The sequence below is a fragment of the Mytilus californianus genome, unplaced genomic scaffold (assembly GCF_021869535.1).
Source record: "Mytilus californianus isolate M0D057914Y unplaced genomic scaffold, xbMytCali1.0.p SCAF_9, whole genome shotgun sequence".
Lineage (NCBI taxonomy): Eukaryota > Metazoa > Mollusca > Bivalvia > Mytilida > Mytilidae > Mytilus > Mytilus californianus.
The window spans coordinates 68869100-68941188 of NW_026262745.1; the positions used below are offsets into that span (position 1 = coordinate 68869100).

The window sequence follows — 72089 nt, forward strand, 5'->3', positions numbered from 1 at the left end:
AGAATCTTGTACGGCTTCTGATTGGATTATATAGGATTGGAATTACTTTTAATCGAAGGTGTATCCAATTAGGTTTATAAAATCCAGAAAATCAAACTCACATTTTACAAAGAAAAACAGTAAAATAAGATCTTCAAGTAAGTCAAAGTATAGAAAATATATTCAATATCTGCACGTCGGAGCTTAGTGATAAAGTGCCGACAACACGGTGTCAAACGCTTGATATCGATTTTGAGATCAACTTAGACAAGGCCATGGACGTTTTTGTTGCAGCTAAAAAAACGGAGAGCAGATTTTTGAAAATTGCTGATGTTTCTCAATAAAAAATGAGCAAATACAGTCTTACTTATTTGCTTTTCAAACCAATTTTAGGCCCTCAGAACGAACCATTTTGCGTAAAGTAAAAAATAATCTTGGGGGGGGGGACAAGCCCTCCCAAACCCCCCTTACTGGCGTGCTCTTCAAATGGACCCAGCTACGCCCCAGTCTTTGTAAAATATATATACATGTATTATAATGTATATAATTTTTGGAACCCTTTATAGCTTGCTGTTAGGTATGGACCAAGGCTCCGTGTTGAAGACCGTACTTTGACCTATACTGGTTTACTTTTAGAAATTGTTACTTGGATGGAGAGTTTTCTCATTGACCTTTATGCCACATCTTCTTATATCTATTATCCTACTCATTATTAGTCAATGATATGTTCTAAATATTCAAACATTTTACTTTGCAATGAGTACAAAGAGGGACAAATTTTAATATATGCAGCCTCCTCCATTGAAAAGTTTAAAGTTGTTTATGAAAATTAAATTTTTTTTTTAAATTTCCCATTTATTTTCAGTTTTTTTTCAAAGTTATTAAGGAAGGGTTCATTTTCTTTCGGTTTTGACCTAATAATTAGAAAGAATAAGTTGTATTTCCAAAGTAATTTGGTTTTTGTTTAGTAACACATATATGAATTCCTGGAACGTGTTTGAAAAGTTTCCAAAGTAATCTGACTTTTATAACAAAGAAGATTTGGTATGATTGCCAATGAGGTAACTCTCTACAAGAGACCAAATGACACAGAAATTAACAACTATAGGTTACCATACGGCCTTCAACAATGAACAAAAGTCAGTTATAAAAGCCCCCGAAATGACAAATGTAAACTAATTCAAATGAGAAAACTAACGGTCTAATTTATGTACAAAATAATGAACGAAAAAGAAATATGTAACACAGCAACAAACGACAACCACTGAATTATCGGCTCCTGACTTGGGACAGGCACATACAGAATGTGGCGGCTTAAACATGTTTGAAGGCACAAACCCTCCACTTATCATGGGACAGTAGTGTAACAGAACAACAAAAGAACAAACTTTCAAAATCAGTTGAAAAAAGCTTAACTCATCAGATGGATACAAATAGAAATAGATCTACCAAAAGCACAGAGTGGATATGGACGGGTACTTATACATCCCCACATAAAAAGACACTAAGTACAGATATGAGAGTACTCACAGTTACTGAAAGCTTGTTCAAAGCCAATAACAACTAAAAAAACAAATCATGCATTTAAGACTAAAATATTAATCAGTACACATCTAACATCCAATGGATTTAGTGTAATAACGTCATAAACAGCCAGAGAAAAACAATGACAAAATACAGGTATCGACAGATTGTGGAGCCATGAATGTCCATACGTATATAAAATTTATACACCACCGTCCGAAAAAACACAATCAAGATAACTGTAAGTTTTGTTGAATTTATCCATTAAATGCAATTTAGACGGGTCTTTACTGAGTTTGGTCATATACTGTGATTCATAACAGTACATGAGCAAACCTGCTATAAAAGGGTCCCATAGGAGTACCTACAACCTGTCGATAAACTTCATTGCCGAAACGTACTTAAATATTACTGTAATGTTTATTGGTCGTTATGGTTACAAACAAGAAGAACCTTGTTGTATCAATACATGTTTCACGCAGAAGGAAGCGTTGGGTCGATTTAGACGTTTGGCGGGAAAGTCAGTGGTTGGGTCCAAGGGTATGGGGGTGTTTGAGAGGGATTCTTGTGTTCGGTATCGGGAACATTTAGAGAACACCCCTATCCAGTAAATATTGTATTCACCCTGGGGTATATAAGCGGGTGAGGATTACAATTTGGGTTCTGTCGATATTCTCATTAAGAAGACCAGTGTACAAGAGTAAGGCACGTTACATAGCTGTAAGTGATATTGTCGAGGACAACTTGTACTGGGGACAACTTGTACTAGGTACAAGTTGGTCTGACATAGGAAGTTGGCAGAGCAGCCTGTCCCATACGGAGGACGGACTGCAATAATATAACCCGCACTGTCTTATATATAGTGACAGATAGTCCCACTCGGAGGACAAGCTGTACCAGCCCAGACTGTCTGGTAGTAACATACTGTACCAGCCCGCACTGTCTTATATATAGTGACAGATAGTCCCACTTGGAGGACAGGCTGTTTAATATTATATTGGTGTATATATAATTGTTTTATTGTTCATTGTTACTTTGGATCGGCAAATAGCTAGTGTATATATTTTGGTTCATTGTGTATAACATAGATAGTTAATAGTATTGCCGTATTGTTTGTGGACAACTTGGATCCAAGAAATTCCTGGAACGGACGTTTGGGATATAAACGCCTGGTTACACGTTACATATTTGGTGGCTAGCGGTTGGGATTCAAGTTGTCTATCAAATACTATTTGATTGATTGATTGATCGTCATTAAATTTATTGTCAGTTGACATCAGTGTTTATTTAAAAGATTAAAGCAGATCAACCGTGAGGCATAGTTGTAGTTCACGGCTGAGTTGTAACACGAGTGTATTATTTAATAAAAGATTATAACACTATAATTGTTTTATTTGAATTGCACTATACTGCAATGGAAATGTTAAATATTGACGATCAGATTGCTGAAATAAGTAGACAAATACAGTCTCTTAGTGAAAGCACAATACAACATGGACAAAGTTTTATATATTCCACACCTCGAGATCAGGGTGTACGTCCAAAGGTTGTTGAAAACAAAGAACATGATTCAGGCGTAGTGACGACAGGGCCGTCTCTATCAACATCTGTAGGATTGGCCGTGGGTGATACACTGCCTTTGCCAGATAGGGATATCATATCAAATCCTCACGTAAATAATAGAAAATCCATAGGGCAAGACAAAACTCAATATATTAATCCTAAGCAGGAATTAACAATAAATCAAAGTAATGCTCATACTGTTAGCTATGGTTCAAATGATGTTAAAATCAAACCTTCAAAATATGATGGCAATACTCCTTGGATGGATTACTTATCACACTTTGAGATGTGTGCCCTAGTCAATATGTGGTCTGAACATCAAAAAGGTTTGTACTTGGCCGTGTCACTGATTGGACAGGCTCAAGCAGTTCTTGGTGATTTACCAAAGGAAAAGAGACAAATATTTTCAGACCTAGTAAACGCACTGGAGGAACGCTTTGCTCCATCTAGTCAAACTGACCTATATCGTGTTCATTTCAAGGAATGTCGACTAAAAGCAAGCGAGACTTTGCCGGGGTTAGGTCAGTCAGTTCGAAGACTTTCTAATCTGGCCTACCCGACTGCTCCGTTAGAATTAAGGGACACGCTTGCCAAAGAACAATTTATAGATGCGCTAGTAGACTCAGAAATGAGACTGAGAATTAAACAGTCTCGTCCAAAAGGTCTTAACGAAGCTATACGGTTGGCGGTTGAGCTTGAAGCTTATAACAAGGCTGAGAGTAGAACAATGAAAAGTATGGGTCACTTACGACAGACTTCGAGTGACGAACGGACAGAAGCACCTAATAGTCCTGATACGGCTGTATCTATGGGACAAATGACGGCGTGGATACAGACGATTGAAAATAGTTTACAATCCTTAACAAAAGAACTTAGGGATTCAAAGTACACGAGAAAGTTCCAACCACAGGGGAAGATAAATAGCACACAAAGCAAAGGAAAAAGGCGTGGTCCTTGTTTCAGTTGTGGAGAAATAGGACATTTTGCGAGAGATTGTCCCCATAATAATCAGAAACAAAGTACGGAGGGAACACATAAGAACAATTTTAAAACGGACGGTACGGTTAATACACTGAAGTCTGAAGTTAAATCTTCAAACAATGACAAAGGCGCTGTTATTGTTTCAGCATCAGAAGATGCAGGAATGTTTGTTGAGTTGAGCATTCAAGATGTACCGGTCAAGTTTGTGGTTGATACTGGAGCTCCGCTTACTATAGTTTCTACAAGAGTGTATGATTCAATTCCTGACTTGTATAGACCGCATATGTGTAAAACTCAGTCACAGATTAAGTCCGTCTGTGACAACTATTTAAGCCTCAAGGGGAAGGGTAGTTTTACACTTGATTTTGGTAAAGAGAAGTTTACTTCAGAGGCCGCTGTAACTGACCTACAAGTCGATGGTATTCTAGGTTTAGACTTTATGAAAACTAATAAATGTTTGATTGACGTATCTGCTAAATTATTACACTTCGATAACTTTAAGGTCCCTCTACTTTTTCAAGGTACCCAGAATAGAAATGTTCACAGAAAACCATGTCGGTTAACATCAGACAGACAGTCAAAAACGGACCGTGATTGTTCTAAGAGAGAAAAAAGTCAGGTCAATATAGTTACAAGTAAGATGCCAGACAAAGGTAAAGACTTGACTTTAAATGAGTTACAATCGAATGACTCGGACCTTAAACGTGTTAAGCGGTGGCTGACAGAGGGTCAAAGGCCACAATACAATGAGGTATCCAGTAAGGGATATTTTCTTAGGTCATTATGGAGTCAGTTTGGTTGTTTAGAGGTCCACGGTGATGTAGTAGTTAGACGCCTCGACGACCGGGAACGGAACATTGTGAAATTACAAGCGGTAATTCCAATGTCGGAGCGCAAGCAAGTATTAGAATACTGCCATGACACAGAGTATGCTGGTCACTTAGGTACGCATAAGACTCTTGATAAAATACGCCAGTCTTTCTATTGGCCTGGTTTGCAATCTGAAGTGAGAGCATATGTCACTAGTTGCACTAAGTGCAATAGGAAAAAAACGCCCAATGAAAAAGAATCGTGCCTCAATGAGATTAGAGGACGAAAATAGTCGTCATAAGAGTCAGAGACCAGCCTGGATGGCTGATTGTGAAATTGAATAAAGTCAAGATTGTGTACATATATTTATGGAGTAATTTTGTTTTGTAATTGTAATGTTTATATCATGCGGGACGCATGTAGATTGAGGCGTGGGTTATGTAATGTTTATTGGTCGTTATGGTTACAAACAAGAAGAACCTTGTTGTATCAATACATGTTTCACGCAGAAGGAAGCGTTGGGTCGATTTAGACGTTTGGCGGGAAAGTCAGTGGTTGGGTCCAAGGGTATGGGGGTGTTTGAGAGGGATTCTTGTGTTCGGTATCGGGAACATTTAGAGAACACCCCTATCCAGTAAATATTGTATTCACCCTGGGGTATATAAGCGGGTGAGGATTACAATTTGGGTTCTGTCGATATTCTCATTAAGAAGACCAGTGTACAAGAGTAAGGCACGTTACATAGCTGTAAGTGATATTGTCGAGGACAACTTGTACTGGGGACAACTTGTACTAGGTACAAGTTGGTCTGACATAGGAAGTTGGCAGAGCAGCCTGTCCCATACGGAGGACGGACTGCAATAATATAACCCGCACTGTCTTATATATAGTGACAGATAGTCCCACTCGGAGGACAAGCTGTACCAGCCCAGACTGTCTGGTAGTAACATACTGTACCAGCCCGCACTGTCTTATATATATAGTGACAGATAGTCCCACTTGGAGGACAGGCTGTTTAATATTATATTGGTGTATATATAATTGTTTTATTGTTCATTGTTACTTTGGATCGGCAAATAGCTAGTGTATATATTTTGGTTCATTGTGTATAACATAGATAGTTAATAGTATTGCCGTATTGTTTATGGACAGCTTGAATCCAAGTATTTACTGGAACGGACGTTTAAGATATAAACACCTGGTTACACGTTACATTACCAAGGAGAAAATTCACAGCTTCAATCATCTTATCATACCTCCACTAAGAATTTGTAGTATACTTACATTTCTCATTAGAGAAGAAGGCTTTAAATGAGTTACAGCAAATATATTTGCATTCAGATTTACCAAACGACCATTTAATAAAATCGGAAAACTTGTTCACATTCCTGCCCATACTATTCTCATGTCTAACCTTTTTTTTTCTATACATACACTGTCTCTCTCTCTCTCTTATATCAAGGACCTCTCAGCACACTTTTTCACACATATTTCAAATAATTAACTGCATCTCTCATTCTTTTTTCTTTCTCCTCCTTCCCCACTTGCTATCTTGCTTTTTGCTCTATCCTGTCTTTCTTCCTCTATCGTCTTTTTTACTCCTCTCTTTGCGCTACCTCTTGCTTTCTTGCTTTCCCAACGTCCTTCGTCTGTCTTTTGCATGCTCTCTCTCTCTCTCTCTCTCTCTCTCTTGGTCTCGCTTACTGTCTTTATCACAATATTTATCTATTTAAAGGGTGGTAACTACAATAGTTTTATAAGTGTAATTTAAATAAAAATAACACGTGTTTCCCAATCTATGCACATGAACCCAATGATGTATAAAAACAAGCACCTTCTCACATTTAATGGCGTGTCACGGGTTTTCTTTATGTTTTATACAATTTGGTTACAAATTCAGAAATACTAGACATAATGTTACGTCTCCAAAGTTTTGACATAAATTTGAAGCTGTTGAAATGTTTTGTTCATTATATGCTAGATTGTCAAACTGTTTAAAATAGTCCTAGTGTGAAATACACCCAGTGAACATGGTGAATGTTTGCCGATTCGAACACATATATATGTAATTAATACGTTGCTCAGGAAGTTTGTTTGCTAGTGTTTTTTTTTTTTTTTTCTATTTTCTTAGTGAAAATTTGCATTGGTTAAATATGTAATGGACAAACATTAGATAGATACTTAACTACACTGATGTAATTAAATCTGAGGAATGTTATCAGTTGTAGTATTTATTACATGTTAGCAGGATGTTCCCCAGACGGCGTGAGAACACAGTTATGTCGTAATACAATTCCTTTAGACAATAAATGAAAATTAAAAAAAATCGCATCTGCGCTTTCTCAATAATATTTTTACAGTCTATTGTACAACATTTGGGACAAATAATATCAAAATAGAGAAAACTTCATCAGCTGTAACTCAAAATTTGAAGTTACAGGGGTCTTGAACTCTTTAGACAGCTTCAGACATACTAATTTTTAACCTTTTTTAGCTGGACCAAATCACTACTTTACTTTAAAATTCATGACCTAAATTTCTTACAGTGTAATCCCACCACCCCGTCCCCCTACTTGCTTTTTGAGTCATAAAACATGAGGACATAAATTTGGAAGGTGTATGAAACAAATTGCAAGTAATACACTGTACACACTGGGGACTATATTTGTATAGACAACGAAAGTCAAAGGACGATAACTGTGTCCCCGGACCAGACAATTAATGTATTCCAAATAAATTGTATACAACTGTCATGCAAATTACTGTCCTTACCTGAACCAGCCATGCAGCTAATCAGTAGACAGACCATGCCATTACAATTGTAAACATTTTTCTTAGGTCAAAAGGAAATTATTTATTTTTAATATTAGAATTATAAAGAATCGACTTCAACATTCCTATTACGTTAAATAATTCTAACATGGAAACAATCGGATTGTAATCCAAAGATTAAAAGAAAATTATGTATTTATATATGTATTGTGACAGATATTTGACATAAATTTTGGACATAGCTGACGTTACAATTATTAGATAAAATTTAATTAATCTCCAGTGGAAAAATATCGTAACACACTTATTGCAGTGGTGAAATATATATTTACATATTCAATTTGTGACATTTTATTTTCATTTAGAAATTGTTTTTTAACTTGCGTCAATTAAATCTTCAGCAAATAAAGATTTAGCCTGTAATTCCTGTAATTCAGTTGTTGCCATTTGTTGCTGTATATCATATTTGTTTTTCGTTTATTATTTCGTACATGAGTTAGGCTAATTGTTTTCTCGTTTGAATTGATTTACATTTGTCATTTCGGGGCCTTTTATAGCTGACTATGCGGTATGTGTTTTACTCATTGTTAAAGGCCGTACGGTGACTTATAGTTGTAAATGTCTGTGTCATTTGGTCTCTTGTGGAAAGTTGTCTCATTGGCAATCATAACACATCTCTTTTTTTTTTACTACAAGGGGTCGCTCTTCCATTAGGCATAAAGGGTAGTGCAGAGTATATACTTCTAATCGAAAGATGAAATTACTAACCTATTGATTCAGTGACAAATAACCATGGTGAAATTTTAACCCGTGATAAATTAGTTGACATATAAAAACCGTTTCAAGTAACCCGAATAATACATTGATTTCGTTATATTCCGCTCACTATCGATCAGTACATTCGAAAGGCGGAGATAGTCGGAGACGGTAAGGGGTTGATTTGTTCGAGTTAATATTCCAGCGGCACGTATGTAGAATACCTTCATATAGGAAGAGACCCCCTTACTTATAGACACATTAATATGCTACTGTGCTGGGACTTGATACACATGTGATATTAAGCCCTAGTATTGTCACGTGAGACTTAGAATCATATAACACATAACTTGTGATTGTGTTATTCTGCGCCGTAATTGGAATAAAATCGAAGCAGTAAAATGGGTACACGTAAATTCGTACCTAGTGATTGCGGCAAATATTTAAAGTCATTTCGGAATTTGATTAGCAATCATAAAGAGCCATCTTTTTAATATGATGTATATTGATTTTTATATAAAGATGCAACTAGATATAAAAGACATTTAATGCTTTGTTATTTAGTCTTTGTATGACCCTATCCAGCATTTCGAAGGACAGTCTATAAATTTCTTATCGTTCACCCGGTTGATCTAAGTTTCAAAATCTATTTATACACAACAAAACATAGAATATATTTATTAAGATATAATTAAAACTAAAATACATACTACATGATATACACACGAAAAAAATAAACATCATTTGGCGTTTAGCCGTCTCAGTTGTTGTCACAGTTATTGATTAGTCGTGATTGATTAATTTCCAAGCCTGGGAATCATATCAATTGGAAGATCTGAGTTCATGCTTGAACTTCTGAATAAGGATAGGACACTAACTTTAAGTTCATGCTTGAACTTACTGTTGGATCTGTTCTTGTTTAGATCAAGCATGTAGATCAAAAACGTCAGTGATAAAAGTCCATGCATGGACTGACGTCAGGACTGACTTAGAATTGGGATCTGTTGGTAGTCCGGAAACTTCTAGCATGTGTCTGGTCTATTTAAATGTTAACCAAGACTACTGCTATATGTACCATTAACTGTGACAAGCATCTTATACATCAATAACTCTGCATCAAATTTGGGGAAATTGAGTTAATAAAAACGAAAATTTGCCAAATACAGTTGATGACTGGATATTAAAGGAGACAATTGAACCTCAAATGAAGATGGTTACTATAAATTTAGAAATTATTGCGAGGTTTTTATTAATGCGAATAATGCGACTGGGTGAGTATCGCAATGATAAGAATTCGCATTTTAATAGATGATACATATATACATCTATCAATATGTAGAATTTTTTTGAAACAAAAATTGTGTTCTTCTCATGCATATGCATGAAATATTTGCCACCGGACGTTTAGTAAGTAAAACTCATTAACATGCCATTGTCCCTAATTGATTGCAATAATTGCCGCTGAACGTTAAATATTTATTCATCCAATGGTCTTTGCATATATTTATTTATGTAATATCTGTATTTGTTCGGGTTTAAATGAAATTTTAGCAGGATCTATACTCTTTGATTCGATTCAGAGAGAATGGGATTGTGTGATAGGTGAGTTTGCTGGCTTCATCGGTAAAGAACTTTCACGAATAACGTGTTTAAAAGATGAAAACAACACTTTATAAGTGTTTTACGTTCGAAGCGCATTTCTTGATTTAACTTCATCAGGAACGCTTAAAGCCGAAAACTTTAAAGCCAAGAATATAAATAAGATCCGAAACAGTTGAATAGTAATTTGACCAAAAAAAAAACGACCTAAAGATAATACTCAAATCTATCGAGATAAGGTCAACTTTATCCGACGAATTTTAAACTATTCTTTTCATTCCATGTACTAGTACTTTATAGTTAGTACATACAACTACATATGCAGTAGTTGTTTCATTCTGGATTTTTATATTTTGTTTTCCACCAATATTAACATAGCTATTTGCATCTTTTTTTTAGAAACAACGGGAAAGAATGCGGGCTTCGACAGTCTTACAATGTATCTTCAAGATTTGTTTTTTCTTTTAAAACAATTTCTAACCGGAATTTTTGGAATATTTAATTTTTTGTTCGTAACAAATAAAATGTGTATTTATATTATGTTGTAGTAAGATGATATCCGTTAATCATGACAAGTGGTACCAACAGAACATCCATTGAAAGACTTGCCCTAAAAGCTGATGTACAGTGATTGTATTTACCATTTTAAAATTCTATTCAGTACTTATCTTCAATAAATTGAAGTTCAGTGTTGCTCAAGTTTATAACATTTTTCTTTTGTTCTTGCATCATTTGGCATCATGCACATAATTGTACAGCAGCTGAATTGCGTTGCCTTTTGAATAAAATCAGTCGACTTTGACATAATATGCGTTTCTTCCGAGATATGTGTGTTTTTTGCTGGGTTTTTTTTTGTAATTCGAAAGTAAAACAATTTCTTATTCATAACTTCACTATGGTAACAATTTTTCATAAAAAAAACCAAAAAAAAAAAAAACTTTTTGATTAAATCTGTCATTTACACAAATGTAAGCCTTTGAAGGTCTCAGAGTTGTAGTTGCATTTCAACGATTTATGTAAAAAACGTTGTGTGTCCGTCTTCTGATAAACCAACTACTATAAACTTCCTTTTCAAAAGGCCACGAGTCGAGCTAGCTCTGCTCGGTGCAAACATACGTAGCAACGACATTTGACGATACATTCCACGCTAGTGTAAAGAAGTAACAAGTTCCGCTACAATGTAGAACGTCAAAAACACCTGACTTTTGTATTATCCTTTTGATGTCATTAATTACTGCAAAATACCAAACACGCCATCTTTGTGTCTGTAGCAGTCTCGAGAGGCAAATTTATTGATTAATAAGTGGTCATTGTTAACATACATATTGTAGACCGTTTTTTATCGTTGGATTGCTGTCTCCTTGATGTATTACTTAAACCTTATTTAATCATATGAAAAACTCATCATTGAGGATTAAGGATGTTCGCTACTCTATTTTAAAATAATAAGATTTTTAAAAGACTGTTATAAATTGATAGTATATGAATAAAGAAGCTAAAAAAGCAGAAAAAATGAAAGGTCTGTGTGCTTGTTTTCGAGATATAAGCCATCGAAAATTTGGCTGGAAATAATTCTCTCTAGACTTTTCATACATTTAACATTGGCATCTTTTTTCTTTCAAAAACGATGAAAAAATAACAAGGATTTTATTAGATTTTCAGAGATGACACTTCAAACTAAATGTAATCAAATTAGTGAAAGAAAAGTAGGGGTTAGTGGGCAAATTTTTTTAATGACACTACATGGATAAAACCAGAGGATTCCGAATATCTGACAAAAAATCAAAAACAAGAGAAGCGAACATCCTTGATTCATAATTCTTTTAATTGTAGGGATTTAAATACCAATTTAGAAAAGTGCGGGAGATCGTGGGTTCGAACCCCGGTCGGGTCAAACCAAAGACTTTAAAATAGATGTTTGCTGCTTCTCCGCTAAGCATGCGGCATTAACGAGTAAGAGCAAAGACTGGTCGGCTCGGAGTCAGAACAATATTGTGATCCGAGTAAGGTGATATGTCTTCCTGCGGACTGGTATCTTATGAACTAATACGTTACAAAATCCGTCTCAGCGTGTTTGTCCTGTACAAAGCAGGGTTAATATTCATATCAATCAACATGTTCACGTCCTGAATATGCATATGCATTTGCCGCTGGAAGTTAAGCAGCCATCCATCATCATCTTGCTCAAATAGTCGACATTCATCTCTACAAGTACAGTCCTGGTAGCATACGGTAGAAATATTGATTCTTTTGTTTTATACCTTGCGTAATAAAATATGATATTTTCAGTTTTGTTTTTTCTAGTCGCAGTTAATGTGAAAAATAACTACGGTTATTGTATTTTATTACTAATAAGCATATATAGTATATGACAAACGATGCAGTTCACACAAAAACTAATTGCAATCTACATTTAAAAAGTCTAGAACGTTAATAATGGATCAAAAAGGAATATAGAATAATTCAAACAAAAAACAACCATCACGAATATCATGCATCACTATGAATTCTCTTTTGATATATTGAAAAATTTCCAATTCCAAAATCTTTTAGCGAAAATATATCATTACGAAAGCGTTCAGTTATGCATGATTTTAAAGTAAAAAAAAAAATAACAAAAAAACAATAACTCTACCTTAATGATCGACATAATGAACATATTTTAGGACAACATTTAGTTTTACAATTTTTTTTTTAATTTTATGTTCAATAAATGGATCAGCTGCTTATCAATTATATAAATAAACTCATCATAGATACCTGGATTGAAATTTTGTATTTGCGCCAGACGCGCGTTTCGTCTACAAAAGACTCATCAGTGACGCTCGAATAAAAAAAAGTTAAAAAGGCCAAATAAAGAACGAAGTTGAAGAGCATTGAGGACCAAAAATTCCTAAAAGTTTTGCCAAATACAGCTAAGGTAATCTATTCCTGAGGTAGAAAAGCCAAACGACAAATTTGGAAGCGTGTTATTCCTAATACAAATTGTTAAAATCATAAGCGTTCAAAAGACACATTTCAAAAAAGAAAATGAAGGTATATATCAAGAAAAGGGCTTCGGACGCATGAGAATAATAGTGTCATTTCATTTATTTTAAACAGAGTTTATTATCTGAATACGTTGTTTACTAGATCTGCTTGAAATAATTTCATCTGTTTTATTCATTGGTTGTTTAAAACATCCTCATAGTGAAATGGGTTTACTTAAGATATATAAGTCTTTATTCCTGTTGAATTGGTTTATGTTAATGTAAATTTTAAACAATATCAATAATCATCCAGAGGCCCACAGTAGTTTACATAAATTGTGACAATTCATTGCGGTTGACTGTGCAGATAATATATTTTTATTGAATTATAAACATCCTTCCCCAAGCAACAATTGAGTTTTTATTTTAATTTCTTGAACAGAAAATGCATTTTAATCTTATATATCAAGGGCATGCCATGTCTTAAAGAAATTCAGATGGAGAGGTTTAATTGCACTCAGTGTAAAGGAGTAAGGGCAATAAGGCCCTTATTTGGCCCAAATATAACTGCAAATTTAAAAGGTATCATACATATTCTTAAATCTTAAATCTTAAACAAGGTTTTCAGAAAATAAAAAAAAAATTAACATTGAACGAGCTACCATGGCAACAAACCATGACAAAATTTGCATATTTTGTAAAATTTCTTGATTTTCCTTGTTTTTCATCAAATTTTAGGTAATTTTTAGATTGGAAAAGTATCTGCGCACCCAAGAAACAACTTTATATTTTGTGAGATTACGTCAATAGTTATAACAAAGCTTCTCTTAAATTATTTTGTTGTTTCTTGGCTGCGCACGATGTTTCCACAATGAAAATAACGACCGAAAACTGCATAAATTCTGTATTTTTCATCGTTTTTGTGAAACGATACATATCATGACGTAATTGTGACGTCATCAGATAAAAATCTTTATGTTTTTCATTTATATTTCATGACCCTATGCATTTCCAAATATTATGTGCCAACTTGAAATAGTTGTCAAACATTTTATGCCCCCCACTCCTTTTGTACTGTAGAATGGCTATTTAAGCAAAATGGTCCAGATGAATCTTAAAAACATTGTTTAGATGATCTATAGATATAAGAAGATGTGGTATGAGTGCCAATGAGACAACTCTCAATCCAAATCACAATTTGTAAAAGTAAACCATTATAGGTCAAATTACGGTCTTCTTCACGGAGCCTTGGCTCACACCGAACAGCAAGCTATAAAGGGCCCCAAAAATGACTCATGTAAAACCTTTCAAGAAGGAAAACTAACGGTCTAATCTATATAAAAAAAAAAGAAACGAGAAACACTTATGAACCACATCAACAAACGACAACCACTGAACACCAGGTTTCTGACTTAGGGCAAGTGCAAACAAATGCAGCGGGTTTAAACGTTTTAATAGTTACCAACCTTCACCCATAAATAACTCCTGAATGATATATTGCTAATCATTAAAATCAACCCGGTTTTTAGTGGGGTCCGTGTTGCTCAGTCTTTACTTTCCTCTGTTGTGTTTTGTCGACTGTTGTATTGTTTTGTCTTTTTCGTGTGTGTTGTTTTTTTTTGCAATGAAAATGTAAGTTTGATTTCGATTTATGAGTTTGAAAATCCGCTTGTTATCTGTGGTCCCTCTTTTTAACAGATGGAATAAATAAATATGTAAATAATAAATCAGCAGAGTGCACGCCTGCAGGCATTTGTTGATTAACACACAATTATCTATTTAAAACAATTATAACTCGGACTGATTTACAAACAAGAAATCATTTAAAATTTGCTTATTTTAAACTTAGCAAAGATAAATTAAAACCCGTTTTTTCATATTTTAATTTTCAACACCATTCTTTTCATACGACTTCAGTCAAACTTTTACAACAACATGTTAACTGGTGTGGGTATTGTAAGCTTATCCAAGATTAAGGAGAGCATATGGGAAACGAAATTTTCTAATTAAACATAACAATGGTGCATTGCAGCTTGATAAATTCATTTTCTTGCCGGTTCTTTCTATTTGTTTAAATGTGTATGATATTTTCTTACAAGCTATAAACACACAATTTACTAAATATTTTTTCTTCTTTTTTATTTCATTATGTCATCATTGTTTATTTTATATTTGAAAAAAAAAAACCAATTAAATATGCCGAAGGTGATTATAACGACATTGTCTATCCATGAGGGTCTTCCGCCGTCGGTCATATAAGCATATAGTATGTTATAAGTACAAAATAGACTTATGAAGTAAGACAAGGTAAAATATAAAACAAGGACTTTCAAATTGTCTTAATTTTAATCTATGATAAGAGGATACAATTGTCAAATTCTAGTAACAATAAATCAACAACTAAAACATTACTATAAAATATACTAAAAAAATGCGGTAAAAAATAAAAATAAACATGTTAATATAATATTACTATAAAATATACTAAAAAAATATGCCGGGTAAAAAATAAAAATATATATGTTATAACATTACTGTAAAATATACTAAAAAAATATGGTAAAAAATAAAGATATATATGTTATAACATTACTATAAAATATACTAAAAAGATATGGTAAAAAATAAAAATATATATGTTATAACATTACTATAAAATATACTAAAAAGATGTGGTAAAAAATTAAAATATATATTTTAAAACATTACTATAAAATATACTAAAAAAAATATGGTAAAAAATAAAAATATATATGTTATAACATTACTATAAAATATACTAAAAAAATATGGTAAAAAATAAAGATATATATGTTATAACATTACTATAAAATATACTAAAAAGATATGGTAAAAAATAAAAATATATATGTTATAACATTACTATAAAATATACTAAAAAAATATGGTTAAAAATAAAAATATATATGTCATATAAGCATATAGTATGTTATAAGTACAAAATAGACTTATGAAATAAGACAAGGTAAAATATAAAACAAGGACTTTCACATTGTCTTAATTTTAATCTATGATAAGGGGATACAATTGTCAAATTCTAGTAACAATAAATTAGCAACTAAAACATTACTATAAAATATACTTAAAAAAGGCGGTAAAAAATAAAAATAAACATGTTATAACATTACTATAAAATATACTAAAAAAATATGTTAAAAAATAAAGATATATATGTTATAACATTACTATAAAATATACTAAAAAGATATGGTAAAAAATTAAAATATATATTTTAAAACATTACTATAAAATATACTAAAAAATATGGTAAAAAATAAAAATATATATGTTATAACATTATTATAAAATATACTAAAAAAATATGGTAAAAAATAAAAATATATATGTCATATAAGCATATAGTATGTTATAAGTACAAAATAGACTTATGAAATAAGACATGGTACAATATAAAACAAGGACTTTCAAATTGTCTTTATTTTAATCTATAATAAGGGGATACAATTGTCAAATTCTAATAACAATAAATCAACAACTAAAACATTACTATAAAATATACTAAAAAAATATGGTAAAAAATAAAAATATATATGTTATAACCATATTGCATTTAAAAGGAGGTTAATGTGCTACTATTGAAAAAAAATAATAACCCGTTAAAGTTAACAAAGCGATTACTAGATCAATAATTTTAAAATCAGAGACCATAATTTGTTTGAATGCACCTTTTGAAAAAAAAACATCTATGCTATCTATTGAAGTCTTTAAAAAACAAAACACTTAAAAATTTTATGAAATATTCAATAATGATTAATATAAAAGCTGGAATTGCCAAGGCTTGCAAAATCTTATAACTTGTTGTAAATTCTGCAGTATACATTTATATGTATTTATCAGCAAACAAAAATTTGACCTCCACATTTTATTCTGTATACACTATAGGTTATAATCGTAATCACTATTAAAAAAAAAACTAGTTCAACAAAGAAAAAAACAAAATGGCATATATATGTTACGGTGAATTTGTAAAATCAGGGATTTTGTAAAATCAGGGATTTTGTAAAACCAGGGATTTTGTATAATCACTGAACTGATCAGTGATTTTATAAAATCCATGATTTTGACTAGGGATTTTACAAAATCACTGAAATATTTAAGATCTTTTTTTACAAATTCCCTGATTAAATTTATTAAAGGGAATTTGTAAAAAAAAGTTGTTTTTTGAATATTTTTTTTTAAGTAAACAGCAGTTACACTCTACAAGTTTGAGGTTAATTTAGCCTTTAATATTAATACTAAATATGGAGGGAAAATTAGAATTTAACATATGGAACCGGCAAAGTATTAAAAATTTCTAAAATTATTGATAAAAAAGACACAGAAAGAAAACAAAATAAGCTCTTATTTCCTTGTTCGAAACTAAGTTAAAGTTAATTATATAGTGATTCTGTAAATACTGAAAAGTATAAACGAATTATCAAATTTTGTAATCATATATAACTGGAGTGATTGTATTTATGAAAACAGAAAAACACACATGGAAAGAGTGTTGATTGGTTAAGGCCATGTAATCCAGTAGCAAATTTTACATGCATATCAGGACGAGAGTATCTTATTGTGACATGAAAATTTGATTATAGATAAAATCCTGTAGGTATGAATTTCTTTAATGTGGAGATGTGAACAAAATTGTAAAAAAAAACGGTATTCATCAGATGAAGATATCAAATATTATGTATGTCTTGAAGACATGTACTACATAGTCTTGTTACCATGCAAACATGGCGTTTTGTTTGGGTCATACACAAGAAATTGAGTCTGTCAGCTGTATTTACTGACAATTTCATACCGTTTCAACAAGCAGTTAATTCTCGTTCCATTTGTGATGCACACGTTTGTTTTAAATGCGGATGTTCTGGAATGAATAGACGTGAAAAAAATATGTGTTTCTGTCGAAAGCAGGGCAACTATGTAACAGATGTCACCCAAACTTATCATGGACAAATTAGTAAAGTATAGTCTTAATATCAGTTCATATATGCCTTTTATTCAAAATCACTGTACGTTTTAACTATTATTATTTAAAAAAAAATATATTTCATAATCATTGGTTTATTTGTATTAGGAAACATAAATTTTCAATATCAAGTTTAAATTTGCAATCAGATAAAATCCCTGAAAATTTCAGGGATTTTATAAAATCACTGAAACTGTTAGTGATTTTACAAAATCACTAATTATTCACAAAGTGCATAAGCAAGATTAAAGACAAGAATACAAAACAAGATCATAGTCAAAATCTGAGTTTATGAATATTGCCCTTCAAAAGTAGTTTTCTTTCATGATTCTACCAATACTTCATTAACACCCATATAATTTGGTTGCTCGACAGCATAGAGTACAACATTGACAATGTCACTTGCTTCTAGAATCGTATAAAATGACGTCAAATCAGGTTTGGCTTGTGTCTGTTAAAAAAATATTGCGCACTATAAGTGTATATATATTATGCAAACTGATAGTTCTGTACACGTTGTGCTAAAACTGATATCAATCAATAAACAATTGTTTTTAAAATGTTAGCTAGTGCATGATTATAAATCATGATATTTGGAGACTTATACACTTAACGCATCAATCAGTTGATAGTCTAACTTCACCTTTTGACGACTATTTTTAGAGGATATCATCGATACAATGTCATTTGTAGCTCACTGGACCTTTTGGGTCATATTCAGCTGTAACAATTGCCATCTCTTGTCGTTTATCATATGTCGTCCATATCATGAAATGATTTTATTTTTTATACAAACGTGGCTTTCAAATATTCGACTTTGAGCGTTCCTGTTGAAGGTAAATCTAGAAAAGCGCTTGGGACGCATCAACTCTATAACTTGTTGTATTCATTTTTTTTTTAGCAGTAAACTTTTCTCTGAAATTATTCTCTAAATTATAACTAAACTTGTCAATATTAATATTTGGGGACTTCACTTTAGAAACTCGTTCTCTTAATCTACCTGCAAATCTTTATGAACTTTATAGTACATTCTTGTTTGTCCGCTATGACCTTTAAACACGTTATACATAGAGGATATCAAACAGTAGCAAACATGCAAATTATGTGAAGTATTCCTAACCATGCGTTAAGACAAAATCTACCAGAAGACTCATTCAAGGACTTATTGACCTTCAAAAACGAGTATTCAATTCAATTATCTTAAAAAAAGTGAGGCGAAAGACACCACATTGATATATGCAAACTCATCAGTCTAAAACAACTTACAGTGTCATGGCAAAAATACAAAAAAAAAAACCGACCAAAAGACAATAACAGTTTACAAAGCACAACATAGAAAACTAGAGACTGAGCAATACGATCCCCGGGGATTTAAATCTGGGGTCGATCTCAGATGTTCCGAAAAGGATGAGCAGATCCTGCTGTATATGTGACACCCTTTGGGAATTTTTTTTTCATCTGTTTTCCAATGCTCACGAATGACATCGAAGCTGGTTTTGACAGATGGATGGTAAGTAAGAACAAATGGAGTCCCTTTATTATTTTATTTTTATCGTTGTATTCTAACAGTTTACACCTTGGGATATTTATCGCTTTCTGAAAACTTGTTTGAATATTGTTTATAACTCCTTCTCTTTAAGCGGGTTTTGTTTTTATTTTATTTTTTCGTTGCATGAGGCCCTTTCCCTTCATTAAATTACAATCTCACATAACTACATACATTAAATGTGAGTTCAAAATTACAGTAAAGTACTTGCTTAATCTTTTTACATATGGTAAATAATGTGTTTATAAATACAAATAATTTAAGGGATACGTCATTATTTCAAAAGTTGTATTCCTTTTGTTATAAACATCAGTTAAAATACCTCTACTTTATAAAAATATTTGAATCGCAAAAAAAGTTTACTTGTGTTCGTACACACAAATACTTCTGATAGTGTAGAAAGGTCGAATAACACATAAAATATATACAAAGTTTTGACGATTCCTAAGTTCTTATTTTATATATACTTTTTTTTATCCATAAGATGATAACATTTTTTACTATTGTTCATTTTTGTTATGCACCTAATTCATTATATAAGACAGCTATTTTTCAACACACTGACAATCAATTGAAAGATACGGAAACACTATTTTGTTGCGAAAATAGCCATTTCATAACTAGTCAAGAGCGGAAAACAACCCCAACACAAGAAAAACAAAATCACAAAACTCGATAAACCAGTTGTGTGAAAAGTTTAATACTTATGATATATACAGTGTAGTGGGCGAAAAATCCAATTTAGTTAGTTGAATGTTAAACTTATATACCTCAGTGACCTTTTTTAAAAGTTTTTCGAAACACTGCTTAAAACCCAACATATATGTAGGTGTATTTGTCTTTAACACCGTGTCTTAAAACATGAAAACAAAGATCCGACAAATATGTTAAGGTTTTCTATTCTAAAATTCAAATGGATAAGTAGCAAGAGTGCTCTTCACCAACACATAAGGTCTATCTGTAACAAAGCTACAATGCATATACAATGTTCTTAAACAACAAAGGGTAGAGCTGACTATTTCAATTCTAATAAAATATGAAAAATAATTGAATATGAATATATTATTAAGACTCTCTCCTTGCCCGGCTTTGGCTATACTTGTTTGTCCTTTTTTGGTTAATAGCTCTTCGTCCTTTTAATAAGCTTTAGATTTTCAAATATTTTGACCTCGAGCATCACTGAAGAGACATTGATTGTCAAAATGTGCATCTGGGGCAGAAAAATAAGTACCGTTTATGTTATCATGGTAAAATAAAGTAGGTTTTAAAATACTTTTCAATTAACAGATGGATTAAAGTTTAGTGGCAATTATTTCATATATTCACTACAAGAACACAATCAACAATTAATAAGATTTGTAGGTTACTCGACTGAAGTCTAGAAATGTTTGGTACATTTGTACCACCAATTCATGTAGTGATATTCAATAGAAGCTTGCATGTTGCTTCTCGAACAGTACACTTACGGACCCATAAAAAAAGCATGCACTCACATGAAACAAACGACGGACATGAAGTCACAGTACAAGAAGATATGATTCAGTTTTCAGTTACTATTTTCTTGGATATATAATAGAATACTTGAAAAAAATGTTGGTTTTGTATAACTTTTCAATTTAGAACGAAGTAAAACGAATTTATTGTAAAAGAATATATGTGAAAATCATTTATGAAAAACACCCTGTCAAAGTGTGTTTGGAAGTTTTCCATGGTACATCAAATATATCTTTACTTTAAATACAATGTGACAGTTATTGATGTAATGAACAGTTTCCTACATAATACAATGATTTCATGTATAACAAGATTTTTTTTCAAAAGTTTTCTCTTTCATATGCAAACGATGAACAGAACTAAAGCTTTTCATTGATTCCTTGATGCCACGTCAGTTTTTAATGTATTGCTGATAGTTCAACTATTCAACGCAGATAATAAATCCTGTTATAGCTTGTGTATTCTTTTTGCGGAATCTAGTGAGTTAATTTAAGGAAAAGTTTATTCAATAACTTTGTTAGATTTCACATAAATATAGAAAATGTTTAAATTGGTTACGTTTCCATTTACTAGGGTACCACAAAATCATTGTTCACTCTACATTTGCATTCACATCAAAATGAACTTTTGTACATGTTGTTCTGAATTTTAAGTTTATATGACCACAACGTAAGTGTAAGCTACATATTCTTAAAGCTTTAACCTGTAACGAGACAGACAACAAATATAGGAACTCACCTGAGATTTGAGTCTTGTGTACTTTAGGAACAATGTCTCTATGCTGGTATAACCATTCGAAATATTTGTGTAGTAACATGCTATCAGTGTATGGATATGATAATTTGAAATCTGTTAATGCCTGTTTGAAATTGTCAGTCTTGTAGGTATTCAAATTGGAACAGAAACTATCACTAATGGAATAGGAAAAATAACAATTAATACATGATAAACGTTCAAATAACTACGTGAAATGGTTGATGGTTACAGAGAATTGCTCTTAAAACAGAACTTTTATTAAAATGTCATCTTATGTGTCTAACAGTGATATTTTTTTTATCCAGGAGGTATGATAAGACCGGAATACAAATCTGAAGCCATATGCCCCAAAAGTTAGAAGACCAACAATTGGGTCAAAGGTGAAGTGTTAGAGACTGTATGGTAAATATTCCGCCATAAAGCAATGGAAATAAACTCATCATAGATACCAGGATTGAAATTTTATAATTGCGCCGTCTTCAAAAGCTTCATCAGTAACGCTCGAATCAAAAAAAGTAAACGGCCAAATAAAGTACGAAGTTGAAGAGCATTGAGGTACAAAAATTCCTAAAAGTTTTGCCAAATACAGCTCTAAGGTAATTTATTCCTGAGGTAGAAAAGCCTTCGTTTTTCAGAAATTCAAAGTTTGGTAAACAGTTAATTATAATTTGAAACCATATCAATGATAATTCATGTCAACACAGAAGTGATGACTACTGAGCTGGTGATACCCAAGAGAATAAAATCTCTACCAGCAATTTCATCGACCAAGTGGTTGTAAATAAACTCATCATAGATACCAGGGTTGAAATTTATTTTTGCGCCAAACACGCGTTTCGTCTACAAAAGACTCATCAGTGACGCTCGAAAAAAAAAAAAAAAAGCATAAGGCAAAATAAAGTACGAAGTTGAAGAGCATTGAGGACCAAAAAATCTCCTTCATAGCAATGACAGCATTGTTATTTTATACAACAACGTTGTTAGGTTGATGAAACCTGAGCTAACCTTTTGAAAAAAACAATGGCAATTCAAAGGGTTATATTGTAGACATTTTAACTTTAAAATGAATACAATACATTCTTCGTTTGTTTCACAAGACCGTACAGTCACATAGCTGTAAACAATATAAACAAAATATATATATATATGATATTGTAATGCATCATTGATTATTAATAGCTTGCAGATAATTCATTGTAAATTTTAACATGATGATGTGTATATATATTCTTACTGTGCTTATTTAACAAAGTTCTTATAACTTTAAGTTGCAAAAATAGACTCTGCTTAATAAATTATAACATCTTAATAACATAAATCATACCAATTCTACTGCAGCAGATGCGCATCCTCTTTATATAAATTTCAAAGAGATATAACCTGTTCACAAATTCATTTCACTTCCTTTTATACATTGAAAAAAATAACGTACGTTGTATTCGACATTTGTGTAATCTTACTCTTGTGTCAACTGTGGTTTACATTTAAAAGAAGTTATGTCTTATACATTTGTACATGGTAAAGTATACACTAATTTATATTAATAAATATACATACTTCTGATTTAACTCTAACAGACTTTGCAAATTGGATTCCGTATGTCCGTGATTCTTTTCTCCTTTAAGCTTTTCTAAAGTTCTATGGAGGAAATTTTCAATTGAACAAAAATATAAATCTCTTTAATGATGTTCGCTACTCTGTTTTATGATAACAGGCGTTTTAAAAGACTGTTTTAAATCAATAGTATATAAATAAAGATATATTAAAAGAAGAACAAATGAAGGGTCCGTGTGCTTGTTTTCGAGACATAAGCCATTGAAAATTTGATGGAAAATAAATCCTTGTAGACATTTTAAACATTTAACATTGGCACCCTTTGTTTAAAAAATTTTGAAAAAATGACAAGGATTTTATAGTATTTTGAAATATGGCTTTTTAAACTATAAAATTTTGAAAAGAAAAGTAGGGGTTAGCAGAGATTTTTTTAATGGCACAACATGAATATAACCAAAGAATTCCAAATATCTTCCAATAATTGAAAAACAAGAGGAGCGAACATCCTTAAACAAAAATGTAATATCAAATGAGTTTCCTGTACCTCAGCCTATAGTTTTAACTGAAACTATGGTATCCAAACTAAAACTGTGTTCAAACAAAACGGTGCGTACTGTAAATCTACTTTCAATTAATTCCATTCAATAAACATTGTTTTCAAAATGCTGTGGTCACACCTAAACATTTTAATTATCTGTACGTGACAATTGTTTACACGAGCAAACTAAGAGTTTTTTTAATATGCTTGTCATTTAGAATTGAACTGGTTATTCCAATATCAACGTATGTAGAAGTAAGGCATCGACTATTCTTCTTTATTTTTGGAGGATTGGGTGGAACATGGTTTTTAGAATAACTTAACGGATTACAAATGTCTTTAAAAAAATAAATCCCAAGAAAACAAAAATAGAGTTGCCATTAACAATAACATCGACTTTTGAATACTTGTTTCTGCATCTTTTTGAAGTGAAAGTTTGTACTTATATTAGTCGAAAACAAATTGTTCCTCCTAAAACATCTCATCCCACACCCAAAGATGAATTTTCGGTGACTGAAAACACATGATCATTATTCTTACTTATATGACATTAAATCATCTAAGGATGTAACGATTAAATAACGTTTCACAATAATATTTTGTTAGATGAATAATTGACTATTTACACAAATATTCCCAATCAAAACTAAAGACAAACTGTAAAAAGCTCAACAAAGATTCTGACGAATTGGTAAAACTTTGTTGAATAAAATAGAATGATCAACGTAGATACAAACAGTTTGCTTTATGCATGTTATGAGAGATCAATTATATTTTATTAAAATCAACTTAAGCGTTTGGGAAACACTTATTTCAATGAATAACCGTCATTCCCATGGTAACCAACTGTGTTCCTCTCCTGTCCATGTGTTCCTTTATTCATATGAGGCAGATCTCATTAGAAAAATATTAAAGACGAATGAAAAAAAGCTAGCATTATAAATGTTTACGTTCCGCTGTATCGATGATGTACTTTCACTAAATAATTTAAAGTTTGTAAACCATGTTGAACGGATCACGAACTTGAAATAAACGATACCACTGATACAGGTAATGCTGCCTCATTGCTTTACTCGTATATTGAAATGAGAGGCAAAAGATACCAGAGGGACATTCAAACTCATAAGTCGAAAATAAACTGACAACGCCATGGCTTAAAAAAAAGACAAACAGACAAACAAAAGTATACAAAACCCAACATAAAACACTAAAGACTGAGTAACACGAACCCCACTAAAGACTATAGGTTGTCTCATGTGCTCCTGCTTCACATGTGGCACCCGTCGTGTTGCTCATTGTAGTACAAACCCGGTAATCTATCTAACTAATTCACTAGGTCACATTCGTGAAAAAGAGAGAGGATTGTTGTTTCAACATTATGAACATATTCGTTATCGTCTGTGAAACTCGTGATGTCGTCCATAAAATATACGAAGGGATAATTTCAACTTCACTGCTTGGAAATCTATGTTTAATAGCTTCCTTGTGAGCAGCAACCCTCTTTCAATGAAATTATGATAGGAAATACAAGCCCTGGAATATCGTATTAGCTAGGAAATATACTCCATACATGTACGTAGGCGCTGCTCTGATGTTGCTACATATAAATGGAAAGTTCACAATTGTAATCATCTCGTTTGTCGAAACCGTTTGTTTTCAGCCGAGCCTCATTGTCACTTTCTAGAGGTGAGTCGATATTATTTAATCAAATGTATACACATTTCAAATGCCACACTTATAAATGCTAAATATTATGGATGGCGTGCATGGTTCGGATAAATGTTTTTAAGTGAATTTTGAGTATGATGTTTGCGTTAGGTCAACACTAGGAACTATTAGCTTTTAGTACTTAACTTTTATTAATTACAGGGTAATGTTTTGAGTTTTGGACAAATTCATCGATATTTGACTGAAATCATGATAAGATTATACTTGATATTATTAGAAAAAATTCTATTTATAACCTATTATAAAATTCACGTTCAAATTTGTGTTTACTTAACCCACACAATGAACCATTATCTTCTGATCGAAAAAGGTAGGTGGCAAAACATACCACGAGAGAAAGTGTCCATTGTGCAGAGTTGCTATCGGTGACAAATACAACTATTTAATGGAATGCAACAGTCTACTTACAGATAGACAACTAATAATTGACAAGAAATATCCATCGAACTGTTATGTTTCAAAATTTAAAGTTATCATGAACCGAAAACAGAAACGTAAAATTTCAAATTGTGCCAATTTATTAGATTTATAAGTGACAAACTTGATTATCTATGATGTTTACCTGTCGGTTATGCTGCTTCTTATACCATTATAATGTATAACTCATGATTTTGTTTCCTCAACAAATGCACAACGCAATGTAATGTAAAATAATCCGTTTTTCTGTATATCTATTTTGAACTTATGTGATACCAAACTAAAATTATATAGACAAAGCCTACACTGATTATCGACTTTCTTTTTATATCAGGAGGTGAAAATGAAAAAAATAAAATACACAGAAGTTGACAAAATGGTTATACATGTAGCTTACAAAAGTAAAGATTTCGAACTTAAATACAAGTTTTATATTCTCGACATGCCATTTTTGTTAACCAAATAGGAGTAGATGGAGTGGGATGCTTACATTCGTCGTGCCATGTCTTTCCAATTCATTTTTGAATACAGAAGCTGGGTAATATGTGACAAATTAGATTAAATAACAAAAATCCATTTTGGTTGTAACAACTCTCCAACTTTTGGATAGTGTTTTATATACAATTAGTCTAGCTTTGACTAGAGGCATTTGATCTTATGCTGTCAAACCGTTTAATGGTACGCGACACAATTCATATGTCATTTAATTTTACCTTTTTTTCCAGTCTTCGATAGGTATTATCTGTAAGGGATATCCATGTTTATTCATCCAATCGAACACAAACCTGTAAAGTGCAATTTTAGAATCTGCATAGTAAGCTTTTATAATATATGTAGTGATTAATAGAAAAAGATTTGATGGTAAAAGGATAATTTAATTTGAAGAAACTGATGTTCATTGCGAACACTTTGTTTTCAATTTCAAATAATAACTGATGTCTTATATTTTTCTTTATTAAGATTGGATGAGACATTCGCTGTCAAACTTTTGAAATAATCATTTCTTCTTGAAAATTACATGTTGAGAAAAGGATTATAGAAAAGATTTTTATCCTTAAGTGCAGTCAAAAAAGGTCAAAAAGTTGCCTAATATATTCTGTTGGATGTCTTGATATAGCACGTAACTTCAGTGGTCTTTAATAACGCATACATATTTCTTTTTGTCTTAAAAAATTTGAATTGTCACATTTCCAAAATAACACTTCTTTGATGTTTTGTAATCCATCAATCATGTTTGTGTCAATTTCAAACTTATTATCGTATCTTGCAATACTAGCTCATATTTTCTCATACGACACTTTTTTTTGGAATAACATTTGTCAAAATGTTTAGGTCATTTGTTCATTGGCATATCATCAATAACACTTTACAATTTCAAATTTGCTTAACAATATCGTATTGTTCTGTAAAAATTAGAAATAAACTTTATTTGCATGTCCGTACGCGTAATAGTACATACGTTAACTAATTAAAAAATAATCCTCTTCTTCATTGTTCAAGTTGTTTCTGATATCAGAAATTTAAAAAAAGTGCTAAAGTTAAAAGTGATAAAAATAAAACTTGAAACTGAACGGAACTTGATCGTACATCCCACAGACAACATTGTATTACTGAAGTACAGTGACAGAATAAGGCAATGCAAAAAGGTTTAAGTTGATTACTTTTATTATTAATAATGTTTTTTTTAAGTTTTATGCTGTAACATCTAAACAAATCATTCTCTCATTTGTTAATTGTTAAGAATTTTCATTTGTTTATTTCAAAGAATTTATAATATTTTAAGAGCAAAATCACTGCCGAACATTTTGATTGAACATTCCTCACTGATTCATCCAGTCCATTGAATACTTTTGCTTTTAATTTTCGCTGCTATTCATGACGTCTTATATATCGTATAGCATGTTGATCTTTCTACTAAGGTGGCCGATTTGGAAAGAAGAAAACTAGAAGTGTTCCGGGTTTTTTGAAAACAGACAATTAATAAAGGCAACAGTGGTATACCGCTGTTTTAAACCTTTTTTTAGTATATATCAAATGCACTTTATAAATGTTTCTTTTTTAAAGACAAGCATATCCGTCTTACAGTCAAATCATTTTATTTACCTTGAATGTAAAGGTTGGTCATTGATAATGTGGTAAGTCTTCCCGAGAGTAGTAGACAGGTTATATGTACAGCGAACAATAAAATCAGCCACTAAGTCTACAGGGGTCATTTCCATTTTCCAGTCAACATCGGGTGCAATTTGATATTTAGCACATACTTGAAGCACTAAGAAAGTATCATTTTGATCATTCCAGATTCCCTGTTCCCTGTCACCAGACATATTACCTGCCGAAGATGTCAATGAATCATCATTAATGTCAGATCTGAATAATTCAGAAATACTTGAGTCCTGTCTCAAGATATATTGAAATATAAGATATAAATATTTGAAGGTTGAAGTTAAATCAGATCAGTCGAAACAATGTTAATCTATTGTTTTGTACTTAGAAGCAATCAAATTCAGTTCAAAAGATAAGATGTGGCCAAAACCCACCTAACTAGTAGAGGGAAAATCAATCACTGCAACACTATTTTTATTTGTCTTTGAAAGTCTTTTATAGCCAAGTATTTATAAGACTATTTTAAATATAGAAGATAACCATAATAATGGAAAATATGGTGCTGGTAAATATTTTGACTCTGAACGTTTTCTTTCAATTTATACGTCAATACAATGATTAATTTTCGTTTGTCATGGTTTTGTGTTACTATTCCGACAATTCGCTAGCATTCAATTTATATCTGTTCAGTCTATTTTCAGACTGTTAAGAAGTTGTAATTTTCTGTACACATAAACAACATACTGAATAGTCGAAAAATCTACTTAACAATACTGAATCGGTTGCTAGCTAATTATATGAACAGTTTTAAATTTACCACAGTCAATAGAAAGTAAACTAAAAGTATTGAAAAATTATTAGTTAGACTTTTCAGCTGATAAGAGCCAAATGTCTGCTTATGAGTAACATTCATGTACTAATGACCGGTAGTAAGTAGCAATTTTGAACTTTTAACAATTGAAGGTCTGAACTTGATATTAGAATAAAACGAAATGTTCATAGTACCTAATCTATAAATAACGAAAGGGATCGCTTTCATTCCTGCTATACGGATCAATTGTTCTGCTACCCACTTAGATTTTGAGTATCCATCAGTTAGCTCTTGATCAAAGTGCTCTATGTTCTCATCTTCGGAGCAATTTAGCTTACCATTAGGGAAGACTGCATCAGTACTACAATACAAAACTAAAATATTCAGAAAGTGTTCAGGTAATAAGTTTGAATGTCACTCTGGTATCTTTCGCCCCTCTTTTGATACATTTTTACTTCTGAGTAAGCATTCAGCCTATTATAAATAGATACGATAAATATACTTTTTTATATGAATTCATCAAGTGAATTTTCTGGTTTCGTGACAGCATATCACAACCTTTAAGTATTAAACAACTTTAAAGCTTCAATATTATTTAATATAACATGAAAATGGTACTACAGCAATAGCATTGAAGGTAATTAAAGATAAATGCTCCAAATAATAAAAAAATAATGCTAAAATTGTTCTATTCAATTTCTATTAAAATTGACCCAAGACAATTTGATTGTACTGCTCTAGTGCTTTCACGAATATAGTTGGTGTTATCAAAAAAAAAAAAAAAAATGTTGACAAAATGACAAACTCTCTGGATAATGATCTATTTGAAGTTTTTATACCCGTAAAAAATTAAATGGGAAAACTAAGGAACAAAATACTAGTTTTTTAATAAAAAAAAACTTGTTTAACCTGTCACATTATTTTTTAGCTGGTTAAAAAGTATCTTGGCAATTCTTATTTGTTGGGAATATGATGGCAAATATAAAAAAAAAAGAAGTAGTATATGATTGCCAATGAGACAACTCTTTACAAGAGAACAACGTGACACAGAAATTAACAACTATAGGTCGCATTACGGTCTTCAACAATGATCAAAACCCATACCGCATAGGCAGCTATAAAAAAAACCCGAAATGACACAACATTCAAAACGAGAAAAAAAGACGTCCTAATTTATGTACGAAATAATAAACGAAAAAATGCATGTATAACACTGCAGCAAACGAAAACCACTGAATTACAAGATTCTGATTTTGGACAGTAACAAACATAATATGGCCGGGTTAAACATTTTAGCGGGCGCCCCTAACAGTGGACAGTGTTGTAACAGTACATCAAGAAAAAACTATAAAATCAGTTGAAAAAGGGTAAACTCATGTGATGGATGCAAATAGAAATACACCTAACAAAAACACGGTGGACGTAGACTGGTACTTGTACAACCCAACAAAAATTCACTTAGTACAGATCTGACATTACGTTCAAAGCCAATAACAACTAATTAAAAATCATGCATCTAAGGAAACCTATAGAAAAGAGCTTAACCTTGTTAACATATAGTATGGATACTTTACAATTGTAGCGACTGTGTTTTGACCTCTAATATTTTAGTAACATTTTCTCATTGTTTGGGTAATATCTCACTGACATATGTATTTATATCGTTTTATCAATACTTCATTGTTTTATATTTTTATTTATATTGCAATGCCCTTTTTATTTCTTAAAAATACAACATTTTAAACATTGTACATACGCTAAATATTTTACAAATAACCTTTTTATGCATATACAGAACGTAAAGAAATATTCTTTGTAGATAAATATTTGGCGAAATATTTTCTCAGTTGTATAACTCATTCTTTATTTCTGATATAGTTTTGACAAATTCCCTTTCCACACATAGACTTTGCCATGAATAGTTAAAATTCTCACTTAGACTTCAGTGTGTCTAATGTTTTATTTTATAAACAAGCACATGGATACTAGTTTTTTCTATTTATTTCAAGTGTTAAACATTTCCGTTACGCTACAAATGACAGCATTTGTTTCAAGTTTTGAAGACATTTTTACACACAATACAAAAACAAACATATAGATATCTATGTATGTTAAATGTACCTGATATAATGTACGGGCTTTATTTTACCAGTACAAGAGAACATCACAACATTTTCTGTTCCAGTCACATTTGGCGCTACAAAAGCCTGAAACAAACGCATTTGTGTCAAAGAAATCACCAAGATGGCCACTACGTCTGTTTTTATTTCAATAATGTACAACATTTTAAATGTTTACTACAAATTATGTTAAACATCGAGTAGGAAAACGGAATACAACCACTTGCCAACAACGTCAAACCAGTATGAAAACAAGACATATTATGCAATTCGGGAATGGCGAATAAGAATTTGGGAGTTGAATCATAGTTTTTAAATTTGCTTCAGCGTTATGATTTTTTGTTTTGTTTATATAAATTGGACATTTTGATTATAAACCAGAGATTTAATATATCGCAAAACTTTTCAAAGCTGAGATTTCTTTAAAATGTATATGTAACTGGAAGGTCAATTATTGAAAGCTTATCAGTTTGTGGTCAGGTTTACTTTTGAAATTCCATACTAATTATGTTAATACAGCAAATATATTCCACAGTTCAACTAAAATGCCATAGAAAAACTTTACGCCAACGTACATTTTCAATGTTCATTTTATGTCATTTTGTTTTGAAATTCTAATTAAACAGCTTAATATACGTCTTAATCCTAACCATATGATCTATCTATAACAATTAAACGCTCCCTATACATGCTGTAGAAATCCTTTTTGAATGTTAATTTTTCAATTTTTTTTTTCTCAAATTTAAGATTTTTTTTTTGAGGTTTTATTTTATGCTTCGCACATATATGAACTATTCTTGTCATTCAGATAAAAAATACTTTACCGGATATGGTTGGACTCTGTTTACATAAGCTGCGGCATGTATGATGAAATCTATATTAGTTGATTGCTGATAATATGTTTCATCCGTCATACCAAATTTCATCAATGATACATCTCCTTTAATAAATATTCTCAGTTATCATTTACGTTAATTTCTAATGCGGCACAGACACCAAATGTTAAATAAAATGCTTTCTAATAATTAAGACCTTGTAATTTAGATAACCAGTAATTAAATCTAATAATATCAGTAGAAATTTCATTACGTTGTTGCTCGTATTTAAAATGTTAAATAGAATTATTCGCACTGTTTATTCCAGGTAAGGTCATTTCAACTTAGTAATCTCCCTTTTCCAAAAAAAGAGCGAAAATACCTACACAACTGGCAATCATTAATTGAATTAAAACAGACAACACTTAACACGACGAAAAGACAAACAACAACAAAACATTGCATAGAAATATAAATCATCACCAAAATAACACCGGAAAAGTAACATATTAGAGTGAACTGCTCTTTGTGTGACACCGTCGTATTACAGAAACATTTAACCGTGGTCGTGTTATAACCGACGAATAAAAAGCTAGAGTGTGGCTACCAATAACGGATCATATTCCTGGTCATCTGTGATAACGGCTGATAAAATCCGTACTTAACCTGTACCATTTGAAACTATTGATGGACCAGCTTTCTTGTACGTAATTATTGTCCTTCAAGGAATTCATGATTGGAAAGTTGGGGCCCGTTGTAGCTTGCTGTTCTGTGTGAGCCAAGGCTCCGTGTTAAAGACCGTTCTTTGACCTACAGTTGGGTGCAGACCAAGCATTACATAAAGTAAACGCAAGTTAACGCCGCGTGCACATATTTCGTTAGTTAACTTCAATTTTCGCGTTTACTAGTAAACGCGTGTTTACTATAATTACGTTAACGCAGTCAAAATGGAAATTTCTAATGTCTACCCGAGTAAATGGACGTTTACTCTGTGTCCGTTTAGTCAGTAGTAAACGGGCGTTTACTTCATATTTCACAAATTTATTTGTACGTGCACTTCAAAGTAAACGGGCGTTTACTACAGATTTCACAAGTGTATTTTTACGTGCACTTGAAAGTAAACGCGCGTTTATTTTTCGCGTTAACAGATTGTGTAAATTAAGAAATATATTTCGTGTTCATTTGTACATTTATTTTATCAAAACGACTTTTATCTTAATATTTTACGTATAAGTGTTTCAAACAAGAACAATTCAAAATCACTTTTAATTCGAAATATTAACTTTTATTGAACTACAAAATATCAGTTCCAATAACTTAAATGAGTAGCATATTTTTTATATTTCCTTTTTAAAGTTACATATACAAATATCAAAGGTTATCCAACACATCGGAAAAATATTTTTGTATGATGGAATATAAACATCATGGTTAAGGTTGCTTCTTTCCCCATTTTTAACAGTCTCTCCCTAAACATAACTCTATGCATTTAATACATGGATTATTAATCGTAATTCACCTTGTTTGCCTTGGATTTACATGATATATGATTCTGATTTGCGAAATGTTCAAACAAAAGTTGTACAGTGTATATATAGGGATATTAATTAACTGTTGTATAAGTATGTACTTTTGTACCATCTCGTCAATTTAGACAGACTTATCCATAACGAGACGTCCGAAAAATATACTCGATTTGAACATGAATGAAATATTTGCCCCTGGAAACAAAATCAATCAACCTACATAATATATTAACAATATACTATTACAAAAAGAGAACTTCTCATACTCATCATTATAAAGTACAGGAATCAGTCATGTGAGTGTTGGATGATGACGGTTCATTATTATGGATACAGCGAGGAAATCATGGCACTCTTAATTGATGTAGACAAAATTTTGTAGTCATCGTGTTCAAATATTGCTTTTATCTTTATTATACAATCTGTCCTGACATAGAAATATTATTGATTTATGATGAGACCATATATATTTACATTATAAAGTGTAAGTATGGTCAGTTTTGGTTGATGCAGACATATTACTTTGTTATAGGAGTCTTCCAGAGGTATCAAAACTACTGAATTTGTTCACGGTTCAATATTTTGAATAAAAAGAGGACATGCTGGTACTCTAAATTGAAGCTGAAATTGTTTTGTATTCATTTTTGTTTCAATATTGCTGTCATCTTTATTATACAATCTGTCCTGACATAAAAGTATTACTGATTTACTATGTGAATATAAGATTTACATAATAAAGTCCAAATATGGTCAGTTTTGGTTGATGCGGACAAATAATTTTGATATACAAGTCAGTCTGAGATATGAAAACTACTGATATTTGTTTACGATTCAAAATTTTTAATAAAAAGAGGACTTGCTGGTACTCTAAATTGATGCGGAAAAGTATTGCTGTCGTTTGTATTATATAGTCCCTCCTGACATAAAAATATTACTGATTTACTATGCAGCTATATAGATTTACATATTAAAGAGCAAATATGATCAGTTTTGGTTGATGCGGTCAAATATTGTTATACAAGGCATCCAGAGGTATCAAAACTACTGAAATTTGTTATCGGTTTAATATTTTGAATGACATAAATAAAAAGAGGAAATGCTGGTACTCTAAATTGATTCAGAAATTTTTTGTAGTCATTGTGCTCCAATATTGCTGTCATCTTTATTATACAATCTGTCCTGACAGAAAAATATTTCTGATTTACTTTGTCAATATAAGATTTACATAATAAAGTCCAAATATGGTCAGTTTTGGTTGATGCGGTCAAATGATTTTGTTATGCAAGTCAGTCTGAGGTATGAAAACTACTGATATTTGTTAACGATACAATATTTTCAATAAAAAGAGGACTTGCTGGTACTCCAAATTGATGCGAACAAAATTTGTAGTCATTGTGTTCCAAAATTGCTGTCATTTGTATTATACAGTTCATCCTGACATAAAAGTATAACTCATTTACTATGCAGCTATATAGATTTGCATGATAAAGTGCAAATATGGTCGGTTTTGGTTGATGCGGTCAAAAATGGTCAGTTTTGGTTGATGTGATCAAACAATTTTGCTATATGTGTCAGTCTGAGATATCAAAACTACTGAAATTTGATTACGATCCAATATTTTGAATAAAAAAAGGACATGCTTGTACTCTAAATTGATGCTGAAATTTTTTTGTAGTCATTTTTGTTCCAATATTGCTGTCATATTCACAATGTATTATACAATCTTTCCTGACATACAGTCAGGGGTACTACTTGAACAAGTAATTTTTATTTACTTGAAAAAGTAAAAAAAAAATATACTTATATAAGTGAATTATTATGTTTAAATAATCTCCCCTTATTTTTCTGAAAAATTCACTCGTATAAGTGAATTTTTTTAACAATCCCACAAAAATTCTCAAGTTTTGAGATGTAAAAACATGCCTTTAATAATTTTTCTTAGCTTAGCTCATACTATTTTTATTAGAATTCAATGTTTCATCTCATTAATTCAACAAAGAAACTGATTGTATAAGTATCCTTCAAATTTACTTATTCAAGTATATTAGTATTACTACTTCAAGTAAATGAAAATAACTTGTACTGTCCTGACATAGAAATATTATTGATTTATGATGAGACCATATATATGTACATTATAAAGTGCAAGTATGGTTAGTTTTGGTTGATGCAGACATATTACTTTGTTATACCAGTCATTCTGAGGTATCAACACTACTGAACTTTGTTCACGTTTCAAAATTTTGAATAAAAAGAGGACATGCTGGTACTTTAAATTGATGCAGAAATTTTTTTGTAGTCATTTTTGTTAAAATATTGTTGTCATCTTTATTATACAATCTGTCCTGACATAAACATATTACTGATTTACTACATGTACTATGCGATTATAAAATGTACATAATAAAATCCAAATATGGTCAGTTTTGGTTGATGCGGACAAATAATTTTGATATACAAGTCAGTCTGAGATATGAAAATTACTGATATTTGTTTTTATAAAGTGCAAGTATGGTTAGTTTTGGTTGATGCAGACATATTACTTTGTTATACCAGTCATTCTGAGGTATCAAAACTACTGAACTTTGTTCACGGTTCAATATTTTTAATAAAAAGAGGACTTGCTGGTACTTTAAATTGATGCGGAAAAGTTGTTGTAGTCATTGTGGTCTAATATTGCTGTCATTTGTATTATATAGTCCCTCCTGACATACAAATATTACTGATTTACTATGCAGCTATATAGATTTACATATGAGAGTGCAAAGATGGTCAGTTTTGGTTGATGCGGTCAAATAATTTTGTTATACGAGGCATCCTGAGGTATCAAAACTACTGAAATTTGTTCACGATTCAATATTTTGAATAAAAAGAGGACATGTTGGTACTCTAAATTGATGGGGAAAATTTTTTGTAGTCATTGTGTTCCAAAATTGCTGTCATTTGTATTGTATAGACTCTTCTGACATAAAAATATTACTGATTTACTATGTGGCTATATAGATTTACATATGAGAAAGCAAATATGGTCAGTTTTGGTTGATGCGGTCAAATAATTTCTTTATACGAGACATCCTGAGGTATCAAAACTACTGAAATTTGTTCACGGTTCAATATTTTGAATAAAAAGAGGACATGCTGGTACTCAGAATTGATGTAGAAATTTTTTTGTAGTCGTTGTGGTCCAATAGTGCTGTCATCTTTATTATACAATCTGTCCTGACAGAAAAATATTACTGATTTTCTTTGCCAATATAAGATTTACATAATAAAGTCCAAATATGGTCAGCTTTGGTTGATCCGGACAAACAATTTTGTTATGCGAGCCAATATTACTGTCATTTGTATTATACAGTTCATCCTGACATCAAAATATAACTCAGTTACTATGCAGCTATATAAATTTTCATAATAAAGTGCAAATATGGTCAGTTTTGGTTGATGCGGTCAAATATGGTCAGTTTTGGTTGACGTGGTCAAATAATTTTGTTATACGAGTCAGTCTGAAATATCAAAACTACTGAAATTTGTTTAGTATTCAATATTTTGAATAAAAAGAGAACATGCTGGTACTCTAAATTGATGTGGAAAGTTTTTGTAGTCATTATGATCAAATAATGCGGTCATTTGTATTATACAGTTCATCCTGACATCAAAATATAAATCATTTACTATGCAGCTATATAGATTTGCATGATAAAGTGCAAATATGATCGGTTTTGGTTTATGCGGTCATATTATTTTTCTATACGAGTCATCCTGAGGTATCAAACATACTAAAATTTGTTCACGGTTCAATATTTTGAATAAAAGAGGACATGCTGGAACTATAAATTGATGCAGAATTTTTGTTATAGTCATTGTGTCCCAATATTGCTGTCATCTTTATTATACAATCTGTCCTGACAGAAAAATATTACTGATTTATTATGCGAATATAAGATTTATATTATAAAGTCCAAATATCGTCAGTTTTGGTTGATGCGGTCAAATATTTTTGTTATGCGAGTCAGTCTGAGGTATGAACACTACTGATATTTGTTGACGATTCAATATTTTGAAAAAAAGAGGACATGCTGGATCTCTAAATTGATGCAAACAAAATTTTGTAGTCATTGTGTTCCAATATTGCTGTCATTTATATTTTATAACTTCCTTCCTGACATAAAATATTACTCATTTACTATGCGGCTATATAGATTTACATAACAAAGAGCAAATATGGTCAGTTTTGGTTGATGCAGTCATATAATTTTGTTATACGAGGCATCCTGAGTTAGCAAGTCTGAGATGTAGAAACTGTTGGATTTTGGTGATGATTGAATTATTTGAATAAAAGAAGGACATACGTGAAATATTTATTTGTGAAGAAAAAGAAATTTACTATCACGATTAATTTTCAATTAATCAAAGAGATGTAATAACTTTATTAATTAACTGCAGTCGTTAATATGTCAATCGAAAATGACCAGTTGGTCATTTATTTTTGATGTATCAATTATCTTTTGATATTTAAGGTCAGTGTATCCAGGATACGATGACAATCTGGGTAAACGCACGTTTACTACAAACAGTAAACGTGCGTTTAATTTTGACGAAAATAGAAGACGAGCCTTTTTTCACGTTCACGCGGAAGTAAACGCGTATGTAAACGCCCGTTTACTCTTTACAAAATTAGAAGACGCGCCGTTTTTGCGTTAACGCGGAGGTAAACGCGAAAGAAAACATCCGTTTACTTTTTATGTCTACTGAAATTTCGGAGTTAACGCACAGTTAACGCGGCGTTTACATGAAGTGCACGCGAGTAAACGCCGCGTTAACTTTTCCGGCCCGTTTACATGTAATGCTTGGTCTGCACCCAACTGTATGGTTTACTTTTACAAATTGTAACTTGGATGGAGAGTTGTCTCATTGGCACTCATACCACATCTTCTTGTAGCTATATAATCATACATATAGTGGTAGAATATTTTCACGCATCAATGCAAATTTTTACCCAGAGGAAAGTTAACTATCCGGAAGAAAAGTTCTGATGATTTTTTGTTTATTATAATAAAGGAGTGAAAAACTGAAATATGAAACATAACTACTGAAATAAACACTTATTTTTCAAATTCATGTCTACAAGTAGACGAATGTACTGAATGTTTTAAGTAAATTGTCAGTGCCATCTTATTTTTGTAGATATGATATTCTATGCAAATTCTTCTGTAGATTTTTCATTTCAACCATAAAATCCTACCGTGAACAAAATCCACTCTTTCGTCAAACTTTGACTGCACCAAAGTTTGTTTTTCTGAAGGGTTGCCTTTAGATGTTGGCAATATTCCAAACAAACGTAATGACTTTTCAAGTCTTCTATATGGTGTCGTGTCTTGTACTTCCCTCAACAAACATATTATAAAACACTGAAACAATATAGAACTACAGGCAAAATAGCAATTATAATCTAATGTGAGTTTATCCTTAATACTCATTGTGGTATATCCGCATTATATCACAACCTTAAATTTCGCTGGATGGGCTGTCATGTTCTAATCTGGTTTAAATTTCTACATATAAACGCCTAAACAGTGAACAAACTAACACCAATATTAAAAAGAAAACACTAAATAGTATTATCTATAAATATTTCTGATAACAGATATCCTTTATCAGTATGATTATAATCATATCAATCTATTCTGACTATAACAATATGTTGATTCAAACCATTAAAACCGAACCCAATAACGCTTGTAAATTTATAAAATTTCGGAATTGTAATGATACAAGGACACAACATTAATACGAAATAAAATAAACATCTCCACAAAAAGTAAAATCATCAAATTAATGAACTCAGAACGAAACAGATGACATCATTTCTAAATAAATATTTATTATATTAGTTTCTAATCTCTGAACAGAGAATGCTTCAATTTATAATAGTTTATTCAAGATACAACTGAACAAAGAGTTGTTCTTCATGTTCATAAATATGATGTTAATACGAATTCTTATATATCATACAAATACCTTTGATATTGCGCTTCCAACTTTATATTTCGTTTCCCAATTATTTAGAAAAAATAGAGTAACATTATCTATTCAATATAAAATTATTTATTATATTTTTCTACAAACGCTCTATTCCTTAAAATTAATCTTGTAAATTGTAAACTATGTACATGTTGCATCATGCCATGGAACATTTACTTTTGTGGTTGTTATCTTGTAGCCGACATTTGGCACAATCTGAAATTTGGATTTTTGATATAGTGGTAATGAAGTTCCACTTAATTTGGATTTTTTTTAACCTGTTCTTTGTCCTGTAAGAAAACTAAAAATGAAATTTCAAAAAGAAAATAACGTTATTTTACTTACAAAATACCTTATTTCAAATCTTCAATGCAATATGTAAAACCTCATATGAAAGAACTTCAAAATTACATGAAAGTTAACTTTATTTTAGAAAAAAAAAGTATATGCACGTGTTAAAGAATTTAAATTGTTTGGAAATCTGGGCTAGGGCCAAAGGTTAAATTTAAGTGAAGTTAATCCATATACATACATGTATATGTGCATAATTAATGTGTATAGAATAAAATTGAGAATGGAAATGGGGAATGTGTTAAAGAGACAACAACCCGACCATAGAACAGACAACAGCAGAAGGTCACTAACAGGTCTTCAATGCAGCGAGAAACTCCCGCACCCGGAGGCGTCCTTCAGCTGGCGCCTAAACAAATATATTTACTAGTTCAGTGATAATGAACGCCATACTAAACTCCAAATTGTACACAAGAAACTAAAATTAAAAATAATACAAGACTAACAAAGGCTAGAGGCTCCTGACTTGGGACAGGCGCAAAAATGCTGCGGGGTTAAACATGTTTATGAGATCTCAACCCTCCCCCTATACCTCTAGCCAATGTAGAAAAGTAAACGCATAACAATACGCACATTAAAATTCAGTTCAAGAGAAGTCCGAGTCTGATGTCAGAAGATGTAACCAAAGAAAATAAACAAAACGACAATAATACATAAATAACAACAGACTACTAGCAGTTAACTGACATGCCAGCTCCAGACTTCAATTAAACTGATTGAAAGATTATGACTTCATCATATGAATATCAGGAACAATCCTTCCCGTTAGGGGTTTAGTATCATACCATCATAACATATATGAGAAGAACATAACCCGTGTCATGCCAACAACTGGTTTTTAAATAAATGTGTTTAGTGCCGATGCAAAGACCCTATAAGTGAATCAATATTAACGCCAAAATATGCAATCTTTAATGACCTGACAACAGTATCGTAACTATATCCCTTCTTAATAAGTCTATTTAAAGGTTTTGTTAGCTTCAGAGGTGAATAATGACATTTTTGTGCTTTATAAAGAATATTTCCATAAAAAATTGGATGTGAAATACCTGAACGTATAAGAAGTCTGCATGTTGAGCTATATTTACGAATGATGTCCTTATACCGATGATGAAATTTAGTAAATGTTTTGACTAGTTTGTGATATCGAAAACCCTGGTGTAATAATTTTTCAGTAATACATAAATTTCTTTCGTTAAAATCTAAAACATTGTTACATACACGAGCGAATCGTACAAGTTGAGATATATAAACACCGTAAGATGGTGACAAGGGAACGTCACCATCTAAAAATGGATAATTAACGATAGGAAATGAAAAATCATCTCTTTTATCATATATTTTAGTATTAAGCTTTCCATTAATGATATAGATATCAAGATCGAGGAAAGGGCAGTGGTCATTGTTAGTATTAGCATTATTTAAAGTAAGTTCAACAGGATAAATTTCTTTAGTATACACACTGAAGTCGTCATTATTGAGAACCAAAATATCATCCAAATATCTAAAAGTATTATTAAATTTGTGTATCAGATGTTGTTTCGATGGGTCTTTGCTGATTTTTGTCATAAATTGTAACTCATAGCAATACAAAAAAGGTCCTCAATAAGTGGTGCACAGTTAGTTCTAATTGGAATTCCGATAACCTGACGATATACGGAATCTCCAAAGCGAACAAAAATGTTATCTAGTAAAAATTCAAGGGCATATATAGTATCAAAGCATGTCCAATTGACATAGTTTTTTTGTTTATTGCTAATAAAAAATGACCTAAAAGAGTTTGAACATATATATTCACATTCTGACTTTTTAAATGCCCATTTAATTAGGTGTGAGAATTTTTTCTTAATGAGAATGTGAGGCAATGTGGTATATAGGGTAGAAAAATCAAAACTTTGAACAGATTCAAAATCACCAATATATGTATGTAATTTATCAAGTACTTCCAACGAGTTCTTGACACTCCAAAAGTAATTAATTCCACTATTTTCGAAGGCCTTATTTGAACAATTTATTATCAGGTTTTTGATTGTACCAAGTGTACTGGTAAGAAGAATAGACAATTAAGTAGTGGAACAATGGCTTGAAGACGGAATGAATCTATATTTGTAAGGTGTTTTGTGTAGCTTCGGAAGCCAATACAAAGTTGGGACTTTCATTGTATTTGGTTCTGCTTGTAAAGCGGTAGCTAAAAGTTTATGTTTGTTACAGATGTCGTTTTCTAAAAATGGAGTCAGTTGGAATGTTGGTGAATTGGTGATTTCTTTTTTCAGAACCTCAATGTAAAATTACGTCAAACAATAATAATATTATTAGCAGCTTTATCGGCCGGGACAAAAACAAATTCCTTGGCTAGTTCTTTTAGTTTATGTTTGATACGAGAAATAGGTTTATTGTGGTTATTGTTAAGAGTTAAATGTTCTTTAAAATGTTGAATACGTATATCAACTATGTTCATTACTGAATTAAAAAAAGATTTTTTGTCAGCTTTTTCCCGTTTTATCCATTTCAAACAGTAAGTATGGAGTGATTCGTGGATGATATTACGACACTCATTCCAATTAATAATTGACGGGGGACGATATTTAGGTCCTTTACTGAAAACTGATTTTAACTCTCGGTCTTGAACGATGTTAAGATGTCCTGTTATAACATGGGAAATGGGTCCATAAATGTATTCGGAATTACTGTATATATATATTTAAATGTAAATGTATGGGTGTGTGTATGGGTATGTCTAAATATTTATTTGTTCTTGTCATATTATTACATTTTATATCATATATTATTAATATTGATATTATATTAATGAGCATTTTATTATTATACTTAATCCATAGATTTAATAATGCAATAGCATATTATGCTTACATTTGTAGCTTGCTTAATGTTTGCGCTCGAAGATAAATATGTGTAAAAATATGCATTTTCATTAAAAAGAAACAAGAATACCTGCAACCCACCAACAGGTTTATAAATGATATAGTATTATGCTCTTTTTGCTATACTTACAAGTTTGTTATTATATTGTAGTTTTTATGATGAAAGTGACAATCTATTAAAATCATGAAAAGAAAATGAAAAAATTGATATACTTTAACGTCATTGACAAGATACTACTACGAACATATTTTCAAGTATAAAATATAACTTGTATAGAAAGTATACTGGATTATCATATACTACAAAAATTTGTTGAAAGTCACATCCCTGCTTCGACTGAAAAACACTTGTGCATCAAATAAAACTTTAAATTAAAAAAAAGAATAGGCAAAGTATCGAAATTTTAGGATACATAACAGTGAGATTCAGTATCAATAATTTTATTTTTACATTTCTTTTAAATAAGCTTTATTGATTTTTTCTCAATTCAGATATCTTGTTTGCTCACACAAAATATGAAATCTGGTCAAAGATACTCACCTAACAGAATTATATCTACCAATTACCAAACACAAGAAATTAAAAAGTAAGCTGAAATTTTCTGAAATATACAATTTGCAAGGGGATATTATCATAAGTTGTTATAACTTTTTGTATTTCATTTAAAGATTACCTCTGTCTGAAGTAGCAGTTCTCTCAGTATGAAAGATCCAAGAAATCCAGTAGCACCTGTCAGTAAAACTATTCCATGAGTGTAGTTTCTGTTATTATCTAGGTTATGTTTTTGATACCAAAAACCTTTTATCTGTTGATTAAAGCTACAAGAATCAATAATTAAAATTAAATGTCAAAAAATGTACACAGACATGTCAAAGGAATAAAACTTTTACATAAAACATTACAAAGAAATTTAGAATTTGGAATGTTATGCGACTGTCATACAAGTGAGAGGTTTAGCTAGCTTTTAAACAAGGTTTAATCCACCATTTTCTACATAAGAAAATGTATGTACCACGTTAGGAATATTACAGTTGTTGTCTATTCGTTTGATGTGTTTAAGCTTTTGTTTTTGCCATTTGATAAAGGACCTTCCGTTTTTGAATTTTCCTCGGAGTTCAGTATTTTTGTGATTTTATTTTAAGGACCTTTATTGAGGGAGATTATATTCAGTCATAACAAGTACTAATATATATCAGAGGAATATGAATATTTTAAAACAGACAATCTAATTATTAAAATTAAACATTTGCCATTGTCGTTGAATTGATTACAACTGTTAAGTATTAATTAAAAGTATTTAAAATTGTCATTTTTATTTGAAAGTTTTGTTCATTGCTTTTAATCCTTGTAATCCTTATATAGCACTGCAAACCGTTTCTGGATTTTTTCAACAGTATAAAACATCCTAACAATAATGATCATCAAATACAACTAAGTTTCATGTTTATGAAAATTCATACTTGACAATTTAATAATATCCTGCAGCATCCAAATTAATTTTCAATAATAGTTAACCCTTGAAAAAATAGTAATTAAAACTAAGCGGAAGCTCATTTGGTATTGAGACAATAATTGTTAGATAAATGCTACACCACCCAAAGTGCTGACCAAAATGTAGTTTATGAATAATTTCCATTGCAGTATATAACTTTTCATGAAACTTTACAATACACATGTTAAACTTGAGAGACGTTTTATTGGAAATTGCACTCTTTTATTCATTTTACCCAACCGAACTAAAATAGAAAGAATAGCTGTTCACATTTGTAACTTCTAATGATGTGCATATTGAGTATGATATCGTCAGTTCTGTTTTTAACTTTGATTTGTCTCTTACTTTCGTTTTAAGATAGGTGTATAAAGAGAAATCTTGGTTGAATTATCTAAAAGACATGTTAAAGGTGAGTAGGACGTATATATCACTGTTGTGCTCTTTTTTATATTGCTTACATATTCACAATTGTTACCAACTGCTGTCCTTAAGGCGTTTTCTCTTAATGTACAAAGTGTTAAATTCATGCTTTACTTTGAATTCATTATTTTGACTTTGTGACTAGTTGTAATTAATTTCAAATTCCTGTAGTTGAACACAACGCAAACACAGCTACCAACAAGATGCTGTAGCACATTGTGGACCTCTTATTCTTCATTTAATATATCTTTTTCATTCAAACTAGAATATAAATAGGAGTCGAGAGCTCGACAACTTTCAAAATATTGAAAATTTAATAAGTTCGGTTCAATATCAGCCTTCAGAATTTTTACGAAAATCAGGGCAGACATAGCAACCCACTTAAGACCAATAGACTCAAGGTTTGTAGTCTAGCTATATTTTTGGTTTACTTTGAATCAGAAAAAAAATCAAATTATTGTTGATTTAATACTCAATCTCTTTGTCGAATAAACTTTAAACAGTCCATTTTGAATTCTTCTAGTTGGTAGTTGGATCTAAGTGCAGTTTTGCCAACAGTGAAAAGAACAACCAAATCAGAAACCTCAACCAAGACATTGATCCTTTAAGATCAAGAAATAACTAGGCATTTATTCATCGTTTTTAGATAATGTCATCCTGCACATACATAATTCCTAATTTCAGATTTATTCATATGAGACCTGTTCAAATAAATATGTTAAAGTTTTGGATAAAAGTTTCTCAGAATCATCAATTTTCAAGTTTGAATTAATGTACGTCTTAAATGCCATTCGAAATTATTGTAAAAGTTTTACAAATATCAGATCCTCCAAATATTGGAAATCTCACGCCACCATGACAACGGATGCCTCTACATCAATGGGTCGGGGAGGTCATATATGACACAGATAGCACAATGAACCCAGAACGATTCGGAGAGAAACTTTAGATAAACGTCTTATACATGGAAGTAGTGATAATTAAAACAAAACAAACTCCTTATCCAATCTGAAGGCAAAGAATGAATTAAAACGTTGCGACAACTCCATATTGACACATGATATTCAAGCTCCGAAAACAGCAGACGTTAATGTTGGTGTACGTAGTGCAAGAAGAAGTGGTGTATTCTTAAAGAGAAGGTCTTTTAAAACATGTTCATCCTGGAAATATTGTTGAAAATATTTGTTCCTAGTTTTATAGACAACATGGACAACCAATTATTGAATCCGAAGAGGTCATTAGAGGTATTATTTGAAATTGACGGATGATTTTTTCAATTTCACAGAAGTGATAATAGATAATTTTTAAGTGTACACAGTCAGCATAGCCGATTTAGATCCAGACAATAATTAATTGGATTATTCAAACTATACAATAAGTGTACAAAGACAAGATCAGTTATGAAGGAAGCTCATAGCAATAAAGTCCTGCATAGACCATGTTTAACGATTATCATGGATGCAACAGACTGGAGTAAAGCGTTTCATTAAAGAAACATATCACCAAGTCTTTTTTTCTTAATTAATAATAAGAAAAGATACAAAAAATATAAAGACAAACATTATATTACCGACAAGATGCGGTGGGATAAGATTTTAAAAACATGAACAAATATAGAATAAACATATACAGTGCTTAGCTGATATATGTATATACAATTTTAAAAGGATCAGCATAGCAAGAAATGACAAAATACCGGAAAGATATCCAATTGTGTAAACCATCAGGTAAGCTTAACTCATTTAAAAAAATTCCACTTTGTGAATCAGATTATATATCTTTTTTCTTCAGAATACTATATTGTATACATGTACCCACTAAATTAAAGCAAATGCGCAAATGATTGCAATTTATGAAACTCTTTTACAAATAATTCCATACAGCAATAGAAAAAAAATAATTTCTTTCTGAATTACAATTATTGATATTAAACAATCCTTACCTGTTTATATTCCTCAACTTATGGCTGTTGACTTCACTTTTGAGGTTTACCTGCACTTCAGATATTTTAATGAGTTCTTCCGTCTTGTTATTTTTCTTTGCCTCTATATACTGACTCAGTATTTTAATGTTTGTGTACATAAATAAGTCAGAAACACGTAAATCAACTTGAAATTCTTTTTCTAACGTTTTCATTAGGTTTGCAGCTAGCAAAGAATTTCTGGAAAATAACATTTTATGTCTTTGATATTTCGCCATATAATTAATACCAGACTTAAGGCTGCCTAAACTTAAAAAAAAATCTATACAGTTTAGAAACATGGAATCATATGATTATATTTTGGCATGATCTAAATTGTTAAGGCTGATGATGATGTAGTTTAGTGAATTTTATTTAAGTACAGACGCAAATTCAGCAGATGCTGCTCAATTTTAAACTAGCTAGTAAGGAAATGTAGACCAGTCCAGCTCTATAATCTTGACATTTCGGGTTCGCCATCAACAACAATAATAACACCGTATCGTAAGATGTTTTTAAAGTTACGTGTGGTTGGAAAACAAATAGTTCACACATGTACATGATACACATACGCAAATAAGTATTAAAAATTAAGTACTCAAATGTATGACAATATTGGATATAATAGTGGTTCGATTAAATGCAATTTAAAAAAAAAACTTGAGAATTCTAACTTAAATTTGTTGTTGATAAATTTATTGAACTTTGGAAGATGAACATTCTGATTTTCTACTTTTTCATGGAAAGACATTTTGTCTTTGTTCTGATTATTATGTTTTTTTCTTCCGCCTAATTCATTTTCTTGCGCAGTAATATTATTTCACAAGGTGTCGCTTTGAAATTTGGTATATGATATCAAAAAGTTTATGAACATTTGAAACGGACCCTATTCAACCGAAAACTTTTTCTTGTAAGAGTTATCTCCCTAACACAGTTTTTTTGTGTCCTTTACTCCTTTGCGACCGTAAAATATTACGACATTTTTTTTTTCCAAATTGCTCGCAGTATCTTCAAGAGGTATAGTTTGGTTTTCACCGAAGCGTTCCGGAGACCCCAGATGAGAGGTATCCCCCTTATGCATTTGATATTAGTGTTATGCATTTTGTAAGTGGTTAACCATAAGTAAAAGAGACATGGAGTCTTTTGATTTGAGGTCATTGGTCAAGAAAAACCGGTCAAGGTCAAATGTCAAGGTCATATTTAAATATGTAGATTTTGACTTATTCTCACGTCTTTTCATGAACCGTTCAAGATATCGACAACATATTTTTATTAAATTGTAATATGAAAGATGTCGTAACTCAGAAAATTTGGTTGAAAGGGTGGGCAAACATTAAATGGGAGTTTCCAACCCTCTTATATTTAGAATCATGCGTATAGGGATATAACTAATTAACAATACATATTAAAGTTCTAAGGTCTTTTGATTTGAGGTCCTTGTTTATGACCTTGCAATTGAGGTCAATGTCATGTGCAAACATGACGTTCTAGAATTTGACATTTGCATTTACTTCATATCTATACATCATAAAGCCATATGATTTTGTGCTTTAGGTTACCAGCCACATGACGTTTGAAAAGCAAATCTGAAGTGATCTTGTAAACCGGAAGTGGCTATTGTTTTGTTCTTATTTTATGTTGAAGTATATAAAACAATATTTTTGAAAGCAGTGTCAAATAAACCATCAAATAATACCGCAAATGACATTTTTCAAACTGGAAGTAACAAATTCCCTCCCCTATTTTATCAAAATTGTGTAGAAACCATATATTTTCGGATTTTCGGAAACAGTAAAAAATGAGCTATCATATGATACTGGAAATGACATTTTAAACGGAACTTTAATATCAAAATGAATCTTTAGAAGTGGAAAGACCTACATTATGTAGAGAACAATTAGTTTTTAATTTGTTTATCATCATGTCAAGTGCAAAACATGAGACGCCAACCCTGTCTCGCTCCTTTGTGAATTCATGCAATTCCCTCAGTTTCTGTTTCGTACCTGTATTGTCATGCTAGTCAATCGAAAGGATATATTGGTTAATTGATACAGCTGAATTGGTCTGACTTGTCATTAATTTCCCGAATCAACACTCAAAATCGTTTTTAACAAATCAATTAGGAGTTATATATTGTATTATACAATAAAATGGGATAAAAGAGAAAAAACCTCACATTATTAATTAAAAAACAACAACTTGAAGTTCTCTTTACACCATTTAACTGATTGAAAGCTACCATACGTGATGAAAATCATCGTGTTTAGTGTATCATATTTTACCTCCTGTGTAATAATTATTTATGAAAATTTCGACTTAATTTCAAATAATATGACCATTTTCCTTGGAAAAAAATATGACTTTTCATGTTTCAAAAACATATCAGCATTTTTAGCGAATCCGTTTCGAGCTATACAAGTATCTATGATGCGGTTGTATCACAACTTCTGTCATGCCATTTCTACATTATATTTATATCGTATGCATGTACTTTGAAACAACAGCATACAGAAGTCAAGCTACAACAGCGATAATTTCACAGGTGAAGTGATTAAACATCAGCATGGTAAACGCTGAGTGTAAAAGTGATATAAGTTTCATTATCTCTTACTAAACAATCTGACAATTTAATATCTCAATTGGGGCTACGGTGTCCGAGTGGTCCAAGTAGTTACTACTGTAATCACTAGCAAATCAACACTGAGGTTGTGAGTTCGAACCCCTCCCGTGCGGGTGCACTCGACTACAATCTTAATTGACTAGGATTGTCAGTTTTCCTATCGAAGGTCGGTGGTTTTCTCTGGGCACTCCGGCTTCTTCCACCAATAAAAACTAGCCGTCCAAAAATAGCCCAAAAAGCAGTGTTTAAAATTGGCGTTAAAACACAAAAAAATCAAATCAATCAATCAATATCTCAATTATCATGTCAATCTTTACAATTTGGTTGACCTTCCCATCGTTATTTTAATGATATTTGCAAACGAGAGTGACAGAGTAATGCTCCTACAAATTAATAGTTTCTTGGACTCTTGGTTTTAAGCATTCATTCATAGATATATGTACTGTCAATCAAGGAATTGGGAAGTGATAGTTAATTAAACTGAGGCTGATTAAGATCCTTATATTCGAAGATCACACTTGTGCATTGTATTCTCCTTACTGAACATTTGATAGACAAAATATCAAACTTACATTGAATATGTTGAAGTATTTTGCACTGTTTTTAAATTTCCAAGTTGACTTTAAGTAACGCATGTATTAATTCACAAATTTACTATATAGAATTATTTACCCTCCTAATTCAAAGAAGCTGTCATCCAACTCTATACCTCGAATGTTAAGGACTTCAATCCAGACATTGGCAACTTTTTGCTCCGTGTCAGTGATTTGAGTTGCACTGAGATTATGATACTTCTTTAATTCTATATCCAATTTTGATAAAGCGCTTTCGTCTACCTTTCCTGATGTTTTTACTATTGGAAGGCTGAAATTTTAACATGTTAGAAAATTAAAACATATTTAAAGTAATTGAAAATAATGAATATTATGTATCAGTCCATGACACAAAATTCATACAAACACTTGTCAAAATACTAGGCGGAGGAGGAGTATTAGTCGTTATTTCGAAGTCGCAATATACTTTCAACAGAGAGCAAAAGTTCAAACTTCCCTATTTCATTGCTCATCGCTAAAATTTAACATACTTGTAATACAATTATTGTGTTTCGGTACTTTGTTATAAACAAATAAGTATCTAATCTAATCTATTTTTTGTTGAAAAGTGGTTTGTAGCTTAACAATTGTTAGATAATCGTATATTTCATTAGATAATCATAAATTAATGTTCTAGTAGTACCAAGTACTGTAAATATATAGATGTGGAGCTGAATTATTGTTAATCGTCATTTTTTTTTCTTTATTTCTAAGTGCTCCTTTCATTTATGGATTGGGACAGTCCAATTGGTTCAACTTGTTTTTCGGAATATGGGTGGATAATAATTAAAAAAATACCTTTGCAAAGATACAAAATATGATGGAATCATATATAAAGGTAGTATTTGTTTAAGTGAATCTCTTATTTCTTTCATAGTTGTCTGTACTTCTGGTACAATGTATGCCACCAGGAACCTGTCTTTTATTTGCTGTCCTTTCACTAATACTACACAAGTAGTAACCCCTTCACAACCATTTATGGTTGTCTTCAATCCCTGCAAAAGAGTGATGTATGATAAAAGTATTAAAAATTTTATGTTCGATATTTTTGCTACATTTATATTCTCTAGAGCATTCTGAAGCTAGTATTGCTGTTTTCAATTTTCTGTGTTTTAAGTTTGAGCGTTACTGATGAATGTAAATCCAGAAAAGTGCTGCCGACGCACCAAATTTATAAAGTGTTACTTTTATGTACTAGCACTGAGTTGATATCACAACTGGCGCACTGTAAATTTTTGAAGGGTATCATCAGCTAATTTGTCATTTCGTCGGTACAGACGTCATTCATAGCATATATTTCTAAATTCTCTCGTCGATCAATCCAGAAATTATTAAGAAATTAAAACTCCATATCCTTGGCAAAGTTGACCTAACACGAATAAGGTTGTTTAATAAAGACTCCTTTTGGTCATATAGCTCCATATGCCAATTGAATTTCAAATGATTTGACGATAACGTTTCGGATGACGGTATATCAAGAAAACGGTTTAGTACGCACACAATTTACAAAGTGTGGTTTTCATTTTAATGTATTAGCACTGGGACAATAGCACTACTGGTAGACTATCAGTACCCGAGTTTTTCATCAGTGCAGTAGTGAGTGCATCGGTAGTGACAACATTTATAACATAATTGTCAAACATTGCAAGTTCATAAATTCAGAAGTCACTGAGAAACTAAGTTTTCAACTCCCTCAATCAAAGTTGACTATTGTTAAATTTGGCTATTCTTTAATTGGTAGGTTCGTTTTGGTAAAAAAGCTCATAATGTATTTACACATCAACACTCTAGTATTGAAATGTTTATTGAGACAGCTGATTATGGTTTTGTCATTCAATTTCTTGAACCCTGGGATAGAAAAACTGTATAAACAAGAATTTGTCCATAGTACACGGATGCCCCACTCGCACTTTCATTTTCTATGCTCAGTGGACCGTGAAATCGGGATGAAAACTCTGATTTGGCATTAAAATTAGAAAGATCATATCATAGGGAATATGTGTACTAAGTTTTAAGTTGATTGTAATTCAACTTCATCGAAAACTACATGGACCAAAACCTTTTACCTGAAGCGGTACAGACGGACGGACGGACGAACGGAAGCACAGACAGAATAAAATAATGCCCCTAGGTGGAGCATAAAAGTCAGCACTCAGCGGTAGATTTTTAAGCGTAGCATTACAAGAATCTTGCAAACATAGTTATGTTTTATTAAGCAGTTTTGAACAAAACAAATTGAAAACTGCAAAATGCATTTTGAAAATTTAAAGATTTGAATACATTATTTTTTTTTAAATACCGGACATCTTCATTTTGACATTTCTTTCTAACAAGAAACGTTTCTGGTCGTCATATATTGGTGTTGAAACTGTTATAGATTTAATTGTGTTCCTTGTTGATAGTTTTGAAACATTTGCAAATAAATCTTAATATAATGAAGATTAAAATGTTTTTAAAAAATGTTTAGAAGATGATGGTTTTTCTATAAACAAGGAAAAATTATATTGACTTTCATTACATTGGTTTGGTGCTGTTCGGAATGTTAGTGTATATTTCTATCTACTCCGAGCAGACATGTTAATTATTTGTTCATATTTCTTTCAATAGTCATGATAATTGTTAAAATATTTCCACACATACTTGCTAGCTCAGGTTGTAGCTAGAACTATTTCAATGGCTCCAGTTTTTGAAAATGTAGGTAGAATTATTACTAAATTCTGTTATATGGTAATTTAGTGTAAACCGGAATTTGGCAAATGGCTGTTGTTTTCATGTCCTTGCAAAGTGTTATCAGAATTGTAGTTCTTGTAAAATAACATTAGTATTTTTAACTTAAAATAATTTGGCCATACGTCTAATGCCAGTTGCATATTTAGTAGAACTTTAAAAAAATATTTTCGAAACATGGGGATATTTTCAAGTAGAAGAAAGTCAGATATAGAGGGTGATGAAAGCCATGCAGCTAACCTTGCTGTCATTCAAAAACGTGTTTGAATGAAAAACATTTATCATAAATGGTACACAGACAATTAGAACTGTATACAAATTTTAAAATTTTGAAGTATGAATAAAAACCTGCAAATAGTAACCTTGTCTATATTTTTTGTCTGCACTAAAAACTATATTTCATTTACCGTTCGATTCCTGGCTCACAGAGCTCTTTAGCTGATTACATAAGGAAAATGGTCAATAACAACGACTTCATATCTTCAAATGTCCATTTTTTCAAATTGATGAATGATTGTGAGGGTCATTACACAATAGAGAGGTTTGCTTCCTCTTAAAATGCTGATGAGTGTTACTATGATTATTTATTTAAGAACACTTGCACAATAGTTGCATCAATGCTTTTACACGACATTCGTATAATAAAATATTAGTTTATACCGTGATTCGATAAAACAAACACTAGATTCACTGTAATGCTAAAAAAACATTGATTGAAATGAAATTAGCAGCCTATTGGACTTAAAAGAGCTGAAACTTAGAGTACAAGGTACACATACTGCAGTTAATTTAAAGATACAGAAGGATTTTTGTGGTAGGCTCTAACAGGACTCAAAATTTGACCTAGAATAATATAATACACAAGTCAGGGCTACTGTGTAAATGTGACACGGTCTAGTAGAATTAGTTGATATGGCCACGTGTATTGATACTTTGTCCAGATAACAAAACTGGGGCATGCCACGGCCAGTTATGTTGGTTAAATGAAGTCAAAAGGGGATAACTTTGAATTTATATATGTGAAGTATGGTTATGATTTTTAAGAATATATTATATATTGTTGACACACTTTACAAGATTTTCAACGTTGGAATATAGCAATCATTGTATAACGACATTCATTCTAGTATGCTTAACCAACTTGTACATACACTTCTAATATATGTTCTAATGTGGGTCGAAGTCGGACAGCATTAGAGAGAAGTACAAATATATATTCAACTTGTGTAAGTGATCACAATTACATTGCATCTCTTTATTCGTGTTTTACCAGCTTCAAATTACAAATTTCATTATATTAAATCCATATCTCAGAAACTCTACGAATAAACTAGATACAGCTGAATATACTATTTTTGGGTTCACAAGCTAGTCGATTTCCCAAACCCTTGCAAGACAGACTTATTAACTTTCGTTCGTAAAGGGTCAAACATTCAAATTAATCTTAAAACTAAAGAAAAAAAAAAACTATTACAGCTGACATTTTATTAAAAACTGTAAACAAAAATTGTTCAAACTGTGAACTTCTTGCTGATGAAACCCCGCCGCCTTTTATGCGCCTGTCCAAAATCAGGAACCTCTGGACTTTCAAACGAACACGACAACATAACACTATAATGTTCGGCCTAATAAAGGAATAACATTCATGTACATGAATAAGTGTTTAACACACAGAATCTGTGGACAATTTGAATATCAAAATCAATATGAAAATATAGATCAATAACATATAGATTCAATCAGCACATTAGGTGAAAGTTTTGAAGCGAACATAATAGCAAAAATCTTATTATAACAAAAGATTGCACACTTTCCCTCTTTATACAACGTTACATAATAACACAACAATATTAAAAATCAATTTATAACGACAACCATAAGTAAGACACCAGTAAGAGCGGCAAAAACTTACTTGACATAAATAGTGCATTCGAAATGTTTGCTTATCAGTAACAAAGGTTGATTTAGGGGGCAAGGTGCCCCCCCTCTTTTGTGGGAAAAATTTGGTTGATTATATAGGGAATCACTGAAGCACGACCGGAGCGGGCCCCCTCTTATGCAGTCAGTGCCCCGCCCCCTTTATGAAAATTTCTTGATCTACCACTGAGTATATCATATCTAACTGATAAATCTTAGTGTTATCACTCTAATGTTTTTTAATAGATTTCAAGATAAATCCAAAAATGTAAACAATTGGCAACAACAAATCGTACAAGGAATCAACCTACGATTTATGTTATGTCAATTTATTCGTAGATTTAGTCTTACGGATCACTTATACTGTCTAGAGTTTATGTCTATGTATTCAAGATATCAGATCATTCTTAATATTTTGTTTTTGAAATGTTTGCAAACATTGCTGTTGAAGTACAATTACTCGTATAAGGATAATTTACTGTATTTGATTTTTTGCAGTTCATGTCATGCTGGCTATCTCTGTTGTTTACAGTTTCACAGAGGTATTATGAAACGTACAAACCTTCTAAAGTGGCATTTACTAAAGTCAGAAACATATGAGTACCGTGGTGGATATGAAGGCAGAAATGTGTAAATATAGGTACAGTACATATGATAATACAATTTCAAACCAACTGTTCAATTGTATAGATAAAATAAACTGATAGATATTATATTGTGTATGTTGTTTTGAAATGATGATATTCATATATACATTATACTCATGTTACCACCACATCATTCTGCCTCTATAGTAGTGACATGAAGCACGTACAAATTACCATCAGATATTATTAGTGCTAGGTCAATACATGTCCCTTTTCTATATTCATAATTTTTTTTACAATTAAAAAAAACCGTATACTACGAATTTCTATCTGTGATTTCACTTTAACTGGGTTGCCTTAAATTTTGAGAAAAGTCATTAGCAGACTGCTGAAGGAAAACATATTAAAATTTGAAAGATTTCCTCTTGAAAATTCATGAATTTGAAATACTGTTTCATATAAAAACATAACTTCGAACGTTTTGAAGATAAAATTAGAGTTTCCATCGGTTTTTGTTTTTGTTTTTGTTTTTACTTGATACGGCTCCTTTACGATTTACAAGATTTGAACATCAAACTATTGTCGCCTTAATACAAGATATTGTAGATTACTTCAATGTATTAAACTGTTCCATTATAGATAAGGAGTTATCGTATATTTTCGTAAATACAGTTATATATTTTATTCATCTAAAGCAAATGCGGTAAAAAACATTGCTCTTCTTGATGAATATACCTGAACATCTACGGAACGGCCTCTAATTTTAACAATTGAATCACATCTGCCACAAATCTCTAGTGTTCCATCAGGTAATAAATATCCCAAGTCTCCAGTCCTATGAAGTCTGTTTCCATAGCTTGTTGTTACACCTTCTGGCACTTTTATAAATCTTAACTGTTCAACGTTTGGTCTGTTTAGATACCCATGGGCTAAAGTTGGTCCTCCAACATAGATCTAAAATTGCAATTTCCAACAAAAGTGGGGAAATTAATGTTTTTATTTACGGATAGGTCATGTGGGTATTTAATAAAATAAAAACATTCTCATGTTATTTGAATGTATCCTGATATATGCAAGATGTACTTGTTAATAGAGTTACCTATGTCTGTAATGCCTGCCGATATTTTGTACAATTATTGGTTTATTTTTGCTTGTGGGAGAGCTGAATATCGTAATTTAAATCATTAAAATTTTAATTCTATATTCCCATGTACAGTAATTGCCCCCTAGTATTGTTTTGTGTAGATTTCATATTTTTTTCTGTATTTGCCAACAATGCAATATATTTTACTCACATATCCGTAATTGTGAAACCAATTCAACGCTATGATTGTTGACTTTATGTACTTACTTCATTCTCATAGACACATAGTAATGATATTAAGAATTGGAAAGAACAACAAAATGCATGTCCCATATCATTATTTTAATGATTGGAGATATTCATCATTGAACATGCCATCTAACTTTGAAAAATCTGTGATATTTAATCATTGTTTGTAGATAAAAAATGTTCTTTTTTATGTTTTTTTTTCTTATATCCGCCGTCTTTTTCTTATGACAGTATGGTGATGAACTGTATTGTAACTTTTGTAAATGATTAACATTAACATCTGTTATGGAAACATAAATTGATTTAGACTAAAAAATCCATTTGGAAGTGATTATACATTATATAGAATTCCGGCTTAGATTGGACTAGCCACAACATGTTAAGATACTAATCGAACAAAATGAAAAATTCCAAAACCTGTCTTAAGCGCCGAATTTAAAAAAAAACGGGATTATTGTTACGACATTTGGAACATATCCGCTATCATCTGTGAAATGGGATATTCCATAACAGTTAACCAATTCGTGATGAGGTTCGTAAAATTTACGATAGGATGATTTCAACTTTACCACTTGGAACTCTTGGTTTAATAGCTTTCACAACTGGAACATACAAATAATATAGTGAGAATAAATTAAAACTTATCTTATCACTTTCTTAACAATCAAAGAAACTCCAAAACAGACAGTGGCATCAACAAAACAACAAAAAATCATATATTTAAGATACTTAGATACCTCTCCTCTTCCTCCAGTGGATTGTATTTTGTTGTCTTTGTCAATTAGAACCAAGTCAACACCAGGTAAAATTGAACCAACTGGACAAAACCTTCTGTCGGTCAATAAATTCTAAATATACAAATTTAGTTGTTATAAATACGTTATTATTGAAAATATTATTATTTCCTGCCTAATCTTGTATAATGCATCAAATACATAGATATAAAAAATGACGTTATAATTAAGTAAAAATATTTATTAACAGTTCTTATCAACTATTATCACTACATAATAACAACATACTTTTGCCGTGACTTGGTTTTTATGCATCTCGCTATCGGGTTTTTAAATTTTGGAGCTCCTTGCGCAGGTGGGTTCTGAGGTGCGATTGGGACACTGGAGGTTTTCACAGTCACTGTGTTATTTCCATTTGTTTCCCCTTGTATTAAAATTTTACTTAATTTGTACTTTATCGAGAAATTGTATACTATATACGGTATGTATTATCAACTACACAAACTTTTTGTTGGCGTCTTTGACAAATATACTATCAACTACATCAACCTTCATACAAGTTGAAAATTAAGCTAGTTATGAAAGCAGGATTAACCCACCTATTTCTTTGAAAAACATTTGTACTTAGTCAGGAATATGACAGTTGTTTTTCGCTCGTCCCGTTTGTTGATACTTTTTGATTTTGTCAGTTTTTATGGACTTGAAATCACTATTAGAATTTACCTTGGAGTTCGGTATTTTTGTTATTTTTTTCTAACTGTAACAGGGAAATGACTCATTGCAGATATGGTAATTACAGCAACTTCCCTAAAAAAATGTGTCTGGAGAAAACTGAACAGTTATTTTTAGGGAAATGAATACAGTTATCGAATATACTCCGTAAACAAAAAGACGATATATGAGATAGCATTTTAAGAGTTAGGTTGCAAATAGGTAAAAAGACAGGTATTTGGGCATACAGACGTGAAAACGGAACAATTTTGCTGCTTAAAAAGATCTAGGTAAAGTAGATTTTGATTCTATCTGATTTAAAAAATTGGTTAATTTTTATGATAAAAACTTTACTGCATCGGTCAAAGGGCCGATATTCGACTCTAAATCATGGATAGAAAAGCACTCAGCTATTCCTCGAACATTATCCATATTTGTTATCCATATTTGTTACTTTTCATACAAAGCAAGTCAGCATAGTTGAGTTGGTTTAGTGGCCAATTTTGGGTGTCATTATAGAAAGTCTAAAAATTTATTGCATGGTTAATATCATTAAAATAGATCAAGTTCAAAAGTCAAATCTTGATCTTCAAGTTGAGTGTTGCATATGAACAAACTGATGACTGGACAAACAACACATATAGATGGAACAGTTCGAGGGAGTATACCCTTCTTTACATCTATCGGTGCGGTGATTAAAATCTTACCTTATTTTTTTCGAAATAAGAATTCAAATCTTGACAGGCAACGTCATGGCATTCTGATGTACTATAGAGATTTAAAAACTTAACCCATGGCAACAACTTCAGACATCTCCCAAATAAAGCTGTAGTCACAACTTCACCACAAATCCAAATTTGCCTGAAATTCAATACTTAGATTGAAGGTCTTCCAAACATTTTCATATATAATGATATTTAGAGCATGTCATTTTGAAAGAAAAAAAAACTCGTTTATTGTTTAAGACCAATTGACAATTTGATGTTTTCTCGTTTTAAGTGTCTTTCGGGTTGCTTTGTTATAGGCATATACTTCACACTGTTCACCCAACCACTTTTTAATCCACCGATAGAAATAAACAACAATACAACTAGAAAGAAAAATATGTGAACAACAGTAATGTTTGAAGGACAGATATTAGGTAAATAATCAATTAATGTTTATGCTTTTTTTTTAGAATCGTTTTAGTTTGTACCCATGTTTTATGAGATATTCTTCAAAATGCTTCATATTCAAATATTGTCAACACACAGTTACCGGATCGAAATCGGAACATGGAATCAGTATAACAGACAATCCTTAAACGACGAATTAATCCTTAAATTCATAAACAATTTTGATTGAAGCAACTTAAGTTTGACAGAAAAGGAAGCTTTACGAGGAAAGAGCAGAATTTAGAAAAAAAATGCTGAATTCTCGGAAATTATTTTCTTTTTTATTCAGTGAATTTTGAGACCTACTTTTAAAGTTACACTGAATGATTAAATTATGATTAACCCATACTTTCAAGAAATTTCTGATCAAGCAATCTGATAGTGAACCACCAATAGAAACGGATAGGCTATTTTTTCTGTTCAAACAGAAATATAGCTTCTTTGTGCAAGGAAACCAAAGTATGGAAAAAGAAAATATGTTTTCGAAGTTGGCACCAACTTCCTCCAAACAATTTTGCTGACAAGATAAAAGAGATTTTTAATGGAAAAAAGATAAAACAAACCAGGAAGGAATGATTGAAAAAAAAAATTGCACTTCAAAGTGCAGCTCCACTCGTACAAAGGAAAAAGCAATTCAACTGATCTAGGTCACAAATCTAAAAAACGATAAAAAAATTATTAAAAAAATAAGTCGTACCAAAATGATATATCAAAAAGAGAACACACGTGTCGAGCAAATGACAAAATATGCAAGAAAATTATGAACTTGTATTCATCACCATAAGAACTATATATTCAACAGTGGTCTTAACTTCGCAACAAACTCAGAACACCTGGTATGTAAAAGAATTGCATACCTACATTTAAAAGGTCTGTAGAAATTTCAGACTTAAAATCCTTTTTGAAAGATTAGAATATGGATAAATTCGTCATTTGGAATAATCAGCGTCTATTATACGTCTATTATAATAAAAAAAGTAGACAAAAAAGTATTATAGTAGTCATTGGCAAACAATACTATAATCATGATTTTTATAAACCTCTAGAGCAATTAAAAGACAAACATCATTATCGATAGATAGTAACAAATATTGTCAACACAAGAATGCGGGTTATGAAGATGAATTAAAGAGAGACACACGATACCAAAGGGAAATTCAAAGTCGGTAACAAATAAACAACGCCATTGCAAAAGTACGCATTACATACAAAGAACAATCTATAAAACACAACAGAAAAACTAAAAACTGAGATAATTGCAAAATATTTTTAAGGATGAACAATATCTTGCGCAGTTTGCTGCATAAAGTAGAAATGTATATGGCTTTCGAAAAATACATACACCATGGCAATATGAATGTCCCTTAGTTATCTTTTGCTTTTCTTTTATCAAACTTTATATCAAGTTAATACTGTGGAAGAACTAGTTATACTAGATAATAACTTGATATATGTCACACAAAAAGCAAAGGGGAAAAAAAATTCAAACGAAGTGAAATATCTATATTTTACCTCAAACTTTTGAGTTCCTCGAATTTTAGTTCTGGACTATTGATAACAGTTTCTAGTAGCGATGGCGTGAACATCATTTGTGTTATCTTATTTTTGTTTATGTATTTGGACAATAAATATGGATCATAGATCGTTGTGCTGGGTATGATGTTCATTGTTATTCCTAAAAAAGAGTCACAGAAAAATCAATTTATCTATGACGAATTTTTATAACTGACTATGCCGTAAATGTTTTGCTCATTTTTGAAGGCCGTACGGTGAGCTTTATTTGTTAACTTCTTTGGCATGTGGTCTCTGATGGAGCGTTGTCTAATTGGCAATTGTAACACATCTTCTTATTTTTATATTGAAAATAAGCAACACAATTAATGAAAAGATTGTATCGTCAGTATACGCGTGTTTTTTTTATAGACAAATGAAAGGTGTTTCAGGGCAGTCTGTTTTATTGTTGTTTTTCTTGTCTTTGTTTTTTCTTACTTTGTAACAGATATAATTGAAGCGAGGCTTTAAATGAAAATAACACTTTAAACATTTCTTGTGTACGATTTGCTTTTCTTTGTGTACTTTTATCAGGAACACTCGCACCCAAACATTTTAAAGCCAAGGATGTATAAAAACAAAGAAACATTAAACGCTCAATCACCAAAAGGGGATAGTTCTTTCATATAATTTTTAAATTGACAATAATATTCAATGGGATAAAACATCAAAATCAAATTTAAAAAGAAACACAATTTAAAGGATAAGTTACTTAATCGGTATTTTATTTTTTCAATTTTTACTTAATTTACGTTTCATACAAGTAAGCAATTTCAAAAAAATGTTTTGTACATCGGTTAACCTCTGCCGTCTTATTTTACCAATTTAATTATATTTGATCTTGAAAGTATGTATCGTTGATGTTGAACAACATTCCTATATTTCAAATTTTGTAGTTAAGTAATATTTCGACAAGAACATTATTTATTTAAGATATCAAAACTATCAATCCAAATGTATCTAACGAATTTAAAGTGAGCAAAAAGATGCAGTTATGTTTCATGACAGAAGTGGCAAAATACATCTGATTTATTCATTGCTGTAGTGTCTCATCTCTATAAATTATATTGTGTAGTAGCTTCACTTAATATTGCCTTACTTTTCTATCAGCAAAATATTCATGAATACAGTTCCAAATAGGTTCCATTAGCAACTCAGATTGAAAATTAAGGTCAAATGTTAGTTCAGAGTTTGGTAAATAGAGGTATCAAAGAAATGCTTGTTGAAATTAATTTCTTTATTTCTATGATTTCATTGTTTTTTGTTAAATTGATAGAGTTCTTAACCGATTTAAGCGAATTAATATATTCGGAAGTTTTAAACGCCATGAATGTAAGAATTGAATGCCGCTTTGATGCGACTAAGATCTGATATCCAATTTTGTGTATTGATAAGTCGATTGAATATTTCAGCAACATTTTAAAGCTCTAAAACTTTGCATATTTACATCTCAGAAATCAATTACAGTTTTGATTCCACTGTTTGAAAAATTGCATATAAAAATACTAATTCCCTTCTCGACACACATGTTTGTACTTTTTAGATTATTACTATACGAGATCAAAAGATCGCTGTAACATTTCGACATTTTGTTTCTCTCCTTTGATTTATTTATCAGATGTATTACAAATAAAATAGTCTACACCAAAAGTATTGTCGAGGCATTTCAATCATTATTTTTCTAATTTCATTCCATACCTCCACATCTGATCTATCGATGTTACTCGTACTTTAAATATGTTTGGATTTTACGAAATTTCTCAAGATAATCATTAGCATGTTAACCTTTGGTTTTAGGTAAACAGGAAATTAAACAGCCCGCGACCTCTTTTTGTTTACCCTTTCCTATAAACGACCAAATGATATTGTGTATTTATTCTTCATATTTTTCTGGTATTCCGCTCATATTAATCTCAAACATAATCTTTTTTAAAAACATTTAAAGTCCAAGTTTTATTATATGTTAATTGCAGATGCATTTAAAAAAAAACTTTAATTATTTAAGGAATGACTGTAATTTTTTTTTCTGTCTATGAAGAAATAACACAAAAAAATGTGGTGCACACTTAATAAACGCGCGTAGCGGGTTATTTAACAGTGTGAACCACTTTTTGTATGTTATTTCCAATAGACAGAAAAAAATAATACAATGATTCCTTATAATTTAATTCTAAATTCCATTTTAAGGAGTAAATCATGAAATAAACATTGATGACGCCATGGTCACATGACACAATTATGTCTATGAACTGATAAACTACAGCTGCTAATGTGGGAGATTGTGGCCATTAAATATAAAACTCATAGAAGATACATGCTATTTTTACTTATGCATATTATGGTTTTAAAAACATTTATTTATATAATAATAATTGACAAATAACACTTACCAACTATGATAAGCCTTATGCGTTAAAGTTTATGAAAGTATTGATTAAATGTGTTAACAAAAACGTTATACAAATTTTAAGAAGTTTCATGCCCCAATTAAACGTAAACTACTTCTACAATTACTTGGACAAATCCCCACCCCCAACAAAATAAAATTTATTTATGTCTCCAGCGGAATTATATACTGATCACCTGTGAAAACAATTTACTTAAACAATATAGGATAAGGATCATGTATGCAGGGGCATGTATGCAGGGGCATGTATGCTCCCCTTTGTTGAAACATAACTTTTACAAAATAAAAAAACTTCCCCAATAGTACAAAAATACTGAACCCTGTGTGAAGAAACAACCCCTGCGAAATAAAAATAAGGTTCACGTCTGCATTGGTACGCATGTACTTCTATTCTTTGTGCACAAAATTATTCCGCAATATATAATATATTTCGTGTCCTCATTGACACGAAGATACAGCTCTGTTAATTGTGCGAGGAAAAAATCATTGTAAATTGAAAAAAAAAATGTTTCCTGGTACGGAAAACACTACGGCCTGTGTTGACATATGACTTCTTTAGAATAAAAAATTAGCTTGTATACATATTTATCTTACCTCTTATACATTTCTAGGATTATCATTAGTTAAAAGAGACAATGTAGACACCGTGTATATTTCATATTGGTGTAATAGGCATGTAATAGTGTTAAAACAAAACGGCGTCGAGGACAAATCTGAAACGTTTAACTAGGACAACAGATGAAGAAATTGACGATGAACGATTGAAATAAAAGCAAAACACACATTAAAAGCTAACAAGTTGTTACTGTTGGCATTTGTTTTTGTATAGACCAATGGAAGTAGGTTCCTTATATTGAAGACTTTGTCACTTTGATATGCCTTTAATCGTAATGCCACATGTAAAGAAAGTCGGTAAGAAACATAGTTTGATAGTGAACCAATACCATACATATGGGGTCAGTAAATTTCACTCTCACCATATATTGAATTTATTGACACCATACATATCGTATTTGATCGAACCCCATTTGAAATTTACTGACCCCATAAATATCGTATTAGGTCACAAGCAAACTCTGTAACTAATAATATCTCCGACAAACCACTACGACATATAAAATATGGTTGGAAATTTGTTTACGAGTATTTTGTACTTGTTTAAGTTTTTTATATCAAAAGGTTGTTTCTGAACGATAGATTTCTTTATCTTTTGGTTATTTAATGCCTAAAGGGATACATTTTTATATTGGAGATACTTACATCTATCGATTCTGGTATATATTAAAAAATTACATTTGGTAAAAAATCTTCTACTTATACAGAATTCAATGATTTTGAAAATTTAAAGATTCCTGCCACAAATTTTGTTTTACTCACCAAGTCTTATTGCAGCATTTATATACCTCAATACAGACATTTATTCATTTTAAGTGACGATCAAACAAGAATTTTAAGTGAAAAACTTGTTTTTATGCAAAAAACTGTGATTTTGAGATTTTTAAAGTTTCCGACAGAAATTCATGTTCCACTTATAAAATCTTCATCAAACTTTATAATACATGTACCACTTATTGTCTCTATTATATATTTATATATATATATATATATATATATATATATATATATATATATATATATAAATATATATATATACCAACACCTTTCGAATTCTATATCAATTTCATCGGAATCTTAAGTGAAAACAAGCTGCTACACCAAAAACAGTGGTTATGAGAATTTTAAGATCATCAGATCTTCACCAAATTTTAAAATAAAGTTCCTGGAGTGAAAATAAAGACACTTTTATTTTCCTTTACATTTTGGCATACATGGTATTTTAATAACGGTGTCTTCTCTATTGTTCCACTTTTTAGAATTACAGGTAAAATAACAAATGAAAATTAGTGGGACTATCGGGATTTTTTTTTTTTTTTTTAACAATTGGGAGTATTATATTAGACAATCGGGAGTTGATTTGATACTAACATAGTTTTGTAAGTGTGTATCCGATATTTGCAGGTTATTAACAAATGAAGCTTATACAATTTGAAATAGACCTTGAGAAAAGTTGTTATTTTCTAATTTCATTTTATTTTGTTATATTTTTGGGGTTCTCAATACTCTTCAACTTCGTACATTGTTTGGCATTTGTAACTTTTTTGATTCGAGTGTCACTGACGAGTCTTTAGTAGATAAAACGCGCGTGTGGCGTACATCATTCCAAACTTGGTATCTATGAAGAGTATATTTACAACCATTGGGTCGATGCAACCGTTGCTGGAGTAGTTCTCTTCAAGCACTTCTTTGCTGACATGCATTATCATTGATATGGTCATAATTATAAACTAACTGTTTACAAAACTTCTTCAAAATTCTATAGATTTTCTACCCCAGAAATATATAACCTTAGCTGTATTTGGCATCACTTTTAGGAATTTTGACTTTTATTATTCGAGCGTCGCTGATGAGTCTTTGGTAGACGAAATGTGTGTCTGATGTACAAAATTTCAATCCTGGTATCTAGGATGAGTTTATTTTTAAACTACTGGTCAAATGAAGAACAATATAATACAAAAATGAATCTATTTTAAGTTCGTAGAAAGATAAAATTGACTGCGTAGTAATGGTAAATTGCACGAATGTACAATTAAAAGGTATCAAAGATACTTTTAAAAATATAAGAGATGTATAGAGTAATACATAGATATAAGAATAATTTCTCATGTTGCAACATTTCGGGGACATGTACTTATATTGACATATTTTAAGTTGATAATCAATTTGTTCATCACAATAAGAAATAAAACATATTCCATATAAAATGTTTATCGTCAACTTGTCCAAGAATACTTTCAAACACCCGACAAAAACTGGGAAAGGTTTAAGAAAATATATATTTATAAGTTATGCCTTTAATTAAAAAATAATAAACATAAAATCGAAATAATGTGCAGCTATGTCGATTTAAAAATATCTGGTCAATTATTAAGAATATAATGCAAGTATTCACCCGATGAGTTAAAACAAAAGACTAAAATGTTTATATTAGCTATTAACATTTAGGAGTAAGAGCAAATACTGGTTAGCTGAATAATGTGTTTAAGTATGATGACACGTCTTCATACAGACTGTTATCTTCTGAAAAAGTATATATAAAAAAACCGAACTCTTTTGGCTTCTGTTTAATCTCTGATTTTGATATTTTATTCTAACAAACCAATGTTCATCATGTCTCCATGCATAATTTCACAAAGTATTAGACAAAAGTAGATTTAGGAGCAAAATGTCAAATATTTATTTTTTAAGACTATTTTTGTATTTTTTTTAAACTTTTACATTATACAAACTGTCAGTCAAAGTATCTTGTTTTAATGCAGGACAGAACGTTACAGACAAAAGTTTAAAATTAATTTTTGGCATATTTTTTTTTTTTGTATTAGACTGATTATTTTACTGAAAGAGAGGCGAAAGATACCATAAGGATATTCAATCTCATAAGTCGAAAATAAACTGACAACGACATGACTTCAAAAGAAAAAGACAAACAATAGAATACAAAAGAAAATAGAAAACTAAAGACTAAGCAACACGAACGCCACCAAAAACTGGGGGTAATCTCAGGTCCACCGCAGGGGTAAGCAGATCATGCGTCACATGTGGCACCAGTCGTGTTGCGCATGCTAGTTCAATCACGGAAATAAGTCTTATTCGGTAGGACACATTCGGGAAAAGGGGACGGGATTGTTGTTACCCAATTAGGAACATATCCGTTATAATCTGTGAAACGGATATTCCAAAACGGTCAACCAACTCGTGATGGCGTCCGAAAAACGTACGATAGGATGATTTCAACTTCACCACTTAGAACTCTTGGTTTAATAATTTCCTTGTGATCAGTAACTCCCTACCAAATATATCATGATAGAAAATACAAGCTCTGGAATATCGTATCAAGATATATACTCTGTATGCAGGCGTGTGACTCGCTTCATTAAAATTAAATTAATGTAATATGAGAATTATCAATATCTCATAAATCTTTATTTAACTATGAAATTGAACAGTTTGATAAACATATAAAAAGACATTATTTATGTTTTTTTATATTTTTATTTCTTCATCATATATACATCATGTACATGAATGTTCTCAAAACATTAAAAATATTTAATTTGACCATGTAACAACAGAGAAAATATGTAGTAAAACTGTCAATCAAAGCCGTTATACAGACTTCAAGTCATTATTTAACATGTTGAAAATGCATATAAAGCATGAAAATTTGTGACCTGTTCCTATTTCTACATTTAAATGCCATTCATCATACAATTGATCTGCATAATAAAGGATACTTTGTTACTAATTAACTTTCTATTTTGATAGATTTCGATTATATTTTAAGTATATTGAAAATATCATTTTAACTCTCTCCATTTAGGAAATAAGATACCAATTCTAACTTTTTGAATTCGTTCGTCTAGACTTGTTTATTATTGCCATAACTCATAACTAGTAGCGAGATATCAGTCTTATACGGTTATTTTGGTCTGATCAAGTCTTAATCGACTGAATTTACCGCGGGAAAAAAACTTCAAGACTTTTTTAGACTATCAGACGCCGTTCCGATCGATCGTCACAGCAGGTAATTCAGGCCATTTATACATGTCAAGATAAATAAGACGGAAAGTTCTAGCGAACGATTGAGAGCTGTTAAGACGGTTTCAGTTGAAATCAGACCAAACTTAGAAAATAGCCTTCACATTTGTCAGACTGTGATTAGATCCGTTCAGTATGCTAGTATGATAGTAAGAGGTACGCCCCTTCTGCTTAAAGATACATTTTGAATAAAAAAATATATGCTAGAATTAAAATCGTAACTTTCGAATAATTAGAGAAAGAATATCCTCTGTTGATTATTTATTTATGTTATTGTTTTGTTGTTTTGTTGAGGAATTAATACATCATTCGTCAAATAACGTTGCTGATTTTATTTTTATTGTTAATGTTAGTTTATTTATTTACTTATTAATTTTTTATCGGCGAATGAAAGTTCACTCGCAATAAACGGAAATTGCGAGTATTGGAGACATCGGTTTCCTGTGCATTCGCTACTGTTATACGCTTAACCCGAACATTCTGTTAACTCGGCAGTTAAACTTGAAATGTAATCGTTATCAAAATAAAATGTGTATGTGAAATGATTTTCGTCTTTGAAAAAAAATAACTGCAAGTTTTAAACTTAACAATATCGAAATAAGGAGATTTGGTATGATAGCCAATGTGAGAACTATCCGCCATATTTCAAGTGAAGTGGACGTAAGCAATTTAATTAACACATATTAAGTATGTTTTATGTCAGATGTTTTAATTCGTTATCTGTCGATATTTTCCTCATAAACTAAATCACTGTGTCTAAACTACCGCGGCAAAAAATGTTTGGACTCGATGGTATCTAATACCCGTTACGGTGATGTACCATTTGCAGACAGAGAAAAGGTATGTTTCTGTTAATTTATTTGTTATTTTTATGATATCGAAAAATATAAATACATATATAACTATTTTCGATTGTGAGATGTAATGTTTTCTACAACCGTTCAAGATTAACGGAGAATTAAGTAAAAATGCACGTCAAGATGATGAATTGAGTGAACCTTGCCTCGAATTTGTTTAATTTATCGTTAAATTGTGCACAGTGTACGAAAAGAAAGGTACGGAAAGTAAGATATTGACATTGAGATTGCAAGACTAGTCACTTTGAGCACCTCAGTACTTGTATTTCTGTACATGGAACGAAAGAAATGGGTCATGTCAAAATGGAAGTACCCGGTTTTGTCAATGAGTACGACCCGGTTTCGTCCTAGATTTCACAAAGCAGAACCCGGTTTTGTCAGAGAAAAAAATGCATACTCGCATAACATAATTAAACTTCGGCGTTTAAAAGGAGTTTGATAGCTCGTTGGAAAACGATTTCTTTCAGAGGACAACTTACCATTAATTTGAATCTGAACACTTGAATTCCTACTTTATTGAAACAAAAATAATTTTATATTCAAAAAATGCTTTAACTGCGAAATACTAAGAAATGAAAGTTATAACGCAAATTGAGGTTTAAGCTCTCTATACTTTTGTATGAATTATGTAAATTTAAGTGTTCAAACCTGGAGTTTACGGTCTTGAAAATTGAAGCACGCACATTTGATATGTGATTTTCTTGCACAACAGGATGGTTATATTAATATTAATAAGTAATCCACTCTACCTAATGGATGTAATCTTTCCTATGATGGTTTAAAATAAATCTTCTTCAGACTAAATGTTCATTATAAGGCATGATAATAAGACAAATGTATATGCATGCAGAATCGCCATAGAAAATGAATGTTCATGCGGTACAAAGGATTACAACGTTCATGCGTTAAAAATTCTGTGTATCCCTACTTATAACTATTATACTAAGTATAAAATAGTATAGCAGTATCAGACCATCAAGAAAATGCAAAAATGATTATTTTATCAATAGTTTTATAAATAAACGGTTCTTCTATCTCTCCATTGTGTAATGATTATCGTACATTGACGTTGGTCAATTTATTGTTGACATAATATAGAGGCGGATCCAGGATTTTTCAAAGTGGGCATAATTCCAACAGATTATATCCAGCCGAGCGTATCGAGGCGAACATATTTTTGTCGACGATTGTAGGCTAAAAAAGATCTTGAAAAATATGATATAATAATTTTTGGGGCATCAAAGGTGGGGGGAGGAACGTTCAATCGAATACGCCGCCTGTATCCGCCACTGATGTTATAAAACTAAATCGTATACCATCTTAAAATTTTATAAGAAATAAGAAAACAGGGACACCCGCGAAATTTGATGTATGTAAGTTGGATTATCATGTTTATTCTAAAAATTCAAATTGATATTTTGCATCGTCAAAATGCGAGACGAAGGGATGCAAATTCGTGGCGGCTTGAACTATTTGTATGAAATTTCAAATTTCGGAAGCTAGAAGACCTGACTGCACCATTCCTTGCACATAGATCTTTTATGTTACAAAGTTTCTTTCTGTCATATTTCCATTGCCCTTGACCTCATTTTCATAGTTAAGCGATTTTCTAACAAATGAATAGTTGTTTATTTATCAAGTTATTTACACACAGATAATGGTTGATTACTATGATCAAGGTTAACATTTTATGTTAAAGTCCGTAACTCTCATACCGTAAGTAATAGGTCAACTATATTTGCTCGTATGGCGCACACATGGCTATTAGTGTGACTTTGAACTTATTTTCTTGATTAATTTGTAAATATTAAGTTTTTTTGGTTGGTTTTAATGATTGTAATGTGTTCATGTCCGTCTGGCAGGTTTCATCTGACCTTGACTATTTTATGGTTCATTGAATAATGTTAACTTTATGTGATTCTTTTGGTAAAACCCTTACTTATAGAACTTTGAAATAAATTCAATAACGATCGTTCAAGCAGTCGCGACATTTCAGAGTACGTGCACTCTTGTATAAATAATATGTAGTATTTATTTATGTTTGAAAACGCAAGTGAAGTTTTTATGCCATGTTTGATTAGTTTATCCCGTTTGTGTAAGACTTAATTATGAATTGTTGGACATTTTTAAATTTAAGAACGATGCAATTTTGTTTGGAATTTTTGGTTGGTTTTAGCTCACCTGATCCAAAGGGAAAAGTGAGCTTTTCTCATCACTATGCCCCCATCGCCCGTCGTCCGTCGTTTTCCGTTAGTTTTTACAAAAATTTTCTCCTCTGAAATTACTGAGCTACCTTTGATCAAACTTGTCCACAATCATATGTCGGTTTTAAAAGGTCTAAAAAGCTTATGTTTTACTGTATTTTATGCTTTTTACCGACTTTTATTACACTTTATTTGATTTGATTTGATTTGATTTGACAATCATCATTGGGGTATCAAGTTAAGAAATGTTTTCGATGAACCTACTTGTCAACCAAGATGGCCGACGAATCTAAAAAAAAAATAGAACATAGGGGGAGAATGCAAGTTTTGTCTATTATATTGTAATCAAAGCGTAAAGTATAGTAAAGCATTCTAGCTTTACTCTTTAAATAAATTAATATGGTGACTCAATCATACCACATCTTCTTATTTTTATATAATTACATACTAATATAGTAAACAAACAAACATCATAATGTTATAAAAGAATTAATGTAAGTACATGCTATAAAGTTTTTATGTTCCATTTAAACTTAGTTCGAAGATAAGTGCAATATGGTATACGTTTTGAATTCGAAAAATGTGTTCTACCTATTTCAAAAAGTGCCCGTTTAAAATAAATTTCAACACGGAGAGGTTTCACAATAACAAATATATTGAATTTCTTTCGATGGACAATATTCAGATCCGTGTTAACGTCGCTTTTCATAAACTTGTGGTTTTAAAACGGAACAAATCCGGGTTCTATTCAAGACAAAACCGGGTCATTGTGTAGTAAACAACATTGACAAAACCGGGTCCTTCCATTTTGACCTGATTAATTTCTTTCGTTCCATGCAGAGAAATACAAGTACTGTGGTACTCAAAGTGACTAGTCTTGCAATCTCCATGTCAATATCTTTCCTTCCGTATCTTTCTTTCTGTACAATGTGCACAATTAAACGAGAAATTAAACAAATTAGAGGCGAGGTTCACTCAAGTCGTCAATTTGACGTGCAATTTTTACTTATTTCTCCGTTAATCTAGAACAGCTGTAGAAAATATAACATCTCACATTCGAAAATAGTTATGTATGTATTTATATTCTTCGATATCATAAAAATAACAAATAAATAAACAGAAACCTACCTTTTCTCTGACTGTTGATGGTCCGTCACCGTACAGGATATTAGATACCATTGAGTCCAAACATTTTTTTGCCGGGGTAGTTTAGACACAGTGTAGATATTTACTTTTGAGCATTTCAAAACTTGTTACTTTCGTGCGGGTTGCTTTGTAAAACTTGGACGGTTTCTTTTTTCTTTGATTTTATTGTACAATATTCTTAACAATAATTTATTTTTCACAGCGGTGCATCTAAACGCCATCAAGGCCGCCTAAGTGCATTATTAAGCTTCTGAAACTGTACTTGAACATGATGAAGAGACCGTGTTTAAATTATAAATAAAATTACTGTCGGATAGAGCTTTTCATTAAAACAATATTCTAACTTATATTTCAGTACCCATAGTAGTTTTAGCGTAATCAAGGATTTATAAAGTAAGATATAGC

The 72089-nt window shown here is 31.2% G+C and overlaps 2 protein-coding genes and 2 long non-coding RNA genes across 4 annotated transcripts; all 4 read right to left on the reverse strand.

Moving 5' to 3' along the window:
* Window positions 1-12311: 12311 nt before the first annotated feature.
* Window positions 12312-16268, reverse strand: LOC127715206 (uncharacterized). The gene is made up of 2 exons (XR_007988226.1): window positions 16219-16268; window positions 12312-12619 (listed from the first exon to the last, which is right to left on the reverse strand). It is a non-coding gene; the product is annotated as an uncharacterized LOC127715206 (long non-coding RNA).
* Window positions 16269-16295: 27 nt separating this feature from the next.
* Window positions 16296-39260, reverse strand: LOC127715178 (polyketide synthase HetM-like). Its single transcript, XM_052221217.1, has 9 exons — window positions 38603-39260; window positions 31844-31959; window positions 31021-31106; window positions 29094-29260; window positions 28089-28314; window positions 26699-26770; window positions 23306-23386; window positions 21731-21903; window positions 16296-18403 (listed from the first exon to the last, which is right to left on the reverse strand). Exons 1-9 carry the CDS (start codon window positions 38835-38837, stop codon window positions 18387-18389), a joined length of 1173 nt encoding a protein of 390 aa, XP_052077177.1. The 5' UTR covers window positions 38838-39260; the 3' UTR covers window positions 16296-18386.
* A 4033-nt stretch (window positions 39261-43293) lies between these two features.
* On the reverse strand, window positions 43294-49959 carry LOC127715202 (uncharacterized). Its single transcript, XR_007988221.1, has 3 exons — window positions 49780-49959; window positions 46470-46688; window positions 43294-43433 (listed from the first exon to the last, which is right to left on the reverse strand). It is a non-coding gene; the product is annotated as an uncharacterized LOC127715202 (long non-coding RNA).
* Window positions 49960-50162: 203 nt separating this feature from the next.
* On the reverse strand, window positions 50163-57313 carry LOC127713961 (tyrocidine synthase 1-like). Its single transcript, XM_052219912.1, has 5 exons — window positions 57287-57313; window positions 57002-57112; window positions 55667-55885; window positions 50499-50695; window positions 50163-50175 (listed from the first exon to the last, which is right to left on the reverse strand). Exons 1-5 carry the CDS (start codon window positions 57311-57313, stop codon window positions 50163-50165), a joined length of 567 nt encoding a protein of 188 aa, XP_052075872.1.
* Between the last annotated feature and the right edge of the window lie 14776 nt (window positions 57314-72089).

What these genes read in the sequence shown, in the direction of transcription:
- LOC127715178 (XM_052221217.1), bottom strand. Translation starts at nt 38,837, where the DNA reads ATGAGTATTAAGGATAAACTCACATTAGATTATAATTGCTATTTTGCC. An exon ending in ACAGAGTCCAACCATATCCG is followed by an intron (nt 31,107 to 31,843) that starts GTAAAGTATTTT and finishes CGTTTGTTTCAG; the next exon opens with GCTTTTGTAGCGCCAAATGT. An exon ending in AAGCCCGTACATTATATCAG is followed by an intron (nt 29,261 to 31,020) that starts GTACATTTAACA and finishes TTTGTATTGTAG; the next exon opens with TACTGATGCAGTCTTCCCTA.
- LOC127713961 (XM_052219912.1), bottom strand. Translation starts at nt 57,313, where the DNA reads ATGCATAAAAACCAAGTCACGGCAAAA. An exon ending in AAAACCAAGTCACGGCAAAA is followed by an intron (nt 57,113 to 57,286) that starts GTATGTTGTTAT and finishes TTGTATATTTAG; the next exon opens with AATTTATTGACCGACAGAAG. An exon ending in GCCGTTCCGTAGATGTTCAG is followed by an intron (nt 50,696 to 55,666) that starts GTATATTCATCA and finishes ACTCTTTTGCAG; the next exon opens with GGATTGAAGACAACCATAAA.